Here is a 72,089-nt window from a genome sequence, read left to right on the forward strand (position 1 = left end):
CTATGGGATCAAAATTTAAGCCTTGATGAGTAAGTCATTAACGTACAGCACGATGTAGTTGATCCCCTTTGTAGTATCTCAAACATATAAGTTCGGGTCATAAGGCGTAGAATGGTATCCATGAGTCTGTAACAACTCGTCCGTCCTATGGAACCAAGACACTGGTGCTTGCTTCAGCCCATAAAGAGCTTTTTGTAAGCGGAATACCTTATCCCTCGGGTTCGCAGAAGGAAATCCTGGTGGTTGCTCCACATAGACTTCCTCCTCTAGATAACCATTCAAGAAGGCACACTCGACATCCAACCGATGTATCATCCAACCGTGGTGAGCGGCTACGCAAGTAATAACTGAAAAGATGTCAACCGCAGTAGGTGTGAAGGTCTCTTCATAATCAATATCATGCTTGTGTTGAAACCCTTGCACAACAAGGTGAGTCTTATACTTGTCTAAAGTCCCATCAGCCTTTAGCTTGGTCCTAAAAATCCACTTCATCTCGATAACTTTCTTGTGGCTCGGACGACCCACCAATGTCCAAGTCTCATTTCGGTCAATACTCTCTAGCTCCTTCTCATGGCCTCTCGCTATTGAGGATGCTGAAGAGCCTTGTGTTAGAATGCGCTATGTAATTAGCTGTAAACAATGACGCAAATGATGCCTGAGGTGCAAGCGAGACAAATCTTCTAGATCCCTTCACAGTGGAATTCAGTGGTAAGATTCTCGAATCCCACATAGGGGGCCTAGAAGCTAAACAATCCGCAAGTAGGTTAGGAGCGGAAAGTAGACTAGGCTCAGTAAGGCACGATTTCCAATAATATAAAAGGAGAAGTTGGATCGGAATCCAGTGCACAGGACTACACAATATCCCTCTTGTCAAAGATGATGTCCCTCCTAATAACGATCATCGATAGGCTTTCGCTTTCGAGGAATATCCGACAAAGATAAGGAGATTAGATGGGGGAGCGAGCTTTCCTATTTTATCATCAAATGTGTGTATATGCACGTCACCCGAAGACTCTGAAGTGGGATGTGACAAGCCGAAAGCCAAAGAATGCCTCGTACGAGATCTTCTGAGAGGAAGAGCCATAGTCGAGCATCAATTGAGGATGTATACTGCAGTGGTAGTAGCCTCAACCCAAAAGTGCTCATGGAGCTCTATTGCGAATAGCATAGAGCGTGTCATTTCCATGACTATCTGGTTCCTACACTGTAAGACTCCATTCTGAGAGGGGGAGTTAGTAGAGGTGAGTTGGCGAGATACCATGCTGCTATAGAAACTCGGAAAACTCGTGGGAGATGAACTCACCACCGCTATCACTCCTCATGCAACCAACACAACGACCCATTTGGTTATGATCAGCAGCACCCATGCAGAGAAATATATGAGCATAGGACTTATGCTTAAGAAAGTACATCCACATGTATCTTGAATGATCATCCACTATAAAAAATAAGTAGAGTGCATCGTTCAAGGTGGCAGTGGATGTTGCCCCACAAAGATCAACGTGAATCAATCTAAGATAGGCACCTTAGCTGTATGTGTAGACTATTGAGGGAATGGGGTACGTTGCTGCTTCTTGAGCTGGCATGCTTTACAAACATCTCAAGCTAGCTTTAGGCAAGGAAGGCCTTCAACCATCTCACAGGAGGTGCACTCAATGGAGCCTGAAAGGATGTAGCAGCAGAATAAGAGGATGGAATGGGAGGGAGATTAAATGGATTTGTGATAGGTGTAGATGTGGAAAATAATGTGGGTTTCTTTTGTCCATTAAATGCATTAAATTGAAATGATGATGATGATGATGATGCACCTACTCCATTTTAACCTTTGAAATAAAAATTATTTGAAGAAAAATAAGAGAAAGGAGCACTCACAGTTTCTTGTTTCAATTGTTTACCTAGTCTTGAGTTCATAAATAAATATATGTCTTCCTCATTACTCCTAAACCAAAAATTGTTTTGAATACGTCATTCATCATGAAAATCATCCATACCAATAAGAGAAGGGGAATCATCGTTAACAAGATCTAAAATGATAGACATACCTCGTACCGTGAGAATAAGTATGAAGGCAATGATGTGTCTCTATACGAGTTTTCACTTGCGGATGACCACTCCTAAGTGGAGATTCCGCCCTTCCTGCATAGTCAGTAGATCGGTGCACCAAATCTAAAGGGTGAAATTCAAAGAAAAGTGGTATGAAAATAGTATTTGAATTTATCTGCCCTTCTATTGTTCATGCTTCTTGTGTAGATCTTTTAGATCAAGGCCTAGATTTCTCTTAGAAAACCCAGCTTTGATACCATGTGAAAAAAATACCCTAACACAGAAACACAAATAACACCATACAACAAAGCTCAGATTGATAGAAGAACATAGTTGGGGTTAGGATAACTCAGAGATAATGAACACAGAGAATGAATGAAATGATATGACTACTAAATATACAATGCTCATGCGGCAAACACACTATGCAGTGAATAAATACAATACCTCGAGCTCCTGTATCTCAAGGATTAGGACAGGGTTAATGAGCTAGAGAGTGTCGTATTCCAAACGGATCCCAAATCACAACAAGGCAACCTCTGGATGTTAAACACCAATAAACACAACCAAGGAAAGCTATATCTGATGTAGATGGCAATGCAAGAGAGAGAGACAAAAAACAAAGTTGAGGAGAGAGAAAATAGTGAACAGAGAAAACAACAGCGACAAGCTAAGGAGATGATGGTAATAGCTGGAGGAGAGAGAAAATCTGCAGGGCGACAACTAGGGCCTGTAAACGCAGCAGTATGCTGACATGGCATGATGTATGACAATTGGATGATGGACAACAGCAATCGCCTGGCTAGAAACAACAACAAACTAATGACGGAGAGTTGGAAATAGGTGCTAGATGAGTAAAGACTGCAATGGACAGCTTGGACTGCGATATCCTCCCTGAACGGGGTGTGGGTAGCAAGCTGAAAACACCTGAAACTTGCAAAAATTGAATGGAGGACAACATATTTATTTATAGAAAGTTTGGACTCTCCCGAGTGGGTTTATGCTTATGGGATACAGACACTCTCTAGGAAGGCATTTCTTTTTAAATAAACAAGGTTTCTTCCTTATTTAAGCATTTTTTAGGGTTGTTTAAGTGAAGCTAATGCATTTTTAGCTCAATAAGCCCTTGCAACTGGGAGTGTAGGAAAAAACTCCTCAGTCAAGATTCAGGCCTAGGGTCACATCAGTTTTCCCACTGACCTGGGTCCAAATCTTGCTTTGTTGGATGATATCTATCATGTCCCCCACCTTGGAGTGAACTTGTTGTTGGTTCAACACCTTTGTCAATTGGGGCGAGCAGTTTTCTTCATTGCAACCACAATTAAGGTCCTTGACTCTCAGACTAGTTTAGTAATTGCTTGTGTCAAGGCACAGCCTAATGGCCTTTACCACATGACACTTTCTTACAATGCGGACTACGGATGATTCGGAGTTCCATCGCTTCCAGGCTTTAGCCACCACACAGGAGCCCACGGACTCTGAGTATCTTGGGAGTTTTTGCTTAGGACATCTTGGCTATGACTCTCTTTATGAGCTGACACATTAGGGGATTGGTTGAGAGCCTTCCACGCCTAAAACTAGCTCAAGAGATTTGTAAAGCATATCAACTAGGTAAGCAACATCGTACACCCTTTCCTTAATAGTCTACCACTCATGCTACGGAACCACTTAGGCTCATTTATGTAGATCTTTGTAGTCCCACATCCACCGCCATCTTGAATGGCGTGCTTTACTTCTTTTTGATAGTGGATGACTTCTCTAGATACATGTGGGTGTACTTCCTCAAGCATTTGGGTCCCCCCCTTTGTGCCTATTCTACAAGCATAAAAAAGAAATTGTGAGAGACCTTTTTTGGGAGTGCAGGCAAGTCAGAATCATGTGGAAACAGTCACAAAGTTGGGTGTGCAAAGGGCTGGCTTCTCTGAAGCAATTGACTGTAAATTGGTTCTTTTGGTGATAAAGGTCCTAGGGATGACCAAACTTTAAAGCTTTGGAATGTATAACAGGCTGTTGCCATGCAGGAAATATGGAGGCTTAGGAATTTGAGGCTTTTTGGAAGGGTTAAGCTACCTCTAGTTCCAATGGATAGATGGAGGAGGACTAGGGGTGAGGTTTTGGCTGCTCTCAAAGGCTTTAGATCAGTAGACAGTGTCTTGAAACTGTTTTGCAAAGGGCTTCTTAAGGCCTAAGACCAATGTGTCTTGAAGACTGCCTTTTATAGGCATTGTAAATATTTTATATTTGTTGTATTATTATCATCTGCGCATTGTAAGAAAAAACTCTTGATTGATTAGCCAATATTTACAGGGAAGAAAGAGAGAGAGAGAGAGAGAGAGAGATTTGCCCAAGAGCAGACTTGTACTCATTGGCTCTATCCATCTCAGAGAGAGAGGTTCTTGCCCAATAGCAGACTTGTCACAAGTTTGGGAGAAGGCTTGTACATGGGATCTCACTTTCTCATTGGCTCTATCCATCAAAGAGGGGAGGGGTGCCATGAAGAGGGTTTACATATATGAGATCTTGCTTTCTTTCATTGTACTTATCCCTCTATCCATCAAAGAGGGGAGGGGTTTCCATGAATCGAACTGGTGCTTGTAATGTGTATAACTTCCTCCCACTTCAGTGGTCAACTTCGCCTGTAGGGCACAAAACCCTGCCCGCTATACCTACTCCTTCCAGACCTTGAGGCCACTGGATCAGATAACCTTTGGCTTTTGAATGGTGATCCTTCTGCTGCTTTCTCCAAATTTTGTTGGTCTAATTTACATGTCCTAATCCTGCCTCTGTATTCTCCATGCAACTGGCTTTTCTGGCTTGAAGACAAGAGTTTGGACTTGTTTCCTGCCACTTTCCATACTTTGGAATATTCAGTTACTACAAGCTTTTCTCTGTGTTTTGATGAAGCAACCTCTGAAGTAGTGTCTCCCACATGATTCCCCCCCCGTGTCACAGAGAAGGTGTCTGCTGTCTTATGGGCTGCCAACAGATTTCCATTTTCTGCAACTTTCTTTCTTCCTGCACTGTAGGACACCTGGCAAGACATTCAAATGAAAGTTCAGGTTGTCGGTGCTTTTCAAACTCAAAATTTGATCACAAGCCATGGAGATTCCAAGGAAAAAAGGAGATTGAAGAAATAGAGGTCTGTTAAGAGTTTAGTACCTCATCAGATGTTTCCCATTGTTGTAATGAATGACCCCACATGTTATCATGCTTCATCTGCAGATCATTGTTTCCTTCAAGCAGCTTTCTGGAATGGCCTGACAAGCGCTCCATTTTATCACGATTGACCTGAATACCTTTGTTTTCTTCATGCAGCTTTCTGGTGTTGCCTGGCATGCTTTGCTTTATCATGTCAAGCTCCTTCTCATCTTGTGAGGCATCCCCTGTTACAGTTACTAGAAAGGTTATCCTGAAGGCATCCTGTTCACTTGAAGTTTCACATTTCATTAGATGAGCACTTCCACATGGCTCATCTACTCTTGATGCAACCCACTGCGCCGTAGCATTTGCTTTGACAGGTGAGCTATATCCAGTTTGTGATGAGCCTTCTTCCCCATCTTCTGTTGTAGCTAGGCCACTTGAAGCTCGTTTCATTTTACCTAATAAGACATGGAAAAGCACTCAATGTTATGTCAGTTCTACAAAATCTGAAGACGATTCTATGAAGTTTGCACTAATTCTACCTACCTTCACTTGCAGTAACACTTAAAAGTTCTGTGATTCTGTTTTTCTCATCGACCTCCTTTGAGATGTCACGCTTGGCTTGAGTGCAGTTGTCCTCTCTATGTTCGGGAGAGGGTCTAGAGTTTGCAACAGTCCAGTCCTGTGAATCTGGATAATCGGAATGTACATCCTCTAGACTACCATTTACAGTACTGTCTTCTTGTTCACCTGATATTGGTTTGCAATCCTTCTCCTGACTCTTTGGATTGTGAGGCAAACAGCTCCAACCAGTTTGTTGACCTTCAATAGTTGTAGGCTGCACTGTAGGATTTGGTTTATAAACTGACCTTACTTTTGGAGTGAAAGGGGGATTAGCAACAGCCCCATTTAAGGACCACCAAGTTGATGCATTAGCAAAAGCAGCTGCAGCTGCTGCCACTGCTGCTGCAGCTGCTGCCACTGCTGCTGCCGCCACTGCATTAGTGCTTTCCACACCATTTTGTGCTTCAAGATTTGAAGGTGGTCTTAAAGGTACATGTAATGATAATTGCTGAGTAAGGCCTGGCCAGAATGCTGCTGCAGCTGCTGCAGCTGCAGCAAAAGCTATTGGATTATTGAAGGGTGCAGCATGTGCTAGATGCCATGGTATGTAAGAGCTGCAAGGACTTGTAAGGTTAGGCAAAGCAGGTGCACCATCCATGCTTGGAACTTGATTTGGGGATAAAGAATTCTGCATTAGATTCTGTGTAGCAGAAGAGGAAGATTGGAAAGGAGAAGATTTTTCAGATGAGTTTGTACAGTGCATAAATGGTTGTAAAGGAGCAATCAGTTGTTGGAATGTGGCTGCTAAGTTAGAGCTTGACATCTCTGAAGTTATATTCTTGTTGTCGATGGTTCCATTGTCTGGTTGATCTGGCAGCATTTCTTTGACAGGTGACAATTTACCTTTAGTTGCCTTGGTTGATCGATCAAACACCAATCCTGACAGACTTTGCAGCTCTTTTGCAACTTCAATGGCTGGGTCACTATTTTGACTTTCTTCTGACTGCATCTCTTGAAGGTTCTCATGAGACTTTCCAGCAGACGCATTGTCATCTGCTCTTCTTTGTTGACAAGGATCATAGTCAACTGCAGGGGGTACACTGTTTACCGAATCTCTATCTGCAAGGAAGCATGCACAGGAAGGAAAGAATCAGGCATTTATGCAGATTTTCACATTCCTATGGTATATGTCTTAACAATTTTCACCAGGAATTCTTAAGAGAGCAGGCTTGGACTCTGATTTTGGCCTAGGCACTTTGTCATTGGATGGAATGACTGCCACACACTGCACCAAAAAAATGTTCATGTCAGTAGGCTTTAACATTCCCTGGATTAAGGTTTTGAGATATACCAAAGTAACCTCTCAATGAACACCATATGCACTGTGTGGCAAAGTTTGCAAATAGTAACAGACAAAATTGCTGACTACACAAAGCCATCAGCGATGCATCACAAGTGACAGATATAGAGGATATGAAGAATGTTGACCTTTTGTCACAGTGAATAAAGACCTTTAACATACCATAGCCTCATAAAGTAACACTTTCAAGAGTTGCAGGAAAAATGATGAAGTTGAATGGGTGAAAAAAGATTTATGTCAAGCTGAAAGATTGACAGGTGACCTAAAAGATTGATGGTAATAGAGTCAAAAGACAAGGCTTGCCATGTTGCTGTTTGTGATGAGGATTGGCATGCTGGATGATTTAAGTGGCTGATCAAAAGATGGAGGTCAGAGAGATGAGAGGGAATGTGGGAAAGGTGGCTATACACTCATTTTCAAACAGGTCTTGTTATGGTGATCAAATGGCTCTCACCTTTCGTGGGTAAGGATGGATTGGCATACGCTTTGGCCTTGGAGGTGGGATATCAAAATCTTCAATTGCCTCCTTGGTGACACCTAAAGATGCTTCCTTCTTGATCTGTGGTCAAAGTCACAAAAAGCTCTTGAATAACAGAGGCCATTTATAAACCTTTTTTAATTCTTTCCAAATCCTAATGCATCTAACTTAAAATTATTTGTTGTATGTTTCAAGGTTACAGCCTCAGCAAGAAAACCAAACGAATACATTTCAATATGAAGAAATCATAGGATCCAGTTGATTCAAATTCACCAATCCATGAATGCATTAAACAATGATAGCTTCCTAAAGTACTTAGTAACTCGCTTTATATTTATCAATGAGTCCATCCGCATTTCTTTTCTACTTATAGATCCACTTTGTACCAATGGCTTTCTTTCCAATAGGCAATGTCACTAAATCCCATGTTTGATTCTTTATGATAGAATCAAATTCAGCTTGCATTGCTGCCATCCAATGCACACTTTGTTGTGCATCCTCGAAACATTCAGGCTCCTCATAATCAAGTGTGTGTGCTGCCATAACAAACTCCATTGTATTAGCATGATCATACAGATGAGCTCATCTTCTAGTATGACCACCAATAAGAGCATCCAAATGACTATCTTTCATAGTTTACAAGTACCATCTAGACGTCTTCCTAGCTTCCTGATTGTGTGCAAGCTCTTGTTGAATCTCAAATTAAGCATCTTGCTGAATATTCAGATCAGCCATATGCTGAATTTCTGCATTGCTCAATGGAGCAGCTGGCTAAACATTATATTCATTTACTGAAGCTCCAACTGTGTCACTAAAAAAAATGGGCAACAGCCCTTCAAACACATCATTTGCAGCATGATATGTATCAAAACCAGCAAGAGATAATTCTGATTTTTCATCAAAAACCACATTCCTACTGACAAAGACTTTCTTGGAAACAGGATCATACACTCTATATCCTTTGCTCTCACTGTTGTACCCTACAAAAATGCATTTAACAGCCTTGTTGTCCAACTTCTTTCTTAGTACTTCGGGAATATAAGCATACGCAAGACACCCAAAAGTACGAAAATGGCCAACTGAAGATTTTCAGCTGTTCCAAGCCTCAAAAGGCGTAACATTTTTTAATGCCTTGGCAGGGCACCTGTTCAAAACATGACAAGCACACATAACTGCTTCCATCCAAAAGCCATGTGGCAAACTCTTAGCTTTCAGCATACATCTGGCCATCTCCATGAGTGACCGATTCATCCTTTCTGCTAGGGTTATATGCAGTACTATGCCGATGGACAATGGCTTTCTGCTTCAAAAAATTATTCAGCATAATGAAAGACATGTATTCCCCTCCTCGGTCCGAATGAAGAGTCTTAATCTTGTAGCCAAATTGATTTTCAGCAAGTGCAATAAAAGCCAAAAATGCATCATACACCTCTGACTTTTTCACAAATAAGTAGACCCAACAAAAATGAGTAAAGTCATCAATGAAGGTGACAAAATAATAACATCCATCCAATGACTTTGTCTGCATAGGTCCACATACATCTGAATGCACAATCTGTAATCTGGCGGTTGCCTTAAAAGCATCACGAGGAAACGAGAATCAATGTATTTTCCCCAAAATGCATCCCTCACAAATATGCTTAGGATATCTCTCCAAGAAAGGTAAGCCATCTAGCATTTGAGTACAATGCATAAGCATCAAACTACCACAGTTGACATGCCCTATGCGAGCCTGCCATAACTCTACCTGTGACATAGGAGGAGTAAGAGTAGATGCTAAATAGACCAACAGATCAATCGAATAAGCATCTAGCTCATAGAGTCCATGACATAATGTGCCAGTCAAAACCAAAGTCAATAATTCTTTATCCTTGACCATACATTTGTCATCATTAAATGTGACCAGCATACCACACTTTGCTAAAAAAGAAATGGACAACAAATTCTTATTTATGCCTGGCATATATAATGCATCCTATAAACGGAGAGTAGAGCCATCAATGGTTGTTAAGACAATCTCTCCAACACCTCTAACAAGGTGAGATGCATCATTAGCACACTGCACAGACTTACCAACAAGTGCTACAATAACAAAGGAAATCCTTTGAGAGATGTAATGTGCTTAGAAGCACCACAGTCAAAGAATCAAGTGCTAGCATCCTCAGTAGAGCTAAATGCTCTATTAGCCCAAGAAGAGTCATAACTGCAAGTGTAAAAACACTAGTCATGGTCTACAACAAAAGGTGCAGACTCTGTAGCAGTAGAAGCTGCATCAGAAACAGACATCCCCGTTCTCCTCAGCCATGCGCTTTTTACATTCCGTGATATAATGACTTAGCTTCTTACAATAGTGGTACTTACCCTTCTTGGCTTGTGTGCCCCCTTGTTTCTTGCTACTCCCTGAAGTACCTGAACTTCCAGAACTATGTGGAGCATTTTTAGATTGGCTGCCCTTGCCATTCTGCCTTGCCATAAAATCTTGTTCAGAGGCTATTACATCCATCTCACTGTTCTTTCTTATTTACTCTTCCTCTAGGAGCAAACTAACCAACTAAAGAAAAGCAAGTGGCTAAGGAGAAATTCTTGTGGTGAGATTTAGGGCTGTATGAAAGGCCAAATAAGAGGGTAGCAAAGAGTTTACGGTAGTAGAGATCAATTGTGCATCCGAATAATACTCATCTATATGCACCACGCTGTAATTGACAAATGTGTGTCACACTCTGTCAAAACTATCCAATGTACACGCTGTCCAATGCACAAACAGTGCTCACAATGCAATCAATGCAAAAGCCCCAAAATTTTGTTGTCTAAAATGCACAATTTTAGTCTATTCTACACTGAACCTGTAGTACATGTGCCAATGTCTACATAAACCAAAAAAACCCAAATTTCTTGGCTCGCTTTCCAAGAAATTCTTGCTAGAAGTGTGTCCAAGACATGAGACTACCTGGGCAAAAAGCCCCTTCTTGAAATTCAAAATTTTGAATAAAAAGTGGATAAACGTCTCTATTACCTTCTGTGTTGGCAGCCAGCTGGGGGCGATTGCTTGGAGAAGCAGCAAGATGCTGGCAGCCTTGGCAGACAAGTGACAGGGAAGGTGCAGACAACTGAAAGGTAAACGAGGCGGCGCTCAAGAGCTGCACAAGAGGCGGACAAGCTAGAGCAGTGGACCCAGGCGGTTGGCTACAGGCAGCGTAGGACCAGGGCATAGGTGGCGCAGGCGGCTAGGCGAGCTGGAGCAAACAATCGACAGCACTGGCTCCTAGCGGACTTAGCAAGCAAGGCAGCAAGCTGGGACGGCAGAGCTGGTGGCGGCCGGCTGGGACAGCACAACTGGTGATGGTGGTGACTGCTGGCGAACAAACCTGTAGGGGCTAAGTGGCTAGCTCGAGCTGATCTGGCTACTGGAGTTGAAGCTGAGTTAAATCCCTCCTCTGATATCAAATGTAAGATGAGGAAGATCAAAGATTAGCTGAGAGTACACAATTGATAGTGAAGAGAGTGAACACACGACTCTCGATGCAATTACCAAAGAGTGTAATGAAAGTATAAAGTACAAGCCTTAAACCTTAGGGTTGTTAATGTGTGTTCACACCCGAAAGGTGTAAAATAGGATAAGTGTCTGAACTGTGTAACAGAAGCACATAAAATAAAAGATAATATAACTGGGAGAAAAGACCTCTCATAAGGAGAGTAAAAAGTGCCCCGGTGTCCTACCATGGATCATCAACACTCGTCTGTGAGCATAGGCATGAGTCATACCCAACACCTTCTTCCTTTACTTTGGTTGATGAGCAAGACATGAGTGCAAGTATTCATGATAACCTTAACCCATACAAGTATGAGAACGTAAAAAAGAAGACTCAAGAAGAAAAAGATCAAATAACACCTCTCATTAGTTGTTGATTCAAGAGATGTTGCTTTGGGTTCATCATAGTACCTTTGATTCCCACCCATGTCAAATACACATTTTACTACACATTCCTCTAATCATCCACCTATGACACACTTCACTATAGGGGGGGTACATAGTCCTTAAATATGCATCCCATAGGGCCTTAATCTTATCCAAAATTGGGTAATGGATGTGCACCATTGGGGGGGCCATATTCACTGACTAAGCACCTTGGGGGAACTACACGCAAGGGTTTCATTCCCAAGCATATCAAGCCCCGAGTGTCACCCCAATAGTACCATACTTTGCACACATGTCTTTACCTAGTGGACTATCAATCCTCTATCATATAACACCGCCTACTATTGAGCAAAGGCCACGAGTCACTATGCCTAGCCATACAGTCCAATGTGTACCACTAGGCTCCCACATATGCCTTCCCACCACATCAATCTCATGTGACATCACAATTCTTTCCATACATCTATATCTCTCAATAATTATTTTAGTGATAAGACTTGTTTCAAAGGGTCTAACCTTACTACTTGGTCTAGCTTGATGTAGGATGTCTTGGATTCACAAGTCCTTTGGGACCTTGTTCAAGGTTGGGACCCTAGCCAAACCCCCATTGGTCCTCATATGAAAAGCCGTAATGCCATTGCCGTAGCTGCATTGATGCAGATCCACTACCACAATTCCACTCTCAATTGCAATACTTTGACTTAGCATTGAATTGTTGGGCTCTGACCGACGGGCTTTGACTAATCGCTATGTAGCTCAGGACAGGATACCTCGAATAAACCTTGACCATGAGCTCCAAGAGCTCAAAATTACTAACCAAGATGATGTTAATAACAAGCTCGCTAAGTATTTGTATTATTGATTTTTCTATGATCTTATTTTGGCAAGTAACCATGCCCAAAAGGTCAAGGAGACTAAGGTGGCACTACACAAGGTGTTCCAAATGATGGATATAGGTCTTCTTCATTTCTTTTTAGGCCATGAGATTTACCAAACTCCGAGGGGGAATTTTATCTCCCAACACAGTGGTATGTGCAAGAGCTTTTGAAAGGGATGCAGGAGACACAGGAGAGAAGAGCACACACAATGTAGGTGTTGTCAGCAATGTTATGACAGCCTTATTGCACTTTCATATATATATGATTAAAGAATATGGGTGGTCACTGTACACGAGCAGGCCCAAGGGCCTTTTACCCCAACAACCTCCCACTAAAAGGCCAATGGGCTAGGGAGTGAAAAAACAAAACAAAACAAAGGAGACAGGGTGAGGAATCATGACATCTCACCTAACGCCCAATCGGAAAGCAAGCTGTGCAATAAGTGGCGGGAACCTCCTCACAAGAAGAGTCAAGCATCCCTGAGTCCATGACATCCAGGAGATAAGCGATCCCATAGCTCTAGACAATAGAGCAATCCATGACTGCTTCCCATGAAGCAAGCAACACAACTCATAAGTGCACGGCTGTAAAGCATCAAAGTGACGCATAGCATCAGCGCAGCGCATAAAAAACAACAGAGAGCATACAAACTCTCCAAGGTCAATCATCGAAAGAGAGCCAACATCCCGGATACAAGTCAAACAGGTTCTCAAGACAATATGCGGCCTCAGCAAAGCGAAAGACTAACATACGGCTCTAGAATCAGCCATAAAGCGCACTGAACGCGCATCAAGAGACCTAAGAGGTGTCTATGTCTCATAAAAGATAGCATGACGGCTGCGTAGAACCTGCTGGGCATCTAAATCCCAAAACCTGTAAGCCGTAAAGTCACCATCTCCATAACCAAGGAGTATGCATCTGCGTGACATAGGCTCATGTGGCATACTGACAGATGCCTGGCAACCAAACATCCTCAAGTGATCATAGGAGGGTCTCATGCCGATTAACCAAGTAGACTGCCATCATAAGGGCCTCAGCCCAAAAGCCATAAGACAACCTAGCTGTGGTAAGCATAGAAGCAATCTTTGCCTATAAAGTTAGACACATGCCATGAGCAATCCCATAATACCGTGGGCATAAGAAATCAATGCCATATTGCTGACAAGAGATCCGTAAGCTGGGAGAGATAGCATGACTCTCATAATCCATTTGCAAGCATCTAGGCCTACTACCAGCAAAATCCATAAACCTGTCAAGCATAGTAACAGCATCGAAATGAAAAAGGCAGATATACAAGGGGCTATTGGAGTATCTCCTCGAGCCAATCTCTCTCGCCAACACCTGAAAAGACAAGTGATGAAGGGCAGGCTGCCTAATGGCTATATATAGTATAAAACAAAGCAATAAAATAAGTAGGGTGGCCAGAAAACTAGCCGACCAGCTGCTGACAAGCAATAAATGCAGCTAACTGCTCATAATGTAATGCCTAATCATGACGACCAGTTGTTGTACTGCCACATGAATCACCAGATCAAAACAAAAGCAGCAGAACCAGCACTTTCAAACTATCAAATGCTATTTCTTCCTAAAAGATGATACATACTTACAATGAAAGCCTCAGGGAACTGCAAATTAACATGATACTGATACAGGCCCAAAATAAACACTAAATAATCTGTGTTACTTTGGCAATTGAGAATTGATTCTAACCTTGCAAAAGAACTTTTGTGCGTGGCTGCGAATTTGGACAGCAGTCTTGGTTCCCACATGTTCTACATCGACAGTAATTTTGACTGCTTGAGAATACTGAAAGTTCAAATGACTAGTTGAGAGAAAAAAGCAGGGTCTGAGGCAATCATATGAGACTCCCCTGATAAGAAATAAGATTTCCCTAATCAATATTAGTTACAAGATTCCAGGGTAAACCTTCAATACGTCGCCATGCTCTACCATAAAGCTTCAGAGCCTCTAGAAATTTATGATGCTCATCTTCAGTCCACCTCTCCCGTTGTTTTGTTATGGTATAGGGCTTTCTGACCTGACAAATGCAGGCCCCATCTCCCAATAGACATGAGCCGTATATAAGCATCAACTTAAGAATGACCATTGAGAGGGCACTAGCAAAATTCTATGCTTCACTATTAGTAATGAGCTAATTAGATTTTTCATTATATGTATGCAATTTCTAGTCTGATAAATTTTCGGATCTCTTGGCAACTATGCAGTACAATATACATTTTAGAGCCTTTACAATCACTTGAAACCATTACCTTCATTCTACCCTCATTTTCTGGCAGCAAAGATTCTCCATTCAGGGCTTTTCTGGGAAGGCTCTCATCTGGTTCACTCGTTTCAGAGTATCCTTGTGAAATCTCTCGATCTTTCTGCAATGGATCATCAATATTTGGTCTAACACTTAGTGTGGATTGCTACCAAATTAAACAATCTTTTCACTCGCAGCATACAGAGAACAAAGGAATACTCTATTCATAGGGAGTACTCTTAATGGTTTAACGCAAGCTTTTGATAGTCATATGATACACCACTAACTCATTAATTTCTTCTATCCCTTTTCGATTGGGATTCAAATATCTAGACTAGATTATGACTATGCATTTCTGAATTCATAATGAACCACAAAAGAGGTGACAATACTTGACCAGACTTATCTACTTATTTCCTCAATTATCTTACTGAAGAATCAAAATTATGTAGAAATTGTGCAGTATCTTAGTAGGTTATTGATGCCAGGAGGCATATTCCACGGTGGATTCCGTGAGGTTTTACGGTGGATTCCGTAAACTTAGATAACCGGGGCTCATACGCAAAGAGGATTCTTTGTGCGAGAAGTTGATGGGGACGCCTGTCCTTTTCGGGCGTTTCATTAATTTAGTGTGTACATGGGTGATTCCATAGCGGGTGATTCCGCAAAATGCATATTAAATTAATAAACGTTTATGAGTTTAGAGTGCGCACTCGTAATAAATTAAGGTTAGGATTTATTTCTAACCAGTTGATTTATTTATGTAGCTGAAGACTGCTAGGTATTCACTTTTGTCGGTTTAATTGTGTTATTTTACTAACGATTGTGAATGCTTCAGTTGATGTGTAGAGATAGCAGCAGTGGCGGAGAAAAGCATTGGAGTCTAGCGGGTTTCCGACCTTTGGACTATATTTTGATAGGCGCCACGCCTATATTTTGTTATGTCTATAGAGACATCGATTATTTATTATTATTTTGTATGCGCTTATGCGCCTGGATATGTTATTTCTATTTGGACATTGAGATTGGGCGTGCCAGACACTATGGGTACCGTCCATTAGCTTTATTTTCCTATTTTTGGTAGAAAGCAAACTCAAAAGCTAAAAGCTTGTCATATTTTTGTAATTGGGCTATTTTTGAGCAAAAAGATTGGAAATATATATTAAATACATGCTTTGTGAAGCGCTCACACAAGGCATGGGGGAGATTCAACCCAATTTGTCTCTTGTCTCATGTCGTGCTTGCTTTTACATTGGTTTTTGTGCTAAAAAGTAGAGTACTTTGTTCTTGGGGACCTTTGGGAATTCACTACGTGAACTACCTGCGTCCGATCTGCGCACCAGTGGTATCAGAGCGGAGCAGAGATCAAGGGCTTCCAATCGCTACCAATCTCGGGCGAAGGCGGAGCTCCAGGAACAAACGGCCTCTACAGTCAATCTCGTCGCGAACCGTCGATACAGGCAGACTTCTGGCGATCAAGAACCCCTGTTTCCACTCTCAGATCGCGAAGGACCACTCTCTGTCGGCGGAGGACCACTCCCTCAACTCCATGAACAAGTCGTGATAGAACAGTGAGAAATTTCTAATCTTCTTCATTAAAAAAAAGCTTAGTTTTAAGCTTGAGAAGCTTATTAGCTTCAAAACGTCAAATCGTGGCAAGAGGAGGTTCAGTCTGAAAATCGCGCGGAATCAAAACGGCCCCCCCCCCCCACGATCAGAAAAAAAAACGGCGGCCTTCTTCTTATTATTAAGCTTTAAGCTTAACTAATTAAGCTTAAATCCTTCTATACTCTGCAAGTTCTACTGGGCAGACAAGACAGAGAAGTCTGTAAACTCCGGGTCACGCACTCCAGAAGACAAGTTCAGCAAGTCACTTGTAAACAAGTCCTGCAAGTTCTGCAAGTCGGCTAAGTCCAACAAGTCAACAACCCTGCAAGTCTGTTAAGTCTGCAACTCTGCAAGTCAGACTAAATCAGAACTGACTAGTGCTCGAAACTCCTAGAAGACTTGTTCGTTTGCAAAAACTCAGAACTGGAAAGTTGTTCGCAGCAAGCTGTTTTACCTATCTGCAAGTTCGTTGAAGTACTTTCAGCAAACGGAGACAGAAATATTTCAGAATTTCTGAAAATTGAAGAAGAAAATACCCACAAATACATAGCCTTGTAACTCCAAATTTGAGCTACGCTCATCCCGCTAACTGATTTTGAGTGAGAAAGGTTTGTTGAGTTTTACAGGATGACTACCCCACATATGGATGATCTTATGGCTGAAGACGATCTACCCGAGCCTACCATGGAACAAAAGCTGGATCTTATCATGTTGCAATTGGACGAAGAGCGAAGAGCTAGGCAAGCCTTGCAAGCGCAATTGACAAAGCTACAAGGAGCGTCCACTGATAAAGAAGAACCTCAAGCTGAAGATTTGATACGCCGTACCATCGACGCCACCCTTGAAGCACAAACCATTCGCAAGGAATCCAAGATAAGTAAACGAAGTTTCAAGTTTCGCACTTTCAATGGCATAAGAGAAGGAAAGACTGTTTTATCATTCATTAGCCAATTTGATGACTATTTCCATGAGGAAACTTATCCTGAGAAAGATAAAATCAAGTGTGTTACTAATCATCTGATAGATAGAGCATCACTTTGGTGGACCGTCGTCCGCAAGAGCATAGAATGTCCTGCTACATGGGAAGATTTTAAGAAGAAGTTCATGCAAAATTTCCTTCCACCGCAATTTCATGAGAAGGCTATCAAGCAATGGGATTTACTTCAACAACGCGACCGTGAGCCTATTCCACAGTATACAGAGCGTTTTTGGAATGCACTCCTACAGCTACGCATGCTTGAAGACGTACCAGAGACGACCCATAAGCGGAAGTATATGTCTGGACTTCTTGGACATTACTACGCTGAGGTGAATATGTTCAAGCCTGCTACCCTTGAAGATGCCATCTCCTTAGCTCACGACACTGAAGATAAGTTACGTGGAAGAGATCGACGACCACAGCCATTCCAAGCAAACGGTAATTATGGATCTAAACAATTCAATTCAAATTTCAGAAGGTTTAATCCAGGTCGTTTCTCATCACCATCTTTCCGCAAGAATTGGCCTAAACCACCTGCATTACCATCCACTGTCAATCCAAATTCTAAACCTATTCCACAAGCAAATCCAAATATACCCAGACTCCCAGCCATTGCAAATAATGTGACCAAAGCCAAGCCCATCGTATGTTACAAGTGCCACCAGCCAGGGCATCTCGCAGTAAATTGTCATTCAAAGAAGCCATCAGCACATATCAACTACCTTGGAGCTATGGACGAAGACGAGCATGAGGATATGCCGGATTTCACTGAAGAAGAAGATGATCCTACTACTACTTCCGACACTTTACCAAGTATGCCTACTTTACATTCATTATTGACTATAAAATGTATGGTGCATGGAAAAGAAAGAACTATACTGCATGATGACGGTAGTACGCATGACTTTATTTCAGCAAAATTGGTAAAGGAATTAAAATTGCATACTGTACCTACGCACTATCGCATAAAAGCTGCATTTTTAGGCACTAGGTACAATGGCACACAAGAAGTTCAAAATTTAGAAATTCAAATTGGTCCATATATTGAAAGAAGAAATTTCTTAGTTGTCCCATTACAGTCTAGCGACATTATTCTAGGAATGCCATGGAGACACCAACATAATCCTAATATAGATTATTCCACGCACACAATGAATATAAATTTTCAGGGAAAATCTATTACCTTATTTGGTATGCATGCATCTCATATGTTTCCATTGCTTTCGCATACTCAAGCAAAACGTGCACTACGCAAGAATACTAAATCATATCTCATTTGGGTGAATGAATTACATGCAAAAGAAACTCATATGCACCCTAGGTATAAGGAATTTCTTACATATTTTAAGGACTGTTTTGCAGAAGACCTACCACCAGCTTTACCTCCATCACGTCCAGAAGACCATAAGATTGATCTAATACCTGGCACACAACCACCTTGCAAAGCCCCATATAGGCACAATCAAATAGAGCAAAAAGAAATCCAGAGTCAAGTAGAAGAATTACTAAATAGAGGCTTAATTCGACCTAGCAGTTCTCCATTCGGTGCACCTGTGCTCTTAGTCAAGAAAAAGAATAATACTTATCGGATGTGTATTGACTACCGAGCATTAAACAAGATCACTGTAAAGAATAGGTATCCTATACCTAGAGTTGATGACCTTATGGACAAACTGCAAGGATCTTCTATATTTAGTAAAATTGACCTTAAGTCTGGATATCATCAGGTGAGGCTAGATAGATCCGACATATTTAAGACTGCATTCAGGACACAGTTTGGCCATTACGAATTCTTAGTTATGCCATTCGGATTAACTAATGCACCTGCTACTTTCAGTAGAATGATGAACCGTATTTTTCTAAAATATCAATATTGTGTGATTGTTTTCTTTGATGATATTTTAGTGTTCAGTCAAAGTGAAAAAGAGCATTATGAGCATTTATCATTAGTTTTTCAATTACTGAAAGAAAATCAATTGTTTGCAAATCCTGACAAGAGTGAATTCTTTAAGACAGAAATAGAATATCTAGGTCATATTGTATTAGAAGAAGGAATAAAAGTTGATCCTAAGAAAATTGACGCAATATTGCATTGGCCTATTCCTAAAAATGTACATGAACTACGCTCATTCCTTGGTCTTGCTAGTTTCTATAGGAAGTTTGTACGTAATTTCTCATTACTTGCTTTACCACTGTCCAAACTTCTTAAGAAAGGCATTGTTTATCAATGGACTGAAAACCAGCAGAAATCCTTTGATTTACTTAAACGTGCATTGACCAATGCCCCTGTCCTACAATTGCCTGACTTTAACAGACCATTCTTTTTAGTTGTGACTGATGCTAGCGGATCAGGAATAGGAGCCGTGTTAATGCAAGATAACCATCCAATAGCATATTTTAGTTCTAAGCTGAAACCCTCTGAGCTCAAATATTCCATTTATGATAAGGAACTCTTAGCAGTTGTTCAAGCATTAAAACAATGGAAGCATTATTTAATGGGTTCAGAATTCATGATAAAGACCGACCAGCAAAGCATTAGACATCTACTTAGCCAACCCCAAATTTCTGACCGCCATATCAAATGGGCTTCATTCATTCAAAGTTTCCATCCTATCATTCAATACCAACCTGGAAAAGAAAATGTAGTTGCCGATGCATTGAGTAGAAGACCTGCAATTCATAACATTTCTATCATATCTTTTGATTCTTTGATTGCTATGAAAGACACATATCACCAGGATATTACTTTTCATTCTGATTGGCAAAAATTAGTTCAAAATAATTTCATTCCTGTTCATTTATTGTCATATAATGATGGATTCATGTTCTTTGAAAAGAGACTGTGTGTTACTATTCCATTCCGATCTTTTGTTTTAAATGAAATTCATTGTCCCCCATATCAAGGTCATAGAGGTATCATCTCTACATTACGCATGTTAACTGAAGATTTTTATTGGCCGCATATGGATGCAGATGTGTCTAATTTTGTTTCCGAATGTCTGATTTGTCAAAGAATAAAAAGACATCATGGTAAACAGTATGGGTTATTAATGCCTTTATCTATTCCATCTAAACCTTGGGAACATATATCTATGGATTTCATTACTGGTTTACCAAATACTAAATCTAACCATGACATGATTTGGACAATTGTAGATAGATTTAGTAAGCAAGCATATTTCATTGCATGTAAGAAAACTTTAACAGCATCACAAGCAGCACAGTTATTTTTAAAAATTGTTTTTACTAACCATGGATTGCCGAAAGTGATTATTTCAGATAGAGATTCTAGATTTTGTAATAATTTCTGGATTACACTGTTTGCAAATCTAGGCACAAAGATTGATTTTTCATCTGCATTTCATCCAGAAACAAATGGACAAACAGAAGCCACAAATAGCACTATTTTAGATCTTTTACGTGCATACACTATCTCTAAACCTCAAACATGGGATACTCATTTGCATTTATTACAGTTTGCTTACAATAATACACCGCACACATCTACAAAGAAAGCACCTTTTGAAGTTATTTATGGATATAGATTATCTACACCTGTTGCATCTTTGTCTAATAGAATACAAAGTGCCGATGATATTGCTGTTATGCATAACACTATTTTTGATGAGGTAAAGGATATGATTGCTAAAGCCCAACAATCATATACTAAACAAGCCAATAAGAAAAGACAAGCCATGAATTTCAAAGTTGATGATTATGTTTGGCTTAGAATAGAAAAGCGTAGACTGCAAAGTGTAGATAGACATCCAGTTGTCAAACTAGCTCCTAGATTCTACGGACCATTTAGAATCATTCATAAGATTAATGACAATGCATTCAAGTTAGAACTGCCATCCCATTGGAAAATTCATAATACATTTCATATTAGTTTATTGAGACCATTTAGAGGACAATTACCTATCCACCCTGTCTATGAAAACCCACCTTTACTAGAAGAAGAGACTGAAATCCTTGAACCAGAAGCTATCATAGACACTGATTACATGACCACTAGAACTGGCCGAAGGTACTCTAGATATCTCATGAAATTTAAGAATCATCCTGTAGAAGAAGCACAATGGATGCACGCTAGAGACCTAAATGCTTTCCCCACTCTGTTAGCTCCACATTGAGCTAATAGCAATTGAGGTCAATTGCTATCCCACCCCGGGGGTATGATGCCAGGAGGCATATTCCACGGTGGATTCCGTGAGGTTTTACGGTGGATTCCGTAAACTTAGATAACCGGGGCTCATACGCAAAGAGGATTCTTTGTGCGAGAAGTTGATGGGGACGCCTGTCCTTTTCGGGCGTTTCATTAATTTAGTGTGTACATGGGTGATTCCATAGCGGGTGATTCCGCAAAATGCATATTAAATTAATAAACGTTTATGAGTTTAGAGTGCGCACTCGTAATAAATTAAGGTTAGGATTTATTTCTAACCAGTTGATTTATTTATGTAGCTGAAGACTGCTAGGTATTCACTTTTATCGGTTTAATTGTGTTATTTTACTAACGATTGTGAATGCTTCAGTTGATGTGTAGAGATAGCAGCAGTGGCGGAGGAAAGCATTGGAGTCTAGCGGGTTTCCGACCTTTGGACTATATTTTGATAGGCGCCACGCCTATATTTTGTTATGTCTATAGAGACATCGATTATTTATTATTATTTTGTATGCGCTTATGCGCCTGGATATGTTATTTCTATTTGGACATTGAGATTGGGCGTGCCAGACACTATGGGTACCGTCCATTAGCTTTATTTTTCTATTTTTGGTAGAAAGCAAACTCAAAAGCTAAAAGCTTGTCATATTTTTGTAATTGGGCTATTTTTGAGCAAAAAGATTGGAAATATATATTAAATACATGCTTTGTGAAGCGCTCACACAAGGCATGGGGGAGATTCAACCCAATTTGTCTCTTGTCTCATGTCGTGCTTGCTTTTACATTGGTTTTTGTGCTAAAAAGTAGAGTACTTTGTTCTTGGGGACCTTTGGGAATTCACTACGTGAGCTACCTGCGTCCGATCTGCGCACCAGTTATTCCTGGAACTGATGTGCAAATTAGCTGTTGTGTTTTAAGCATTTGACAGAGCAATAGGAATCAGACCACTCCATTGTACATGGAGCCGACCCCCCTTCCTTCACTAGCTATAGCCCCAGGGCCCATACGTGCAACAGTTTCCCCCCTCTTGTGCCCCTCGCTGCCCCCCCCAACCTTCTCTTGCACACCCCACACATGCACCTCCCTGCTTGCCCATCCCAGCCTCCCCCTTGCAATCTGCCGAGATTGCCCCTTCCCTAACTGAGCACCCGCTTGTGTCTTGGCCCTCATTGGCTACCACTGCTAGCAGCCACTGTACTCCTAGCTGCTCCCTGCCTCCCTCTCTCCTCCTGGCCTGTTCTTTAGCACTTCTCCATCTACTTGCAGCAGCTCTCTTCCGGTCTTCAGCAGAGAAGTTTCTGAACATGTTGTTCCTTCTACACACATTAGAGACGTCTACTACTGCCTCAAGCCTTGCATGTCCTCTCAGATGAGCACCTCCCGTCATTCAGAGCATCAGACGAGGAGTTGAGTCAGCAGTGTGACTGGCATATCCTCAACTGCAACCATCTTCTTGCAAGTCACCATTGACAAACTCACTATGAAGCTGCTCCATCTTTCTAATGTAATCCCCATCAGATAAGGTGTTGGTTATCCACCTTCTTAGAAGCTGCAAGAACACAGACTCGGGGTTGCCAAAAGTGGCTGTCCACCCACAATGCAAATATCACTGGTTGCTGCAGGTGGCTATCCGCTGAAATGCAGCAAGGCTTGGGTTCGCTAGAGCTGAAATAACTTCGCTTCTTGAACATACTATCTAATGCGACCCATGTAATATTTGACATGACTGTGCCTCACATGTTGCATGAAAAAATTGAATTTTACTACACATAATGTACATCATCCAACATTTCCGATCGAAGAGTGTCTGTCACATGTCAAACTTCATCCACTATGAAAATCTGATGCGGGAGAAAATTATTATTTAATACAAAAACCTTACACAAAGATAATGAAATCCTCTATCCTGTTCATCGCAAGGCACATAATTTTGACAAGACCATATTTCAAAGCTTGCACGAAACTGCACCAAGCTCAGTAGCATTTGGTAAGTACAGTCTGTCCCAACGGGCACAGTATTCGTTATAATATGTGTAAAACTACACATTGTTTGTAAAGCATAAGATTCACGAGCAAATGCAGCCCATGTTTCCCTTTCAAATGTTAACATCTGAGAATGTCCAAAAGAGTTATCCATCTACTAGGGAGCACTATTGAAATCCCTGCAACAAAGGAAATTTGCAGCCAAGGATAGACAGCTGTTTGAGCCCATATATTTGCTCTGTGGGCATTATTGATATCCCCACAACAATGGAATTTTGCAGCCAAGGATAGACAGTAATTTGAGCCCATATATTTTCTCTATGGGATAAAGCCCAAGGAGCATAACGGTAGCAATTTCACAAATCTATACAGAAGTGCAAATGTACATTACCAACCATCTATTCCATGGAACATGATAAGCCAAAACAGGTTGCAAATGTCTCATGGCCCAAACAACTACTCTAGAAAAAGAGGAATGGTTTGCAGTTAAAAATATTATAACCCATAAAATGGCCCTGCTGCCAAATGTTTCTGCAAACAAACTACATCTGTCTATTAGGAGTGATATACAATATTTCCACAATCACATAAAGTGTATGTTTGAACTTTGATTAAAGCATTCATGAATGTATGTACAATGAAAGGGCACATACAGAAGTTCCCAAACTTCAAGTTTTACGCATATTATCCAAGGTAAATCAAGTCTATGGAGGGATTGGGACCAACTACCATATCTTTCCAAATCTGCCCAAATTCAAGTGTCTAGAGAGAAAGGCCCATTTCTAAGAGTAGAAACTTCAACATGCATCCAAGATCTAGTCCTTGTGCATTTCTTTGGAAACCTACCATCCCCATGTATTTTTCTTCTGCTTATCCTTTGTACTTTTCTTTTGGTCATATTAGCACCAGCCACCAACACATCTTATTTACCTTTATCCTTGTTCAGGTTCAATTTGGTGTAGAAATTACATGACACAGCGCACAGAATCTGAGCAAGGAATAGAGAACACACAGCAAATGTGAGAAGGATAGAGACTGCTTTAATTTCAAACGAACTTATACAAAGATGATTGTGTCCACCCATGCACTTCCACTGTGAAGCTTAGATGGTGATCTAGACAGATGATAGGAGAAGAGCTTAGGATAGTTGGAAGAACTCTAACTGGGTGAAAGATAGATTGACAATGGCTTTAGAGGGGTCTTCCTTTTATAGCGCAGGTAGGTAGTCTGGTCAACAAGTCCGACCATATTATGAACCTTCCCTAGTCGGCCACGGACTATTCTAGGAAATATTCCCTTTATCGTTGGGGGCCCAGGGAGCTGCCCTCGAACCTCCATCATAAGGGCTGTTGGCCCCCTTAAGACCCTCTAGCTAGGGGCCACTTCCATAGCCCCCGAATCCCAAAATAGGGGTCCTTCATAACTCCCACACCTTGCAACTCGATGCATTGTGCCTCGAGTTGCTACCAGTATAACTACTCTATCTAACCCAAAGGCTAGATCCACAAAGGTCACCTTTTTGCCATCTGGTCACATAGACCTCATCTGACATATAAGTCAAGAACTACCCAATGTCTATGCTCACACAAGGCTTCTTCTCATAATGGGGGCCTTACAACTTAGAGCACCATGGATCATTGGTTGCACCTTACGAGGGTGGGGCATTGAGCATATCTAACACCCCCCCTCAATGTCCACCCACAAGTGAACTACATTCTCGATCCAATGCCGAGTCTTTGAAGATGAATTCAAAGGAGATCCTTTGTGAGAGCTTTGGTGAAAATATCTGCCCCATTCTCCTCCGTTGGACAATAGACCAACTTTACTATCCCATCCTCAATCAAGTCACACATATAGTAATACTGGATCTCAATACGTTTGGTACGTGCATGAAAAACTCGATTTGTGGCAATGGCAATGCAACTCTAATTGTCACATCTTAGCACTATTGGATCTTCATCCTATACTTCCATATGCCATAGGATCCTCCTTAACCATACTGCTTCACATGCAGCAAAGCAAACTGCCTTGTACTCTACTTTAGTAGAAGACAATGCCACATTTGGTTGCTTCTTACTAATCCAAGAGAAATTTCCTGAACCTAAACAGAAACAATATCTAGAAATTGATTTCCTAGAATCTATCACCTGCCCAATCCGAGTCATAGTTTTTCATAAGAGCGATTCCAGAACAGTATGTGATACCATAGTCAAGAGTTACCTTTAAGGATCTGAGCATCCGCATCCCAACTTTCCAATGACTTTCTTGCGATTTGTTTGAGAACTTGCTCAAAACCCCAACAACAAACTGATATCTGGCCTAGTGTTACACAAGTAGATGAGGCTGCCAATCAACTTCCTGTATCTCCCAATGTCTCCTAGTATTGATGTATCTTCAATGGATAACTTCACATTAACCTCCATAGGTGTAGCTATCTCCTTACACTCGGTCGTGCCAAATGCTTTTAAGATCTCCCGTGCATACTTCTTTTGAGAGAGAAAGATTTTGCCAGGTACTTGCTAGACTTCAATCCCTAAATAATAGTGCAACAAGCCCAAGTCTATCATTTCAAACTCAAAGCTCAAAGACTTTCGAGTATGATGGATCATATCTTCATAGTCACCTGTAATAAGAAGGTTGTCCATATATAGGACAATCACTACAGACTTTTCACTATCCATGTAAACATACAAGTTAGCATCTGAGGCACATCTTTTAAAATTCAAACCTAGAAAAAATTTATCTATCCACTGGTACCATGCTCTAGGGGCTTGTTTCAGCCCATATAATGCCTTCTTGTTCTCAGAATGGGGGGTCTCAAACCCTAGTGGCTGAGCCACACACATCTCCTTCTTGAGATCACCATTCAAGAACGTTGATTTGATATCCATTTGGTAAACTCGCCACTTCTTATGAGCAGCCAATGCAAGTATTGTGCGAATAGTGATCATTCTAGCAGTTGGAGCAAATGATTCTTGAAAATCAAATCCTTCAACCTTTGAAAATACCTATGCAACTAATCAGCTTTGTACTTTTCTAAGCTGCCATCAGTACTTTACCTTCCAGACCCACTTGGTATAAAAAATATTTCTCTTTTCTGGCCGATCCACTAGCTCCCAAGTATCATTCTTCATGATGTTGTCATACTCAACTTGCATAGCTATTCTCCATGCTGGATCGGCAAGTGCCTCTTTCCAAGTCTGCTGGTTCCTTTACTTCTCTCATAATCTCAGCCACCATCAAGGCCATATTGACTATGTAAGAAGAAGTCTTTCTTTGCTCCTCTATTCTCAGTGACCTCCTTGGTCCATCTGCCTTTTCCTCAATCGTAGTAGGCATAGGATTGCTGCGATCATAGAGCTACTTCACCCATCATGGCAATGGCTTTTTCAATGGCGTAATTGCAGGTTGGTGAACTTTTTCCTCATCATTCGAAGATAATGCTTCCTCCTCCTTGATAGTAGGAATAGCTCTTAGGATAGGTTCATAGTGGACTACTTCTTTGCTTGATGATAAAGTGGAAGAACTTCTATTTTCCTTCTCCACTGTATGTGCCTGCTCCTTAAACACCATATCACGGCTCACTATGATCTTATTTGCCTCTTGGTCATACAATTTGTAAGCCTTTTACTCATCACTATAACCCAAGAAGATACATTTTGTGCTTTTTGGATTTAACTTGTTTCTCTTATCCTTTGGAATATGAGCATAACATTCACATCCAAAAGTTCAAAAATGTGAGACAAATGGTTTCTTACCAGAATAGGTCTCATGAGGAGTTTTACCCTTAAGAGCCTTTGTGTAACTCCGACTAAGAATGTAAACTACAGTATTAATAGCTTCTACCCAAAACAGGTTAGGCAATCCCTTATCCTTAAGCATGCACCTTGCCATTTCCACAATGATGCGATTTCGGCCTTCAACAATGCCATTCTGCTGAGGTGTATGAGGCGTCATCAATTGACATTTAATTCCTTTGCTCTTACGAAAGTCTTCAAACTCCTTTGAGTTGAACTCACCACTACTATCTATTCTAAACTTCTTCACATTTTGTCATGTTTCATGCTCAACAAGTTTTAGCCATTCTTTAAACTTACCAAAAGCTTGAGCCTTATTACGAAGGAAATACACCCACATCTTCCTACTATAGTCATTGACGATCAACATAAAATAAGAAGATCCTCCCAAGGCTTTTATAGGCATTTTACCGCACAAGTCAACATACACCAACTCTAGAGAAGCCTTCACTCTATTCTTGCTTTCTTGTGAAAATGCATTTCTTTGTTGCTTGCCCATCATACAAGCTTCACATGGTTCTTTCATTTCAGTTTATTGCAAGTAGATGAGCAACCGTGCCTTGCTTATGTATCTTCTTCAACACTGCAAAACCAATGTGACCGAATTTTTCATGCCAAAGTTTACTTGTGCCCACACCAGCGCTGGCTATAAGAGCACTTAGCTCATAAAGGTTGTTCCTCCTTTCTCCTTTGTTGGCAACTTTGCTAGCACTATCAATAATTTCTACACCTCTTACTAAACCTCACCTCATGGCCAAGATCAGTTATAGAAGCAACTAATAGCAGATTTCTCTTAATATCTAGAACATACAACACATTTGAAAGATTCTTGAGTTCACCATTTGCAGTAACAAAGAAAATAGTACATGTGCCCTCATGCAGTAGGACTTTTTGCATTATTCCCAACCATTGTAGTGATGGATTCTTACAGAGGCTTCATAGAACTATATAGATCTTTCTTGTTGGTCATGTGACAGAAGGCACCACTATCCAATACCCGTGAGTCAGTGTTAGGTATCTCTTGCACCAAGTAATACACTTTCTCAATGATCGTTATGAATAACTCTAACTCTGCTTCAACCGTATAGGCTATCTCCTTCCCTTTAGTCTTCGCGGTGTCATTCTTTTCATCTACCTTCTTAACAACAATCTGCAATTGTATGTTTTTTCTTCTTGCAGTAGAAGCACTCTTCTTGAATTTTTTTCTTACCACCCTTCTTCTTTTTGTCAATGTTGATAGAGAAGCCACATTTTCCTTTCGCATTAATGGAGAATGCAACATCTCCACTACTGCTACCTTCTCGGACTTTAAACCTCAACTCCTCCTCCGTTAGTAGTGCACAAAATTCCTCAAACGTCAAAGCTTGGGGTCTCACCTGAGTGTCTGGGGCAGTTACCAATCCATCAAACTTTGGTGGACAAATCCAAAGACACCTTTGAGCTAGCTCCTCATTAGTTTTTTATATCCCAACACCGCCAGCCATCTAGTCATGCAAATTCTTGATTCGAGTGATGAATGCTTTAACTGTCTCTTCTTCAGCAAACTTCTTTGCTCCTAGTTGATTCTCCAAGTTCTAAATCCTTGTTTGATTTCGTGTTTTGTACTAACTCCTCAGTACGTTCCAAGCCTCTGATGCCTTGGTTGTGTGTTAAATCAAGGTCCAAACACTATCAGAAGAGCTTGTAACTAAGGCATACAGTGCATCTGCATTCCTTCGTTTCCAAGCTCGTAGAAGATTTGCATTTGGAGGAACCATAACACTCAAATTCGACGAGAGTGGATTGTAGTTTTGAGTCAATCTCCAACACCATCTCCAAATGCTCATAAAAATCAAGGATAGTTGTGATTTTAAACTTTCACAAAGTATAGTTTGTACCATCTAACTTACCTTCATTGAAGGTTGGTGGATAAATCCTTAGTATTTGAATTGCCGGTACAATAGCAGCACCACCTGATGGGCCAACACCAACACCGCTACTTGATACAGCAGATGACATTTCTCCTCTTCGCTCTTAAAGCCCTTGCCTCTCGCGTACTCTTTACTCCTCAAAGCCCCCCGAGCTCTGATACCATGTAGAAATTGCACAGCATAGCAGACAAAATCTGAGCAAGGAGTAGAGAATACTTAAAACAAGGCTGAAGCAAGGGTGGATACAAAGTACAAAACAGTTGCAAAGAAGGTTAAGCCTGTGGCTTTGCCTTTACCACCTGAAAGTGATGGGTTGGCTGAAAAAGTGACTCAACAGCCTGCTTTACGGGATCCACATGGAGTACGATATTAATTTACAGCTGAAACTTTACAAGAGCTGAAAATTGGTGATACAAGCTTCCTTTTACCTGCAGAAAGAGCTTGTTTCTTACAGATATTAGCAAGGCATGGGAAAGCCTTTGCGTTTCAACTAGATGAAATTGGATGTGTTGATCCGACCATAGTTGCACCTATGGTGATCTTTACAATACCTCATGTGCCATGGAATTTTAAGCCTATTCCAGTGCATGGGGCATATTTGTCTAAGTTGTTGGAGCTTTTGAACGAGAAGATCAGAATGCGGATTTTGGAGCCTTCTTCAGCTCCATATTCGAATCGATGGTTTACTATTCCAAAGAATAATGGTGCTTTAAGGCTTATACAGGATTTACAACCAATTAATAAAGTCACCATAAGAAATGTTGGATAAGACCCGATAGTGGATGAATTCGCAGAAGCATTTGCAGGCAAGGCAATTTAGTCTATGGGTGATTTATATTTAGGATATGATCGGTTCAAACTTGCATTGGAAATCTGGGATATCACTACCATGACGACACTGCTTGGATTGGTTAGGAAGTGTACGCTTCCACAGGTAGCAACCAATTCAGTGGCGCATATGATGAATGCTATGCTTAAAGTTTTGAGGGAGTATATTCCTTAATTGACCTTACCCTTTCTTGATGATGTGTCGATTAAAGGATGTGATATCTATGAGAAGAATTAAGAGTTGAATGAGCATGGATGTAGAAGATTTGTTGTGGTTGATCATATTGCTGATTGTGACAGGATTTTGAGCCGTCTTGAAGAAGTGCATTTGACTCTATCATTAACAAATATAATAGCTTAACTCAAAAACCTTCTAAAAATATCCCATAAAAGTTTAAAACAATACATGAACCATGAAAGTTAAAACATAAATAAAAATGAATACTCAAATTGAAGGGTAAAAGCAATAATTGTCAATGCCAAATGGTGATTGAGAAATGTTGTGCGACTTAAAGACTGAAGTCCAACAGTAAACACTGAACAAGAAACAATATAAAGTTAAAACTAGGGAATCATAAATGCCATATGACATAAAGACTAGTGTCCAACAGTAACTACCAAATAGTGAGCCCTCGAACTAAAGACTACAAGAAGCGGTACAAGCTGAGAAACAAACGCATCCCTTGTGACAGACCACTGCATGGAAACACACCCTTTTTGGGACACATTGGGAACGGGTCCAGCATTTCAAGACGGGATCCTTGTGTTCCGGGCCCCCGTCCCCTGCACCCCCTATGACTATGCCTTGTTGCTGCTGAGGTTTTATGTCAGATTTGCTACATTTCTGCCTGGATGCAAATTTTACATTCAGCTGATCCTTCTTTGTTTACTTTGTCTCATATGTGGGCCATGGATGCAAGTATTCATGATAACCTTGGCCCATACATATACCAGCATGTGAACGTCAATAAAGATGGTTCAAGAGCAAGAAGACAAGGTAACTCCTCTCATTCAATTGCAAGATTTTGCTTTTGGTACATCGCATATTTATAGATCCCACCTATCCCATTTACTCCTCATATTCATTCCCACATAGGTTCCATTCCTATTCCACATCCAAATGGTGGAGGTGCACCAGTGGTAGGGGTATATCCCCCAAATCAAGCACCCATGGGGACCTACACACAAGGGTATCCATCCCAAGTGTATCAAGCCTTGAACATCACTTAAATGGCCACACAATTTGTGTAGATGCCTACATCCACCTTCTATCAAGTATTATCACCTTCCATGGGTGCCAAGAACATGGGTGTTGCACATAGTACTAGGCCAAACATCAGCCTTCCCACCATGATCCACCAACATGACACTTGCTCATCTTTCCATCTTTCCCCTAAAACTTATTAGTTTTAAAATTACCTCACAACATGAAAGGCAACGTGATCACGTTAGAAGTAGCAAGCGATGGTAGCATCAGTCTCCTCCTTTTGTGGGTCCCATGAAGCTTCAAAGTTTCCATGTTGTCAAAACAAGGTGCAGTAGAAGTAGATGATGGGGCAACAATCTCAAACGTGCTCTAGGCATGAGAGGATGAGGGTGTAGCTGTAGCCCATCTCGATGCAGATGCATCCAATGCTAGCTGTGGAATACATGTGGCAAGATCAGTGGCGGCCACATGTTGCCTTGATCGAGCCAAGGCATCCGGGTCTACCACACCCATCTCAAACTGGTGCCTATTTTGAGGCATCAATCATGTGCAAGAGCACACCTCTTTTCCTTCCTCCCCGAAAAATGAGCATGCACCTTATCAGGGGCACTTCTGCACCCATACGGACATAGCTTGTATGTTCAGAAACTTGATGATTTTGGACCTTGGTGACTCGCACACACATGTCCGCGTGAGAGAGAGAGAGAGAGAGAGAAGAAATGGCAAGCTGCAGCAGGTGAAGTGGGAGATGGAGGCATCCACACTTGGAATAGAGACAAAGACGAAGCAAGCAATGAGTGTAGTCTCCCACAAAATGACCATCAAGTCCCTTGCCAAGAACACCATGTCTTTGATAGCATTTCCTAGTTGGGGAGCTTTCCAACATTGGAACGTTGTCGGAAAATGCAACTGGAATGTTCCCATGCTGGGAATGTGTATCGTGTTTCCCATTTCTCACATTTCGAGATGGCATTTTGATGTTCCAAGGGCCCATTCTTCCTTTCCATGTTGCTCTGATGTCAAGAGTGCCTTTATAAATGGCTTTTTTTATGAGAAAGCGTAGGTGGAAAAGCCACTTGGATTCTTTATTCCAGGCTGTGAGGAAAGGTATTCAGATTGTGAAAAGCTCTTTATGGGCTCAAGCAAGCACCTTGGTCTTGGTTCTAGAAAAAGGATGACTTCTTATTTTTTCATAGTTTCCATTCTTCCCTTATGGTCCAAATCATTACATGTGATCTTCCACAAGGGGTTAGCTATATGCTGTTAAAAATTGATGATCTACTAATTGCAAGCTTAAATTAAGCTACCATTGCACATCTAAAGGCACAATTAAGCTCTACTTCCAAGATCAACCTTGGCCTTCTCTCTTATTTCTTGGGCATTGAAGTTGGGCAGCATTTGCAAGACATCTTTATGCCACAGTAAAAACTATGCCCTTCAGTAAGTCAATTAGTTCTTTCCTCACACTGCACTCAAGTGGCCACCCCTATTGTGAAGCTAATTAAGGACTCTGATGCTCCTCCCTTCAACAAGCATAGTTGTTGTTAGGTAGTGGGAAAGCTCCTATGGCTCACTCACACCCACCCAAATCTTGCTTATTCAGTTTTTATTCTTAACCAGTACTTTATGCACAAAAGCAGTCTCATTGGATTTCCTCTATATGTACAGCTTGTCATTTAGTCAAGGACTAACCCTACAAGCAGTATAGTCATTCTGACAAGACTGGAGACTTGGATACCCAGCACATCTAAGATGAGTAGCATGACCAATCCTTCTAGTGGAATGCATAGAACATGAGAAAATAACACCAATCATGCATTTCCTAAGGAATAGGTGCTCCTCAAGTGACAATTTGATGGCCAAAATCTAAAGCTGCATACCAAATAGCCCAAGACCTAGAGTAGGCCATGCCAACAGCTTTGGGAGCCTCAAAACATTCAAAAAGACCTTTCAAATGCTGAACCTGACTTTAGACAAGGGGGAAAGCAAGCATATTTAGTTGCAAATTTTGCCCTCTTTCACACAAAAGACAAAACACACACCACTCACCTACAAGTGCGCATCTGTATTTGCATGCATGTGCACACATACTTTCGTGGTAAGTATTGTATTAGGACTCAATATACAAAGTGACTGAACACTACAGAAGAGTACACCCTAAAAAGTTCAAAAAACACTCATAAGAAAGATAATATGAGGTCTATCTCATATTTTAGTGGCAAGGCTGTTAGAAAGGGATTGGTGCAGAGATCTGCAAAATGAAGTGTAGCCACCAGATTAAATGGCCTAAGAGGCAGCCCAATTACAAAGTTCCCAAATAGTCCAGAAGGTCCAAAAGTGGACCCAAGAAAAGAAAGGCATAGAACTTCAAACTGACCTGAAAGGACCAAAGAGCCAAAAGAGTTTGTGAAATCCAAAATAACAAAAAGGGAGCCTGAGAGAAGTAGACACATGCCAAATAAGCTCCTATGAACAAGGAAAACTGCAGAAAATATGTGGAAAGGTCTCATTAAAGCATCACATCTATGACAAGTAGTAGGAGCAATCCTTTTGGTTGCAAGTATAGGAACCAAAGGATTAATACCAATCAGGCATCTCCAAAGGAATAGGTGCTCCTTAAGTGGCATTTTGCTGGCCAAAATCTAAAACAGCATGCCAAGTAGCCCAAAACCTAGAGTAGCCATCCAAACCCCCCCAACACCCCCAACCACCCAATAACACCCCCACAAAACACCTTTTTGGCACAAGGATAGCCCATGACAGGAAAAAAGATGAACCAGCTGGTTATAGCTATTACAATGGATTTGAGAATACTCCTGCTCATTGATGATTTGGAGGAAAGTAAGACATTGCTAAATTTTGAGATGTGAATTGCATCCGTGAGCTGAAAGAGATGGCATTCATTACATATATCAATGCATGTCCATTGCCGTAAAATATCAGTATGTTGACTATACTGAGGAAGTCATAAAATCATGCTGACTGGTTTTGTGGAGTTAAAATTTCATCTTAAATCCATCATTATGTGCAAAGCACTGATGAATATACAACTTTTAAGGTGAATACTATTGCTAACATGTGCACTATACTACTGGTTTTGAAATCTCATTCCAAAAAAAATGTCAAGGGTCCATATGTGAAAGTAAAAACACACACCTGGGGTGTTGCAACTCCAGGAGAAGTGCTCATAATTTACAATCTGATCATGAACTCCACATGTCTTTGAAAGGTGATAGGGGTTTCTATCGCAACCTTGTAAGCTTAGAAAGCCTGTTCTCATACCATCCTTCCCTCATCAGGAGCTGCCCCCTTACCTCCTGCAAAGCATTTTTTATCATTGCATTTCCAGCATCATTACTGGATGCCTGAAATAAGTATGCTTTGATGGCATTAAGGTCTTGTTAGGTAAGCTTTGATCTGCAGAGATTCATCTTATCATACTAACCAGAAGTATAGTTGCTCGGTTCTCCAATACAAACTTGCAAATTCATGTATGTGTCTGAAAATGGCGTTCATTTCCTTCCTGGAAAAAACTAATACGGTGAAATTGCAAATGAAAGGAACTGTTGTCACCTTAACCGTAGTTAATTCACAGAAATTTGATCGATGGATGTAAACAGAAACAAGCTGTGTGGATGTGCAAAAGACCTTCTCTGATCTTCAAAGAGAGACAGAGTAGCATCCTAACTCAGTTTCTGCAGGAGAAATCCTCGGTGAGGTTCAAGGCAAACCTGGAGAAAGAAGAGAAAACTGAAAGAAGGGACTGGGGAGTGCACCTTGTGGGAACACCAGTGGTGGAAAAGATTGTACGCGACGGTGCGGCTTCTTTTGTCAGACAGGAAACAGGCCCGCTTTCTTGGATATGGCGATCTGCGTGCTCCGCGATCGAAGAATCTGGTCTAGCTATGGAGACGAAGAAGCAGCTTGTGACGGTGAGTTTCTTGTCTGAGAGGAAAGGGGCCCCAAAAAGAAAACGATTTTAAAAATGCCAAAATACAGGCCCGCTTAATTTAGCAGGGAAAAGGCCAAACTCAAAGCTTGTGGCTATGAACGGCCGCTTGCGTGGCAACTTGAATTGGTTGCCGGTTTGCCGGTCAACACACCCCGTGTACCCCTCGCAGGAAACCGGCATGCGACCGGCAAATAAGGGTCGCTCTTTTCGGGGCCTTTTGTTGGGTTTGGCGCGCCGATAAAGCGCATTTTTCAGGCAGTAGGATTCGAGCTCTTTGGGATGCCACGTGTCCAGCGACGGGGGCGCGGCTTTTTGGCACTTTTTTCTTTTTGACCACGTCGTCGGTCCTGCTCCGCTATCCGGTTTTGCGTGCTTCCTTGCCAACCACGTGTCAGAAGGCCAGTGGCTCCAGCCTCTACTGCTTTGAGCAAAATATGTGGTCCAAAGTAGGTATATGTTACCAACAAAAAGAAGATAGGAAAGTGGATCAATACTCCACACATCATCGTTTCGTTTCTTAGGTATAGTTTTTTTAAATCTTATAGAGAAGGCCTGAAATTTGAAACATGCAAGATGCCTTGAGGTTGTCTCCAAGGTTTGAACTCACTCACCCATGTGCACACCCACACACTCAAACCACTTGGGCTACATCCCGTCGGCTTTCCCAAGGGATAGTTACATATCCACACGAATCCTCTACCTGTCCGGAAAAATGAAGGAACATAGTGACATGTGACAAAACAACACTAAGTATGGGAGTTTCAAGGTTGTTCGAAACTTGCACTTTTATGCTCAAAAATTGCAATTTCCAATATTAAAGCAACAGATGGCCAATGGAAACTCAACAACATCAAACTATGTCATGGTGGGGTCCCAAACTAGTTTGCTGTGTCCCAAGCTATGTAGGTGGGTACCCAACCTCAACTAATCAAATGAATCCTCCGACTCATAAACTTGTAGAGAAAATTTTGAAATGATGGTGTGGACAACTCCTCTTGATGAGCTCCATTCACAACTCCCCAAACTATGTCAATATATTACCCATAGGGGAACTAGTTGGTATACATGTTGGGAGATCACCTTTTCCAACTACAAAACATATTGAACATAAAGATAAATGTATTAAAGAACATTGTATCGAATGGGGTTTAAGCCCACCATTGATGTAAAACACAATTGGCTTAACCATTAGGCCACAACCATCTTTTTGGAATGCTTTGATGGTTTTAGTGTGTAAGGAAGTAGCACCCAATCTTTTAGATTTTTGAGTTGGGTGCCTCGCAATGTGTTACCACAAGCAAGTTGAGGGGCCAATTGTATCACACCCTTAGAGGCGAGTAATGCCAACAAAAGAAATATGCATGGATCTATTTAGGTGTCGAAGTGGATCAAAGTTCCAATATTAGACTTAGTCAATTTGTTTGGACATCATTGTGAAGTATTTTTTGGTATGCAAGAATAGTTAACAAGAGATACAAGGACACACGTGGCTATACCACAATAAGAAAAATAAAACAAGTTTTGTGCTCTAGGGCACAAAGGAAATGGAATAAATTAGCCTTTGAAATTCAAATTTTCTTTGTGATAGGTGTGCAGGGTTTGTCTTTGGTTTGAAGGGCTTTGACAAGTTTTTGCCATTATATTGTAGTGTAGGGCTTTACTAGTGTCAAGGATTATGAGAGAACATGAGGATGGAAGAAGCAACAAGGACAATGTTGCATGAAGGAAGCAATGCCATTAAGCTATTTTGCAAGTTGTTAGTTTTCTATAAGGAGAGATGACAAGACTTGTTTCTAAAATCCACTAAATTTATTGGTTCTCAAAACAAGGTCAAGGCATTCTCACTAATGTTGTAAGGTTGCAATAGAGGGAGGGATGTTTACTTTTTGCATATGCATCCTTAGGAATTTTAAGGGAGAATAACTTCTAATATTGTTATGGACAATGCATTATGATTACATATGTGGTTTTGGGGCATATGAACAAGGACTTGTGCATAAGCCTAAGGCTTATGAAGGCTAAGGTGATATCTATGTTATAAAGCACCTTGGAGAGATGCTAGATTTGACAACATGGACATTGGCATCATCAATGACACCCTAATGTAGATTCACGCAAAAAAAATCGCCAAAATGTAGCATATTAAGGAACATAAAAGCTTAAGGTTCATAGCTTAAAAGAGAGCAAGAAGAGGTTCATGTGGAAGAGTAGAAGGCCAGTCACAGACCAAGAAGATTAGAAGACCAATCAAGTGTGGCATAGTAGCCAATTAGACCTAAAAGAGTAGAAGATCATAGATGAGAGCAAGAAGAGGTTGATGTGGAAGAGCAAAAGAAGTTTTTTTCAAGCATTGCAATCATAAGAAGGAGCTAAAGAGTTGCCATGCCCAAGTTAGGCAAAGAGGAAGAAGGTATCAAACATGTGAAGTTCCATATTCAAACCTAAACAAGGAGTTTCCTTCATACCTTGGCCAAAAAGTGGCAAGGGTGAGGTCATCAACTTGAAATGTGTTAAGGATCTTGCTTAGTTAATTGTGAGTTGTTTTTTTGTTCGTATAACATTGGTGCTCATACTATGTGTGGGTTGGGGAGATAGTTGTGTTTCAATATTCTAAGATAACCCTTCTTGCACTTGTAATGTGTGTAAATCTACTCTCCACAAAATCTAGATATCATTTAAAGAAAGAAAACCCACACTACCAACTTCAAATGCAATTCTTACACTCATCCCCCAAAAGAGATGCTATTAAAAGGGCACAAAGGAATTGAGAAGAGAGGAAAGTGTGACTCGTGATAAAAAGGAGATGAAAAAGAATCATGTGATACTCACAGCTCAATCACTACTTTGTGATGGAACCAAACCTTTGGTCCTTGCCTTCATATAGACTTGATGTATCTTGGAATCACTATTATATGTGGACCAAATAATGGTGATTATATGCATGAAAGTACTCTAGCAAAGCAATTCTTGGATTTTGAAATTGTTTGTATAATCATCATTACAAGTCTTAAATTGCACACATGCTACAATTTTCAAAATAACACTAAAACTTCTAGCATTCCATAGTTTTAAAACACACCTCAAATTCTAATGCACAAAAAAATCAACTACCACCAAAGGTTCTAGCATTTTGATAGTCTTTATAATGCCAACATATCCAATGGAATTATAGATATGTTACATAAGGTTGAGAATCACCACAAAATGATGAATCTAATTATACAAATTCACATGCAAAGTATCCTTCTTGGCTCTTGAGTATATAACATAGTGAATCTACAAAGTATCCCAAAACTCATCATTGTCAACATTATTCCCATCCTCATCATCCTCTTTCTCTCATTTTCATTGTCATCATCGTCCCTATGGTCATTTGGGACATAATCTTCATTCTCTTCATTTGAGTCCATCACATGCGAACTCTACAAACCAATCACATAGGTTGTACCATGGACTCTAGCTTAAAACATCTAAAAAGAGTGGACAATCATTTGTTTGGAAATCTTGTTCATGACATCATTCTTGCCTTTACAATGTGAATTATTGAGGAGCTTGATGCCAAGAAAGGCCCTTGATATCCACAATGCATTGCATAATAAATTTGACATGTACAAAGAAGACCCTTTACTTCGAGATGGAGACATATTAGCATCTTATAATAGGCTTGCAAATTTACACAAGGAAGTAAACAAATGTGAGCATTTTCTAGGGAATATAAAAAAAATTAGAGATAAATTGAGATTCCTTTAATTGGAAAAAAATTTGAGATTCCTTTGATTGGAAAAAAAGTGATACGATGATGGCTCTATCCACCCTTCTGCTTCCGTAGTGAATCTTAAATGGTAATCTAGATATAATCTACAAGAAAAACTTGAACCTTGCTAGATGAACTTTGATAAGGAGAATGGATAAATGATCATACTTTTTTGAGGGCCTACTTTTAATAGCCTATTAAGATGGTTGGTCAGCTTGACTAACATACCATATTATTAACCTTCATTATTTGGCTATGAAATACTCCCTTCGCCCATGGAGTCAAGGGCATTGCCCCCGAACCCCACCAAGGGGGCCATAGGGCCACAGGCCCCCTTGGGACCTCTTAGCCATGGACTTACAATAAGGATCCTTGATGACTTCCACACCCCATGACTCAATGTTGTGTACTTGGAGTTGCTACCAACTTAACTACTCCATCTGGCTTGTAGGCTAGACCCACAAAAGTCACCTCCTACCATTCAGTCACATATATATCCTTTGATATACAAGTCAACATAGGGCTCAACCACGGCTTGTCCTCATAATTGGGGCCTTGAGCACCATCACTCGTCCTTGCAGAAAATAGATTGTAAGTGTCTCGATGAAGATATTTGCTCCATTATCCCTCGAATGGAGAGGTAATAGATCGACTCCACTATCCCATTAGTCAAATCGTGTATTTAGGGTAATGAATCTCTATATGTTTTGTGTGCACATGGAACACTCAATTCTCGGTAATGGTGATTCTAATCCTATTGTCACGTCTCCACATAGTTGGCCCATCATCTTGCACTCCCATGTGCCATAGGTTCTCCTCAACTACCATGCTTCACATGTAGCAAATATAAGCTACCTTGTACTTAGGCTTGATAGAAGACAATGTCACTATTAGTTGCTTCTTACTAATTCAACTAAAAATTACTAAATCTAAAATAAACTATAATAGGAAAATAATTTCTTTGAATCACTATCCTACCCAACTCGGATTACTATTCCTAGTTGAAGAAATTCTAAAACTGTATGTGATGCTATAGTGAAGAGCTCCCTTGAAATATCTGAGGCTGCCTTAAAATATTTGAGCATTTGAGCACCTACATCCAAATTTTCAACTATTTGCATGAGGCTTGTTTTGAGAACTTGCTACTTGCTCAATATACCAATAATAAAAGTGATATTTGGTTTGGTCTCACACAAATAGATAAGATTACTAACCAAATTTTGTACCTCCCAATGTCTGCTAATAGTGATGTGTCCTCAATGGATAACTTCACATTGACCTCCATATGTGTAACTATCTCCTTGCAATTGATCATGCCAAATAAGTTTTCCCATTTATACATCTATTGAGAGGTAAAGATCTTTCTTGGCTCTTGCTAGATTCAATCCCTTAACAATAGTGCATCAAGCCTAAATCTATGATTTCAAACTTAGTATTCAAAGCCTTTATGTCTAATGGATAATATTTCACAGTCACTTGTAATAAGAAGCTCATCCACATATCAAACAATCACTACAAATCGTTTTCCATCCTTATAAATATATAAGTAAACAACTAAGGTATATCTTTTGAAGTTTAAACTTAAAAGAACTCATCTATCTACTAGTACCATACTCTAAGGGCTTATTTTAGCCCATTTAGTGCTTTTTTGGCTTACAAACATTGTTGTTTGAAGGGGGTTCTCAAATCTAGGTGGGTCAACTATGTATACCTCCTCCTTGAGGTCATCATTCAAGAATGTTGATGTAACATGCATTTTGTAAACTAACAACTTCTTCTAAGTGGCACTACAAGTACTTTGCAAATAGTGGTCATTTCTATAGTTTTTGAAAATTAGATTCTTCAACCTGAAGATATCTTTGAGCTACTAATCTATCTTTATAATTTTCTAAGGTCCCATTTGCCTTGTACTTTACCATCTAGACTCACTTTGGTGTCAATAATCTTCCTTTTGGCTAGCCAATCCACTAGCTCCCAAGTATCTTTCTTTATTACAATGTCATTGTTAGCTTGCACAATTGACTTTTGCATTGGATCCACAACTTCTTCTTCCAAACTACCTCCTTTACTTCTCATATAATATTATTCATTAAGGATATGTTGACTATGTGAGTAAAAGCCTCTTATTTCTCCTCTATTCTTTGAGACCTTTTTCGTTTCTTTGCCTTTTCCTCAAGAGAACAAGGCATAAGATTAGTCTACTCATAGAGTTGATTTACTCAAAATGGCTTTTTATGTGGTATGATGTTAACCACGAAACATTAAAGGTGGCAAAAGCAGCCAATAGAAAGCCATAAATATGAATGTCTAAAATAGCAAAAGAAAAAAGGCAAATAAAGTTGGAAATCAAGAATATTCAAAGGATTAACTCCCTTAGGTCACTTACAGTATGTGAAAAATATTTTTCTATTAATATTGTAGATGCATAATTATTTGTAATATTATTTTGAGAGTCGAGCTCAATGTTGTCAGAGTGAAGCAATGCGGAAGTGAATGACTGAGACAAAGAGTGAACCATAGAGAGAAGAAAGAGATAGTGAAACACAGAAAATTTGCAGTGAAGAATGCTATATAAGGATGCAGAATTATACATAGGTGCAGAGAGAATATCTGCATATGTCTCCACCTTGGGGATCTCGATCTCCATCAGCCTCGAGAGCAATCTCCGTAGTATGCAGGCTAAAATATGTGAGACACAATTGCCAAATACTGCTAAAGACATAGCCTATTTATAGGCTGAAAATAATGTCTAAAAATGATTAGGTCGGTTGCATTTAATGTAGCCGACTAATGCATTCCAACTATTGATGCAGTCTGACTACTACCACATGGCACGTGCCTGTGTGGCCCTACCTAGTCCTCAAGAGACACAAGCTTGAGAGGAATAATTGATGGGGCCCAGCTATCATCAGGATCTCCAAGTACAGGCTGGTCCTCACCCCCCTATAGAGCTAGAACCTCCATGAACTGAACATCACGACTCGTGTAGACATCCCGATTAATAGTATCATACAATCAGTAGCCTTGAGATTGCGAGCTATAGCCCACAAACACCTATCTTCTAGACGCTGCTACAAATTTATCATGTTGTGTCTTCAGGATGTGAACATAAGCATCAAACCCAAAAACCCTGAAATAAGAAACATTGAGCTTTGATCCAAAGTACGCCTCAAAAGGAGTCATACCAACAACAACAGAAGTAGGGGAACGATTAAGGATGTGAACTACAATTGCCATAGCCTCAAAACATAGACATTGAGGTGTCTAACAATGCTCCATCATGGTGTGGGCCATCTCGATCACACTGCGATTCTTCCACTCCAAGATGCCATTCTCCTGAGGGGTGTTTGTATTGGCAAACTCATGGTGAATACCACCATCTACACAAAACCGAACAAACTCATTAGAAACAAATTCTCTGCCCTTGTCTGATTGTAAGGTCTTCACCTTGTGCCCCAATCAATTCTCCTCAAAGAGCAACCAATCCTTGAAGTTGGAGAAAGCCTCCGACTTCAGCTTCAAGAAATAGGCCCATATCATCTTGCTGTAATCATCTACAATGAGCATGAAATACAAGCTTCCTCAAAGGGATTCCATCCTCATCGGTCCACAAAGATAGGTAGAAACAAGCTCCAAGGGTGCTGAAGACCGCCTCGAAGCCTTGCTGGGAATAACATCACAAGTCTGCTTCCCACGGATGCAAGATACACAAGGCTACTAACTCACCACAATATCCGAAAAATTGCAAACAAACTGGTCCTTAGAAGCCTTCCGAAGGTAATCATAATTGAGGTGGCCAAATTGAGCATGCCAAAGCTCGGACTGAGTTTGAGAGGTAAGAAGAAGAGAAGTCAAGGTAGAAGAAGACCGCAACTTGTAGACTCCATTCTCCTCATAACCTGAAGAAAGTGTGAGAAATGCGGGATCTAGAGCATGGCAAAGGCGGAAACTATGGAGGATGGAAGGAGAAGTGTGGACTCATGATGGAAAAGACACTGTTTGTTACACAAGTGAATTAGGTTCCAAGATTGAGACTTGGACTCATAAACACAATCTTGTGTATGTGGACAATGACATTGACACTTCACTAAAAAGAAAAGAGTACTATCATTGCATTTAGAAAAGGAAGCAAGTACAATGCTTTATAGGAAATTAGGAAACTGCAGTAGGCACCATTGTGCATATGGGATAGGTTAGCCTGCATATCCTTGACCCTGAAGCTCCATACAAAGAGGCTGTTTGAGTGAGTGTGATTGCTGATTCTCAACACCCCTCCTCAATCACAACTAGAAAGGCACAAAGTGTGTAGAGGCTGTAATGAGAACCACTTGCAAAGTGTGGGCACACCACAAACATGGTAGACACTAGAGGCTGTTGCAGAAAAGGCTAAGTGTGGGCACCAAAACATGATGGACATCCAGAGGTTGTAACAGGGGCCTCACAAAGTGTACAGGGACTGTAATGCCAAGTTACATGAGCAGTTTACAAAGCTTATGGTAGGAAGCATTAGGGCAAGGAAATACAAGACTTTTAAAACAGTCTATCAGAGTTATGAGAATAGAAGGACTGATGAGTCTTGTCCTTCTGATCCTGGTGGTCTTCATCTTCATCATCTTCTTCCTTTGCTCCATTTTCTTCTTCTTCTTTGACTACGACTAGATAGGCCTTTTGGGATCTCTTTCTTGCATGATAGAACTTCTCAGTGTGTCCGGTCCTTTTGCAGAAGCCACAGAAGAGCGGTTCCTTTTTACCTTTGTATCTGTTGTTTACATATAACATTTGTTCATCCTTTGAAGTGCTAGGCTCTTCTTTGCTTTTAAGTTTCTTTTCTTCTTCTAACAGTGATGCTTGGATATCAACAAGTTCAGGATTTGGCATGTTGATTAAAGTTGTTGATACATTATTATATTCAGGAGGCAAACTCTTAAGTAGAACACCGATGCAAACATCTTCATCCATTTTAATGTTGATTCCTGCAAGTTGGGTTAGGAGTCCTTCCATGTAATTGAGATGTGTGGCAAGTGATGAGCTGGACTTCATTTCGAGCCTGAAGAACTCAATCAGGAGACCATACTTTGATGATTTAGATTGTGCACCGAACAAGGTGTCAAGTCTTTTCCATGTATCCTGTGAGGTCTCACAGTTATCCACATGATGGATATAACTGTCGTCTAGCTCCAGTTTGATAATGGCTTGGGCTCTGTCATCATTCTTTTGCCAAGTAGTTGCAAGGTCCGCGTCCCGAGGTTTCTTCTCTTTGCCATTTGTGATGGCCTAGAGACCCTTTTTCATCAAGATGAGCTTGATGCGGGTTTGCCAGGTGTGAAACCCGACTCCTTTGAATCGAGCATTTGGAGAGTCTTTTCCCATGTTGAGGTTGCAAGATCAGCAGCAAATCAACTCCAGAATTCTGAGATTTTATCAATGGAAGAGCAGACTACAATGTGTCAAGAGACACAGGTAATGACAGTGTGAAAACACACTATGTCAGTGTTGATGTTGAGCTTGATTCTTCTTGTTCGGGATCGTTCGATCGTTCTTCAATCTTCTCAGGTCCTTCCCCTCCTTGATTTGATGCTGGGTCAATGGATTAGAGTGACAGAGGCTTGGGTTGAGTGTCAGGAGAAAGAAAAACTGAGGAAAAAAAGCTTGAGAAATTTTGGCTATGGTGGAATTAGGGTTTCTGAGACAGGGGCCTGGTTTTTCTTAGATTGCAGGAGCTATACTTGATCATTTTCAAAAAATTTTATATGCCTAGGAAGCTGACTTCATGAGCTATCAAAGCCCCATGATAATCGTCAAGATCGTGGACTGTATGAAGCACGCAGGCAGCTCGAACAGATTCGGTGCAGTTCAGGACAATGATGACAAATTTGTGCAATGTCGGGGTCAGGGCGCAGCAATATGATCGATTTTCATGCCAGGATGAAGCGCCTTGAGTAGAAGAACAACTCCCTAGAAGAAATCAAGAGCTGAAATGGCCTGGTTGAGAAGTTATTGAAGCTCCAAGTGAGGTAGGTCCTGTCTGGCTATGGCAGACAAAGAGCAGAGATTGAGAATTTTCACAATGCTGAGCTTCAGATGGTCAAATGTCCTGGATTGATGTGATACAGGGAAGCTTTGTGAGTTGGGGAATACTTTTCCAAAAGGAAGCTCCAAGAGATTTGACATGTGGAGTGAGATATAAGCAGCTCAATCTGACAGGGTGCTGCTGGCTATGGCTGCCATGGAAGCTTCAGTGAGAGTAGAGTTGGGAGATGAAGTCATGAGCTGACATTGAGCTAGATTGAGATTGAGAGGAATCAAGAGAGGCTGGAGAAGCAATGCCATGCCCAACTGTGCTCTGATACCATGTGAGAAATGCGGGATCTAGAGCATGGCAAAGGCGGAAGCTATGGAGGATGGAAGGAGAAGTGTGGACTCATGATGGAAAAGACACTGTTTGTTACACAAGTGAATTAGGTTCCAAGATTGAGACTTGGACTCATAAACACAATCTTGTGTATGTGGACAATGACGTTGACACTTCACTGAAAAGAAAAGAGTACTATCATTGCATTTAGAAAAGGAAGCAAGTACAATGCTTTATAGGAAAGTAGGAAACTGCAGTAGGCACCATTGTGCATATGGGATAGGTTAGCTTGCATATCCTTGACCCTGAAGCTCCATACAAAGAGGCTATTTGAGTGAGTGTGATTGCTGATTCTCAACAGAAAGAACCACTCTCGAACCTCGATCAAGAATCTGAAAATAATCCACATCAAATTTAACCAAAAGGTCGAGGGCACAAATCTTGTGCACCAAGAGAAGATGATACCTGAAAGCCGGCACATAAAGTACCTCAGAAGCATGAGCACCACCACTCCTATCTAGAATAAGATGCATGTTGCCTCATCCCTGAATAGGAATAGACGATTATCTCCAATGAGAATTTGTCCACGAGAAGGCCGCAAATGAGTAACACCTGTGGAAGAAGGAGTTATGTGCCTAGAGGCACCACTATCAACAATCCACTCTCGAGTAAATGGGGCCGTCAATGCAACATTAGAAGCCAACAAGGTCGAATCCTCAACCACCTCCAAATGGAGGAAAGCAACTCATGAGGGAGCAGCCATCGCTCTAGAATCCCTTGAAGATTTCTCATTCCTCCTCCTTTTTCTTTTAGTCTTTCCCCTTCTTCTAAGAGGATTGACCAACCAAAGCCTCATATTTTGAAGCATTGGTTTCTTTCAGTTGCTCCTCTTAATCCAAGACCATAGGAACCAACTCTTCCCATCGAAGAGTCTTAGGCCACCCTGAAGCAATCAAGGCAGAATAAAAACCACTAAAGCGAGGCAAAAACTATGAAAGGAGAGTTATTGCCATGTCTTCAGAAGTGATCACATTCCTTGTGTTTTGAACATGCATCTGAAGCTACCTTAGCTTGTTAATATGCTCCTGCATGGATGATGACTTGTTGACACTCATAGTTCTCATTTGCACTTCCAAAGAAACTCGATTCATGGCATTCATCTGATCCAACTCCAGCCATATCTCCCTAGCCACCATCAAATGCTCTATATGAGAGATAACAGCTATAATACATGAGAGAAATAAAAATGAGTGAATGCGAGCATTGAGCTTATCCCAATGTGCCTGAGCCTTTGCCAACTTCATCTTCTCATTGGAAGAGATTTTGGACTCGTCTCACGAAGGAGGACGATTGATAGCCTCCATAACAAGCTCTGCCAAATCATAGGACTCCAATATGGCAAGCATCATGATCCGCCAGGTGCAATAGTTCTCACCATCGAGCTTTTGATATGAAGGAAGAGCTAATAGGACGGGCACCTTCCAGTCCATGATCACCTAAAACTCTATCTCCGCCTCAGAAGACATCTTCACCTACAATGCTTGCACAAAACAAAAAGGGTAGCCGCCTCTTACTGTGAAAATACAGCCTGCTAGGGCTTTGGTTCGCTCGTCTTGCTCCTTCTTCACCCCTACAGGAGGCGATGAAAAGGTAAAATCTGCACTTGAAGGCCCAAAACACAGCCTTCTTCCTTCTCTAACAGCAAAAAAATAGCATTAGCTTCAGCAAATCTTCTCTTTTCTCGCATGCCCATGCTCGCCTCAGCCTTGTTCTGATGTGCAATGCCACCTGTTCACAATTGAACGCTGAAAACACAGCGTTGTGTTGTGCTAAAAACTCCTCTTTAGATGGATCCACCTTAGGTCAATCCATCAATGCTCTAATACCATGTTAGAGTGAAGCAATGCGGAAGTGAATGATCAAGACAAAGAGTGAACTAGAGAGAGAAGAGGAAGAGTGAAAGAGACAGTGAAACACAGAAAATCTGCAGTCAAGAATGGTGTATAAGGATGCAGAATTATGCACGGGTGCAGAGAGAATATCTACATATTTCTCCACCTCAAGGATCTCGATCTCCGTCAGCCCCAAGAGCAATCTATGCAGTCTGTAGGCTAAAATCTGTGAGACACAATTGCCAAAGACTGTTGAAAATACAGCCAATTTATAGGCTGAAAATAATGCCTAAAAATGATCAGGTCTACTGCATTTAATGTAGCTGGCTGATGCAGTCCAATTGCTGTTGCAGTTTGACTGCTGCCACATGGCACCTGCCTGCATGGCCCTACCTGCCAACTCTAGGGAATGACTCTGACAAATGTCCATGCAAGTTGTACTATTTTTTGGTGTTGGGAATGAAGACTCGCAACTCAAGAAGGGTGAGGGCATTAACTATTTCTTTGCTTTCAAAAAATCAATCGATGTAATCTAAATGTGTGCGCATGAAGCAATAAAGACTAGATAAGAGCCGAAAAGGAGGGACATGTGCCCAATTATGAGTGAAAGCCCACTCCCAACACTCTATGTATAAAAGTTGGAAAGTGAATGGATAAGCCATTCTTGTGGTGTGCAATTTTGAGAGCTCTATTCTACACCTTCCTTCTACTCCATCTTCTTGTGCTTTATCTTGAGAGGTGAGAGTGAGGGACTTGGGGATTGAAGCTTCTCTCTTGCTTTGTGTTCTTTTCTAGTTCTCCTTCTTCTTGGGTGATAGGCGGAGTGGAGTAGATGATCTTCTTCTTCTCTTCTCTTCTTTTGGAAGTGTTTTTTAGCGAGATTCCTTAGGCGAGCTTTTCCAACTATATGCCTGGTTAGGTGAGCTTTTGGGACATACTTACCAATCCATGATATATAAGGTTATGTTTAGAAAATGAAATTGATTTTGTGTGATGGTGAATCATTTATGCATTAGTATAATGTGTGTGTGTGTGTGTGTGTGTGTGAATATCCTTCCATCACTAAATAGGGTCCCTACCTTATTTTAAAAAGAGTGCTATGCATATAGAGAAGTACTATGATGTCTCTATGATGTGTTGTTTCATCTCAAGAAGAGATCAATGTATACCTTCTTCCACAAATGTCACTTCCTTGGGCAAGGTCTACTGGGAGACAAATGCTTTGTATTTAATATGTCTATAAAAGGCCTTGCTTCTATTTTGTGAATTACAAGAGAAGTTTTGGCAATGGAAATTTGCACAATGCATAGGTGCAATTTGATTGCACCCATTGAATCTATGGATGGGTTACAATGGGTTACCATGTACATGTACCAAGGTAATAGTATTTTTAATGCAATGTCATGTGATGCAAGGCTCTTTGACTCACCCTTGATTGCAATCTACTCTAATATGCAAGAACTAAGGACAAAACCACGTAGTAGATGAATGTGGAGGACATTGCCATCCAAGTGTTTTTTTGGAAGTGGTTGAACTCTAGGATGTAATGTTGTAAATACTCATGTACTAATTTTTATGGGTTCATGACTTGACAAGGTTGGGGAAAATTGGCCAGCCACCATTAGAACTATGTTCAAAGGGAGCCTAGAAAATATGTTGGAGGGGGGAGAGAGGTCATGCTTCTCCCATTCTAAGCAAATCCTCTAGCAACATACAAGAAAGTTTGTTAAGAAGGACAAACAATAGGAGCACATTTCCATCTGTCAGCAATGGATGCTAGTGTAAACAAAGGCTGATAGCACAACACAAGCAATGCTAATAAGATAGTGGTGGAAAAAAGGCAACATGCAAGAAAGTGACATACCTTCCATGGATATTTGGCTTAGTTGGTGGGATAATTGAATTTCTCATTGGGGAAAATTCGTATCTACCATAAGCATTCTTAACGCATATGGTTTCATTCATTGCTATTTAGGAGTTCCATAACATCAAATTCACTACAATAATTTATACTTGTAAGTATCAACAAGTGCTACGGAGGTCACCCAGACACCAAGGAAAAATCTACCAAAGAGCATGCATGGTTTGTGGAGAGGGGTATAAGGACATGATCTTGCTTTATGACGCTTCTTTATCGGCCATATGCTGTGCTTTAGATTGCAAGACAACACGCATATACCCTCAGCAGGCATCTTGTTGATGGACCAAGCATGGAAACAATTTTGGAATGCATTGCAATAGAGAATATCCCTAGCCCCACTTGAGTTGCTCATATATTGGAGGAACTAATAAATTTACAAGGGAATAAGAAGACTAGCAAGGGAATAAGGAGACTATGCAACACAAAAGAAGTAAGTCGGCAGATAAAATAGGAACTTGCTCTCACAAGCTTGGATTTATCATGGAAACTAGGGATGGGATGGGAGCGCATAGCATGTGTTTGATGTGGTAACACTAGATGTGGAGGTTTTGTTACAAGACATGTCATGGACACAGACCATGCAGCTAAAAAGAAGCAGAGGAAGACCAAGGAAGCTCAAGTCAAAAAATGAATGAAGAAGCTCATTCTGCCCAAGCAAGAAAAGTGGAAGAGAAAGAAAGCTAAAAAAAAACGTGGGAGAGCACCAAATATTCTAGCAAGGTGCTCTCAAGGATGAAGGAGGCTCTCTCAAGGATGAAGGAGAGCCTCTGAGGGCTCTCGCAACAAGGAAAGCTTGGGGCTCAATGTAATTCATTTTTTAAGAGTGCCAGGCTCCCTCCTATGCAAGTTGTAAAGTCTAAATAGACATAGGTGAAGGGATAAGGCAACCAGAAGGGAATAGGGAAAGAGGACCTTGGCAAGATGCCTGGTCTTGTAAATGTTAAGACTTCAAGCTCAACTCTACTATCTTTAGGTTGTGTGTACCCGACACTTAGCTTGTCTAGTTATACTACATGTGGACATTAAATAAGTTGGCAACTTTAGACTTAGTCTGTACTTGGTGTGAATGGTCTTACAGACCTTAGAGTGTTGTATTCACTTTAGATATATGGGTTAGGGAATAAGAAGATAATAAGAAGTGCGCATACGGCTTCTCTCTATTGCTCCAACCCTTCTCTCTGTCTTTGTCTCTCAACATGGTATCAGAGCCATAAATGGGCTCTGTGGTGGATAGCATTTGTAAAGCAGACTTGGAACTTGAAGATTCAAGGTTCTTGACAAGAGGGGCTGACTGCCATTGTTCCTGTACAACAAATACTTTGTCACATTTATTGATGATTGTTCAAGAAAGCTATGGGCATATTTCATGAAGAAAAAGAGTGATGTATTTAAGCACTTCAAACTTTCAAGATTGTTGTTGAAATAAAAACATGCTTGAAAGTTAAGTGCTTGAGATTAGATAGAGGGGAAGAGTACCTCTCTAATGACTTTTGTGACTTTTTGAGGTCTCATGAAATAAAGAGACAATTTACTTATTTGCAATATATTCTATAGTAAAATAGAGTTGTAGAAAGAAAAATAAGGCATATTGCAAAAGTTACATGGACATTGATGTCTAGAAAGGATATGCCAAAATATTTTTGGTCTGAAGTTGGTCATACTATTGTCTATATTATGACTAGAACTCCCACAACTACATTTCATGGGATGACCCCTAAAGAATGCTTTACAAGAAAGAAACCCGATGTGTCATACCTGAAAGTGTTTGCTTGTATTGCATATATTCGTGTGCTAGATGAGTTGCAAAAGAAGCTTTGATCCAAAGGCTGAAAAATGTATTTTTATTGGATACTCTTTAGAGCCTGTCATACAAGAGAGTTCAAAGTGATCATGGATGTTATTTTTTATGGGATGAGTAGTTGGTATGCATCTAGTAGTGATGCATTGGATGATGATGATGATGATGATGATAGTTATGTGCAGAAAGAAAAGAAAAACTCATGGAGCCTTAGTGGACTAGAACCACCATCTGGTACTATATCTATAGTTAGCCCTTTGTCTAGGAGACTAAGGAGTAGGCTTACATCTTTAGGTAGATCTACAAGTATTGCAGGTAAAGACAAAGGGAAGAAGCAAGTGTCGGATAGTAATGATGCATCTACTTTTCATTTGGAATTTGATGGAGATTGTTGTGGTTTAGAGAGTTTGGATAATGAGCTTGGTATTCCTTTAGTCAATTCACCAAGTATACAGAGAGCACATGGTAATGTAAAGGCTCCACTAAGTGATCCAGTGGTATATAGGTCTAATAGGATCATATGCCCTATTAAAAGATTTAGTTTTAAAGGTTATGTAGCTCACCATTATGCTTGTATGGTGAAATTGGTTGAGAATGTCGAGTCCACTTACTTTGAGGATGCTGTTGTTCATGCTCATTGGAATGTAGTAATGGATGAGGAGATGGCTGCATTAGAAGCCAATAAGACTTGGAATCTAGTACCATTGCCTAAGGGCAAGAAACTTATTGCCTTTAAGAGGGTTTACAAAATCAAACATAATGTAGATGGTTCTATTAGCATGTATAAGGCTAGGATGGTTGCAAAAGGCTATGCTCAAACATACGGCATAGATTATGAAGAGACATTTAGTCCAGTTGCTAGAATGGCAACTGTTAGTGTGTGATTGCTTTGGCAGTAGCCAAAGATTAGAGTTTGTAGCAAATGGATGTCAATAATGCCTTCTTATATGGTGAATTTCAAGAAAATGTGTATATGGAGCAACCGGTAAGTTATGAGGATTTAGAGCATCCCACATATGTGTGCAGGTTAAAGAAAGTGCTCTATGGACTGAATCAAGTACCTAGAGCATGGTGTGATAAGATCTTCGAAGAGTATCTTGTTAACATTGGCTTTTATATTTCTAATGCTGACCACTCACTTTTTGTGAGAAAGGGATATGCAAGCTTGGTCATCATAGTCATCTATGTGGATAACTTGATTATTACAGGTGATAGTAATAGTGGGATTGCTAAAGTTAAAGACTTTTTGAAAAAGAAGTTTGAGATTAAGGATTTGGGTGAGCTAAGGTACTTTCTTGGTATTGAGGTGATGAAATGTGAGGATGGTATATGGCTATCCCAAAGGCAATATGGCTTGGATATGTTATCCAAGTATAGTATGATAGTGTATAATCCTCTTTTAGTATCATTGGAGCAAAATATGAAGTTGAGTGCTGATGTTGGGGATGAGACAAAAGACCCTACTATGTTCAAGAGGATAGTAGAAAGTTTGTTTTACATGACTATCAAACCCATTCCTATTAATGTATACAATTTGCACAGGAGTGAGCCCAACACTCTTTTTACAAGGATTCAAGAGCGCCTTTATATTTAATGGCGTGCTTTTACTCTTTTCTTTTCTCAAGGCGACACTGAAGCCTTCTGAGAGGTCGTCATTCAAATTTTCAGGGTCTGACCTCCATCTGGGGCACCTCCTTCCTTTGTCATGTGCCTTTTTGTTATCTCCTTCTTCCATTTTTCCCACACTTCTGCTCCATTTTTCGATCCTCTGTGCTGTGGTAAACATTACCCCCCTCCTAGCAGAGTGCCAGTCCCATGGCACTGGGGTGGGGAGCAGCAAGGTAGTTGGGGTTGCTACTAAGTGGAATTGGTGGGTAGATGACCACAATAAAAAAGGTGCTACTGTGAATGAGAGATGATGGAGTGTTGATTCCTGATGATTAGGAGAGATTCCGGCGTGCTTTGATCTTCACGAAGATGCTCGACATTTGTCACATAGTTGTAACTTCCCTTCTGCGATGACTGTCAAAATCAGAGCTCCGTAATCAGTTGAAGAACACGTGGTTCCAAGGTCTATGCCAATGGTGGGTCCATCACTGAGTTACGATCATAGCCTGCAAGAGAAAGTTGTGCACTCCCTAAGGGGTGTGTCTGTCTCACGGTGTGGTATAAGTGCATGTGTAGTGGAATTGGGAGGTGGGTCTAACCTTGGGAAGGCCCTCGGTAATGTCCCACACTTGAGAACCCAGTTCGTGTGTTGTTGGAGGTGCAGTGCATAACTTAGGGTGACAGGTTTGGAAGTCCTGCCCTTGATGTGCCCTAAGCGTGAAGTGGGGGAAGGGGCTAGGGGTGGACCCTAGGTGTAGTGAGCAAAGTGAGCCCTCGTGCCCCCTTTTTTTTTTTTGGAGAATTGCATACAAAGAAGGCATTCTGGCTAATGCCTATCATCTTCAGCCGAAGCATGGGGTGGTCGTAGGCATTGGGATAGAAATATGAGGCTTTGTAGGTATTCTTTAATAGCGGCCCGGGCCTTTAGAGGTGTGGATGACAAGAAGGGATGACTACACCTCGTGAAGCATGTATCATTCATATTCTCTAAGATTTCTAGGCAAAAGGAGGGAAGCAGGGTTGCCCTCATCATTAATCTAGTCATAGCCCTACTATGTATCCCTAGGTTGATGTCAAAAAAGAGGGGGGGAAGGTGGGCTTCCTCGACTATAGGCCTCTGCATTAATAGGAATTTGATAAGCCTAAGATAATTGTAGGTGGTTAGGAAGGCTGGATCCGGGCAAGAAGAAAATCCGCAAGGAAGCGGTTGATGGATGGAAGGAGATTCTCTACTCTAAAAACTAGGCATTCCTCGGGATTTTGGGCATTTATGTTATATATTCTAGGAAAGTCAAAATCCCCATGAATAATGCGGTCATAATCAACTCCATGCCTACAGGGGTAGGGTATGTAGATGGAGTCGTTATGTTCTTTAGGAAGTGAGTTGCAGAAGGCAATCCAGGTGTCAAAATTGGCATCCCAAATCCTCCTCCCCCACTTCGGTTGTGCCTCGTAGCCTTGGACAATTTTGGGAACCCTGTTCACCTTGTCCTGCCAGTAATCTACAAGCTCTTGCCTCCACCTGGTTATTATAAGGCCCCTCTCTTCTATCCATCTATTCGCCAAATCATTGACCAGGTCCTTGATCTTGGATAGAATGCCTAGAGACAATACACGGTCCAGCGAGCATGGATAGGAAAATGAAAGCTCAAATGGTCTCGTATGGAACTCCCGGTCACGCCATATGATCAATTCCTGAGGCCAATTGATAGGGTTGGGATCCCCTCGTAGTAGCACCAGCTCTTCAGGGAATTGTCTGGATAGTAACTGTGCTATGTGTTGTGCTTCCTCTGCCAGCTCCTGCCTTCTTCTTCTAGCTACCACAATGCGCTCAAGCATGTGGGCATCTTTAGGCTCTTCAGGCTGGAGGTCTGGTAGAGGTGGATTGGGCATTCTTTGTTGTTCTTCTTTAGCATCTTGCTCCAAGTCTGGGCCCTCTTTGGCATTCTACTCGGCCACTGCTAGGGCCACTTGTGGTGATGGTGCGAGCTGCTCCTGTTCTTCGAACCCTAGTTCCTTGAGCTCAACGGTGGAGAGGCCGGCACGCCTCAGGTAGTGGAATTGCTGCTCCTTCGTGATTCTCGTGCCTGTGGGAATCTCCCATTCTTGAAGGCCATATCTTAGCACTTGGGTAGTCAACTCCATCTTCCTTCTTACCTTCTCCACTGAATCATTGCCCTGTGCTTGGGTGACATGTAGCACTGTGCTGAGAAAGGCTTGCCTTTGTGCGTTGGTGCATACATCGGTTGCTTATGCCCTGGATTCGGCAAGCACTCTCTTGCACTCAGTCACCACCAAGTGTTCCATTAATTGCCTAATCCTTTCAAAGTTGTTATTTTCCCATGCGTTGGCTCTCTTATCCATCTTCCTCCTTCCCTCTTCTAGCTCACTTGCCAATGTGGTTACCACCTGATGTTGTTCATTTGTTAAGACCCAGAGTTGGTACCACTCCCTGGATTTCCAAGCCATATGTTCTTCGGTGATTTCTTTCACTTGATTTGCAATGCTGAACCTCTGTTCTGCCTCAGCGATTAGTTCTGATTTTTCTTGCACTAGCTGCTCGTGGCTCTAGATCTCCTCAAGGTGCAGTCTTCATTGCGTGAAGGCCATGGCCATGAGGGCCTCTGTGTCTTCCTTGGCAACCTCCAATGCACCTTGCAGTTGTTGTGCCTTCTGTTGCCGCCCTTGTGCTTCTGCTGCAAGGGTTGCAAGCCTTTCCCATGCTAGGGACTCTATCTCTCTCTCCAGCCTGTCTTGTTCCTCAAGTTCATACAATAGCTTTGCTATGGTATCCTCCTGCCACTCGCTCGGCTCGCCTTCTTTAGCTGCCAATTGTCCATAACCTTCTAGTCTAGTTGTTCTCTATTCCACGTCAGCATATTGCTGCACTAGCAACTTTAAGCTCCATTGCTCTGCCACCAGGTTTTGGTCTTCGTCATCTAGCCTCTATCTTAGGTGGCTCTCGTTGTGTTGGGCTTCTTTCGTTTTTGCCTTCAGTTGATCTTGCAGCACTTTCACCTCCCTTTTTCGGTTGGCTCCTTGCCTCGAAACTTTGAGCCTCAAGGCTACCGAAGTTTCCCTTTCCTTCTCCAGCTCCAAAAGGGCCACCTTATTTTCTTCCTTTGCTTTATCCAACTGTGCTAGGAGTTCAGCCACGTAAGCGTTGTAGTTTGCACCAGGTGTCATGGGAGTAGGGGCTCTGGTCTCCGGAACAATCTCAGTCACTTTACTGACGAGAATCTGCATCATGCTCATTAGTTGGGCCGTGTCCAGAGAGGGCGTGGGTTGCGGGGCGGTTGTGGTGTCGGTTGGCACCGGCACTAAGGAGGAAGGTAGGGGGTGCAACAGTGACTTGCCCTTGCCTACAATCACTGGGGCTGCTTCCACGGTGCCACTTGCTTTGGCCTCATGGTGGAGGCTCAAGGGGTTGATCTCTCCTCTTCCATGGGTTTCCTCAACAGATCTGTGACAGCGAGTGGCCTCTGCCAACTCAGCCAGTTCTTTCATCCTCAGCTCGTTGGCTTCCTCCTCCGCCCTTCTTTGCCTCTCCTCTTCTGCCCTTTTTGACTCTTCTCTAACTCTTTCGAGTTATTCCTCTTTCTTCTTCCATCATTGCTCCTCCACCCTCCTTGACTCTCTTTGAGCCCTCTTTACCTCGGCCTGCTCCTCTTTGCTCAGTCTCTCCTCCTTTTTCTGGCTCTTGTCGGTCTTCATTTGCTTCTATGGCTTGGCCGTTTGAGTGGGTGGTATTTCAGGCTTTCCTTCATCGCTTTTGCCGTCTTTTCGCTCGAGCCTTCTTCCTCATGGTGAGGTGAGCTTTGGTGCCTAGCTTGCTCTTCCTCCACACCAGCATCCTTGATAGCCTCATCAATGATTGCCATGAGGACACCTCCGTATCTAATTGTAGAGGCTTTTGCGGTAGGTTTTTTTCTTGTGGATCGTGCGGTAGAGGTTGGAGATTCCCCACCAGCTGGTGCTGCCGGCTGGAGCCAGAAGGGCGACTGAAATCCTAATAGTCTTCTGGACAAAGCCGTTCCAATCCACCTCCTCTGGAACTCCTGCCGCAATGCTTTCCAATAGTGGCACGCCGATTCTATTCATTAGTGCGTTGTATCTGTGGCTCGAGAAAAGAGCGTGGATCATCTCAGCTTGCATCCTCATCACAGGATCTGGAATGTCAGCCAGACTGATTCCATCGACCATGTGCACGTCCTCTTTTCTGACTCCCATCATGGCATACACATCTTTTTTTGGGTGCCTCTCTTTCTTGGGCACAAGCCCCAGGGCTCTCTCGACAATGTCTGCGTTAAGGGGCACTTGCACCCTTCTTTCCTGGTCACTTGCCCTTACTGTGACCGTGCCACAACTCCTTCCTTCATCGAAGCTCCTTAAGAAATCCGCGCACATGATGTAGTCTATGGCCTGTCCGACCTTCTCCACGTACTTTTGGAGGTTACATTTGTCCACTAGCTCCCTCACAATCGGCTCTTCCAGGATGGCTTCATCTAGATTCATGGTATGCTTGAACGTGAATTGGGTAAATCCACGCGTCTCGATGCCGATTCCATACTTTGTCAGCTCCGCTTCCGTGAATGGGAGTTTACCCTGTCCTACCATGGTAGGTGCTTGTCATCACATCAAGTCAATAGCATTAGCATTATAACTTGATTCATTACTAGCAAAGCCCAAGAAAGAATGTGTGTGACAGTTTGCCGTGCTGATTCAGAGGAATGAAACTTAGAAATAATTCACAACCAACATCTATTTCCTCCTTGTATTCTTTCCTATTTGAATTCACTTGATAATTCATTCTTTATACCTCTTGCTACATCACTTGGTTCGTCACTTGGCTCTCATCACTTGGCTCTCATTTGCCCCCCCGTCCCCCCCTTTCCTCAAGTGTTAAGGGAATCCTTCCTAGGATTAGCAAGGGGAGGAGGAAGGCTCACATGGGCTGTGCGGGGTAAGTTACTTGGCCAATAGCCAAGTATAAAGGTTAGGGTTATATTCAAGCTAGGCATGACGATCAAGTTCGCACGGTTATATGGAAGCTTGAGTGATGTAGGTCAAGACATCATGAAAGATGTCCCCAGAGTTGAGGCGATTAGCAATGTGCAATTCCTCTTCCGTGAGGAACTGGTCGATGTAAGGGTGGGTTAATACCTGATCATCTAAGTGTATGTTGCGTGTAATGGCCAAAACTCTAAATGAAAGAGGTGCCACATAAGTAGGGTCGTGTTCACTTGTTTTGATTGCCCTTCTTTGCTCAGCATTGGTCATGATACAACGACCTTTTTTTCTCCCATTGGAGTTGTAAGGCATACCACAGTTGTAAGAATGAAGAAGTAGAGCTGGCAAACTGCGTGAGCTCCTCTAGTTCTTGTTCAGGTGTAGAGTAAGCAGGCTTGCGGTAAGAGGTGATTAGTCTTTTGAGAACAGCTTACTCCTTTGATATTTCTCCATTAGCGACTAATTAGGCGGTAATTTTGGGAAATTTGATGGCCATAAACTCGTAGTCTTCCCAAGTGCATGGCAACGCAAGAAGTCCTAGGTCAAGCCTCTCATAGCTCCTAGCGAATGTGGTGAAGGTGTCATCCAACTCCTTGATGCATGTCACTACGTCATTCCCCGAGGTCTCAGCAAGATCCTTGGCCATTGAAAGGAAAGATCGTCTTTCGTACGAAGGCTTAAGACCTGCTGGTGGTGATGATGCAATTGGGTTGGATAGTGGTGACTCCATTGCTGACATCACAAATGGGACTTTGCACTTTGGAGCATTTCGAGATGCTATAGTGGGCTTCAGTGGCATAGGAGGTGTGCTGCATTTTATTCAAGCTGGCATGGGGGTGCGCAACTCCTCTGACCTGGATGGTGCTGGGGCATCCAGCTTGGGACAATGAATGTGTTGGGAGTCATTAATCATCACTGGTGTTGGTTCACCATTCTTTGTGGTTTGTGCTTTGTATGTGCCAACCTGTCCAGCTGAAGTGGGATTGCTCAGAGTTGAGCTTCTTGAACGTCCACACTTAGGCACCCATATCCAGGGGCTGCTCTCATAGTATCCTTGTGCTCGCAAGAGATCTTTGGAGATTCATTGTGGCGTGGTAGTGCGCCTATGTCGATAGCATCTGAGCTACCTCTTAGGCAGTGATGACAGATAGTTTTTGCGTTTAGAAGTATGTTTCTGTGGTTTACCAGGAGGTGGCCCTCGCTGTTCTGGCACCCATATGAGCGTGGGCTCTTTGGCCATGTGAATGGCTTGGGTGGGTTTGATTCTAGCACTTGGAGCATGGGGTGAGATATCCCTGCGCTTCTCCTTAGGCTTGGTCGTGGGGGTCTCTATCGGTGGCTCTGCAGTTGTAGGAGGTGTAAGATGACCCTTGCTGAAAGTAGTTACTATGCACACATTGCCTACAACAAGATGGATGCAATCTAGGTTGTAGTCCACATTGCAGTTTGTCTGCTTTTTGAAAGCGCGGCCTAGTAGTGATTTATCACCGGCCCCTTTAGTGTTTGGTAACACATAAAAGACGACTGGGATACTTTCAAACTCGATGGAGATAACCACTTTGCATTTTCCTAAGAGAGAGTAAGTGTTGCTCCCAAATGGGCCGAGCTTAGCATTTGTGGGCTATAATTTAGGCTGACCGATGCGTGTCCAATGGTCATGTGTCAAGATATTATGGTCGGCACCTTCGTCGATCAGGGTATCAAAAGAATACGTCCATTCTGCGGTGACCGTGATTCGTAGGTAGGTGGATGCTACTGCTTCTTCATCTTGATCTATTAGTTCGGTAATTGTGGCCACGCAGACGTTGACAGGGGCTTCCTGCATAGGTGGCTTGTGCAATGGATGGGAAGAAGGATAGTACTTTTTCATGTGACTGCCATTGAAGAAGCCTATTCCTTCCCCTTCGAGCATCTCCAACTCGACATTGCCCGTTCTACTAATTGCACACACCCGAAAAGGTCCCAGTCCTTGAAATTTCATTTTCTGTTTGTGACCTTTCACCGAGTATAGTAGAACAAGGTCTCCTTGATCAAAGTTGCACTCGTTGACATGCTTGTCAAACCACATCTTTCGTTGGGCATCCTCACAAATCAGAGCGTGGGTGGCTAAAATTCGAGTCTCCGTGAGACGCTCTAACTCCACTAAGCAGTTGGTCCAAGCTTCCCTTCCCTCCCAACGCTCCTGAGCTGCTATCCTTAAGCTAGGGACAAAGAACTCTAAGGGTAGAATGGCCTCCGTTCCATAAGTCAGCCTAAAGGGCGGGACAATCGTCTTATAAGTTGTACGATAGGCCCACAAGGCCGCCACCAATTCATTATCCCAGTCTCTTCGTGATGTGGATACTATCTTAGTAAGCACGTTGACTAGGATTTTATTTGTGGACTCTGCTTGGCCATTTGGTTGAGGATAGTAGGGCGACGACCTTCTATGAATGATTAGGAAGGTTGAGAGCAAGTGGGATATCACTTTATTAATAAAGTGTGTGCCTTGATCACTCACTAGCTCAATTGGACAACCAAACCGTGAAAAGACCTGTTCCCACAGGAACTTTGCAGTGGTTCTAGCATCGTTCTTTCTAGTGGCTCTTACCTTCGCCCACTTTGTCAGGTAACCAGTTGCCACAATGATGTAGCATGCCTAGGAGTATTGTGCCGTAGGACTAATAGGTCCAATGAAGTCAATGCCCCATTTTTTGAAGGGTTGTCAAGCTATTACGGGGGTCAACTCCATCTTATCCTTGAGCATGGGCACCTTAGTCCTCTGGCACTTGTCGCAATGTTTGACAAACTTAGTAGCATCACGGAATAGGGTGGGCCACCATAGTTGGGATTGTAACACCTTACGGGCGGTCGTAACCCCACTAAAGTGTCCGCCAACTATCCTGCCATGCGCTTCTCTCAATACATCGTGTATCTCGTGCTCACACACACATTTACGCAACAAACCATCTTGTCCCAACCTATAGAGTTAGCCAACGATCAATTGGTATGGCTGGATTTTAAGATAAGTCTTCTTAGCCTGGCTTTCTCAATAGGTCTCTCAAGCAGACCGTTCTCTAGCACTTGAACTATATCATCGGCCCAATATGGCATCAAATTAGCCCTAAACAAGTCTCCTTCGCTAGACAGGCCAAAGAGATGAGCGTCTGGTAAGTCGTCAGGTATGCCTTGTCTAGTAGCTTCTCCTGTGGGTATGCAGGACATGTGATCCACCATGTAGTACTGCTTTCCCTTACATACAACCACAGAGAAATCAAACTCCAACAAGAGAAGTAACCATCTCGCTATGCGCCCTATAGCGCATGGCTTGTTCACAAGATACAGCAAGGCTTGATGGTCAACGAAAAAGACGAATGGTGTGGCCAACGGATAATGCCTAAATTTCTTTACAGTAAACACCATGGCTAACCCTTCCTTTTTGTAGTGGAATCGTTCATCTCCATTTCGGTGAGCTGCTGGCAAAGCTCACGGGGTAATCAAGGTTATGTTCACCAAGTTGGCATAGAACAACTCCAATAGCAAACTTAGAGGCATCTATGTGTACGTGGAATGTTATGCTCCAATCTGGGGCTCATAAGATTGGTGTAGTGGTGAGAGCCTTCTTTAACTGTTCATATGCACGCTGGCATTCCTCAGTCACTCAAATACGATCAACAGCTTGTACAATGGTCTAGCAATCAGCGCTAGTTCAGTACAAAGCGTCAGAAGTATCCTGTATGGCCTAAAAAACACTGAACGCCCTTGTAGTTAATGGGTGGTGGTAGGTCGACAATGACTCTGACTTTTGAGAAGTCAGTGGCAATGCCATTCCTTGACACTACGTGCCCTAGGATATATCCGTGCTTCACCTAGAACTCGCACTTCAAGGGGTTCAACGAGAGGTAGTATAACCGACACCGTTCAAAGACAGCTCTCAACCTTTCTAAGTGTTCGGTCCAACTAGAGTGTATGCATAAGTAGTCTTCGAAGACCTCTAACTCGTGTCTCAGCATATCCTTGACGATGGTGCACATTAATTGCTGGAAGGCTGCATGCGCATTCATTAGCCCAAAGGGCATAACGATGTAGGCGAATACACCCCACTCCATGTGGCGAAGGCAATCTTGTGCCTGTCGTTAGGGTGCACTTGCACTTGATTATAGCTAGAGAAACCATCCAAGAAGCTGTAAGCTTCTTTGCCTGCCACCTTCTCCAGCATGTGCTCAGTATACAGTAAGGGGTAGTTATCCCTCTTCATAGCAGCATTAACTTTCTTGTAATTCATGCACACCCGAATTTTGCCATTCTTTTTCATAACGATCACTATGGGCAATACCCAATCCGTATGCTCAATCTCATATATAAATCCTGCCTTCATGAGATTATCAATTTCTTCCTTCACTGCATGGGCATTTTTGGGATTCATAGGGTAAGTTCGTTGCTTTGTTGGCACCGCATCTGGAACCATTGGAATATTATGGGTCACAACCCTAGGATCGACTCCTCTAAGTTCCTCCAAGGACCATGCAAACACATCGACATACTCTCGTAGGAGAGCAATAAGTCTAGCCTCCTCATCCTTGGTCAGGTCGTCAGCAATGAACACAGGTCGAGGCTTCTCGCCTTCCCCTGCTAGGTCGACTTCCTTGACCTTGGCGGGTCCCTCACTGGCTTGCCCTTGTCTCTTTGCTCCTAGCAAAATCACCACTCTATCACCCTTCTTAAACTTCATGAAGCATTTGGGGAGATCTTGCGGCTTCTTTTGCCTCTCTGCTTCTGAGTCTTCAGTTTGCTTCCTGGCCTCCCCCCTTAAATGTCTGCACCTTAGCTGGAATGGCAAGTCCCCTTTGGTGTGTTTAACCTTAGAGGGTCGGGGTATTTCAGGATCACTCTCTCGTACTGACTTCAAACTCTGAGTTAAACTCACATCCCTTGCTTGAGGAAGGAATTTTGCCAGGGGGTCGTAATTCAGTAGTAGGTGAATCCGTCTTCAGTACTGGAGCTACCAGTGGCTGCACCACCCCTGCCTGCTCGTAATCCATGGCTCCCATGTGCTCCAACCAGGACCTATCGCACTCCATCAGCTTGACTCCTTTTTCATTCCAGCCTGCCCTTTCCCTTCTAGGCCTAGAGTCTGCCTTGATCTGTTCGATTGCTCTCCCTTCACTGTCGTATTCTATCATGTCTAACTCTTCTTCACTCTCGTCCCCCGCAGAGTGACAATGCTCATACCCCTCATCATCGGAATCTTGCCCCTCTGACTACTCATCATCCCCCAGGTTTTCCTCTCCAATCTCCTCTTCGTCAATGACTAAAGCCCAATTTTATAATAGGTTAAGATCGTGAATTTTGGTCCATTTCCACTCAGGCCTAGCCGAGAGATCACTTAGGGATTTTAGATTAGCAGCCATGTTGCCCTTTAGTTTATTGGTTAGGCACTCTATGATTTCCTGAAGCTCAAGCTTGTTGGTGGGGATATGGAACGAGGTTGGTTTCCCTGGGTCATGTGAGCTTCTTGCCATCATGCAGAGTGTTACTGTGGGCTCATTTGTTGGCATGCTTTGTGATTTAGTAGCTTGGCTATACAGCTCTTCCTCATCTGAGAACGATAGGTCAACGGTTGCCAAGACATGCATCCAATCCCACTCATCCTCAGGGCAAGGGATATACTTGGTCAATGACCCGTAGGGTTTTCTTGCATGTGCAGCATCACCTTTTAGCATGGTTGAGATAGCATCGAGGTCGACTGGGGTAGCCTTCCAGGTGTCCATCTCAACCCTCACCGCTTCTATTCTATTTTCCAAGAAGATGAGATTGCCAATCCTCAATAACTCGTGCTTTCCTCATCCACGGTCGGCCTAGCAATATGTCGTAGTCCACTCCCTTCATGACAATGAAGTTTATGGAAAACTACACTCCTACGACCTTCACTGGCCAGCTCTTTAGGACCCTAAATGGTCTGACCTTCATTCCGTTGGCCAATGTAGCATTGAACCTAGCCGCTTCCATAGGTGGGTTTCCCCAGGCTGTAAAACCGTGTGGCTCAAGACTCTGACCCCAGTGCCTGTGTCTACGATTCCTTTTCGTATTGCGTCCCCCAAGGCTAAGATAGGTAAGACTGCATGCATCTCCGTGCCTTCCCAGAAAGCGTTGACGTGCAATGAACTTGGAGCCGAGTGTAGCGTTAGGCTTGGAATCTACGTGACTGTGTCCTGCTCTTGTAAGTCAGCAGCAGTATGCTCCCCTTTTCCCTCCACCCATTGCCTTAACTCTTGCCATAAGGGAGGGTGTTGCCGAAGCAAATCTCCTAGGCTCATGGTTACTGGGGTAGTTACCAAGGTGGTGAGGAGGTTGCTGGGTGGTTGGCTTCCTCCTTGGTCAGCATTCCTTGGCCATTTGTCTTGGTTAGCTTGTTGACAAGCTTCTTCTTGGTCTTGCCTTTGTGGCATCTCTCGTGGTGTGGATGCGTGTGGTCGCGATGGTGGAACGGGTGTACTCACACTAGAGAGGTCTTCCATACGGTCTTCCAAATTATGGGTTCTACATCTTTAAGGTATTCCTAGGCATCCTTGACCCACTCCTTAACCTTAGCTATAGCCTCAAGTTGCCGTCTGGGGTGGGGGTATTTCCCTACCTTTGCACTCCCTAGTTCTGCTGTCTTCGGAGCTGAGGTGATCAAGCGTTTCAAGCCGAGTGGCCATGGCTACCTCTCACATAGCTAACGCGCAATGCCTACCTTACAGGTATAGTGAGCTTACCTTGATGCTCGATCGAGTTCCCTCCTCTCTCTTGCACTCCAGTAGCTCCACGATCCTTGTGGCAAGCTCAAGCAAGCTCAAGCCCCCTCCATCAAGCTCCATCCTCCATAGCCACGGGAGAAAAGAGAAGAGAAGAGAAGAAGAGAAGATGGGAAGCTTCTTCTCCAAGATCCCTCACTCTCACACACTCACTCTCTCACTCCATCACACTCCCTTAATCCCTCACTCAAGCACAAGCAAGAAGGCAAGAAACAAGAGAAGACGAAGAAGAAGCTTTGGCCACACACAAGAATGAGCTTCTCATTCACTTTTGAACTTTATATACATGCCTTACTTTTTGGGCGGTCATCCCCACTTTTTACGTGGCTAGCCATTAGCCTAAGTCCTCTTTTCCTATTTCCCACCGTTCTAACTTATCCCATTCCTACTAATGTATACAATTTGCACAAGAGTGAGCTCAGCACTCTTTTTAGAAGGATTCGGGAGTGCCTTCATATTTAATGGTACGCTTTTACTCTTTTCTTTTCTCGAGGCAACACTGAAGCCTTCTGGAGAGGTTGTCATTCAAATTTTCAGGGTCTGACCTCCATCTGGGATGCCTTTTCCTTCCTTTTTCCTGTGCCTTTTTGGTTATCTCCTCCTTCCATTTTTCCTGCACTTCTGCTCCATTTTCTGATCCTCTGTGGTGCGACAAGCAGAATACAGCTAGCTAGGAATCCAATGTTTCATGCTAGGACAGAATATATTGAGGTGCATTACCACTTTGTGAGAGAGAAGGTACTTGTAGGAGAGATTGACTTGGCATATGTTAGCACATAGGATAAAATAGCTGACATTTTTACAAAGGCATTGGATGTAGAGAAGCTTTGAAAGTTTTGAAGCCTACTTGGAGTTGCAGAGATATAGTTGGAGCTTGACGGGGAGTGTTGAGATGGCAAGCTCAACATGTGCAAACATTGATGATGGACCATCCAACTAGATGGGTCCACATGTCTATACTTAGCATGTTGGTGGTCATTATGATCCTCACATAGCATAGCCACTAACTTATAATTTATTGTATTTAGTTTGTTGCACCTACTTACAACTGGCATAGTTATAATGCTAGTCGATTAGTATAGTTAGGTATGCACTGTTCCACTTAGTATGCCACTTTTCTTTATGTTGTATCTTGTCTATACTTTGTGTACATTGTATTGTGTGTGAAAGATAAAGAAGAAACCAACAAGAAAATGTTTTGGCCTCCATCTTTCTTCTTATGTTCTTGAGTGAGCTTTATCTTGTGTATATAGTGTGTGTTCGGCACAGCAACTCAAGCAAGTCCCTCCACCACGTGATTTGTGATAATGATAAGCTGGATGTCTTGAAAAGTCAACTCAAGAAGAGCTTTAAGATGAAGGACATGGGACATGCCTCACTTATTCTTGGGATATACATCATGCACTATCGCTCTAAAGGGCTCCTTTACTTATCATAGAAGGAGTACATCTAGAAGGTCCTTGAGTGATTTCATATGCAACATGTTAAGTCTATTAGATTTCCTTTACCTTCTCATGTAAAGATTAGCTAGGCCGATTATCTAAAGTTTGATGAGAAAAAGGCCAAGATGTCCAAGATCCCTTATGCATCTATAGTGGGTAGTTTGATGTATGCCATGATAGCCACTCATCCTGACATAGCATTTACAGTGGGAGTTGTTGCACGCTATATGGCTACACTTGGCAGGTGGCATTGGGATGCCATGAAGAGCATCATATGATAACTTAAGGGCATTGTACATATTTACATATATTATGATAGCTAGGATATAGGAGTTGTGGGATACACCAACTTTGACTATGGAGGACATGGAGATAGTAGGAAGTCCATCTCTCGCTCTGTCTTCACCTTTGTTAGAGGTGTTGTTTCTTGGATTTCTAGGATGTAGAAATGTATGGCCCTATCCACTACTATAGAGGATTGAAATATACTTTTAGTGGTCCCTACACTACATTCGAATTCTATGAGTGCTATTTAGTTGGCCAAGGATCTGGTCATTCTTCATGCAAAAACAAAGTATATTGAGGTGCGTTACCACTTTATCCAAGAAGTTATTGAGAATAAGCCCATTGAGCTTGTCAAGATCTCAACTAACCAAAATCCTGCAAATCTACTCTCTAGAATTCTCTCAGCAAAGCCTTTTGCCTTCATTAGGAAGCTATTGGGTGTTGGATGAGATGACATCTTTCCTCATCCTATTGTACTTTATGTAGAGTTGTCCTTTGTTACTTTTTTGTTGTTCTCTCCTAACTAGGAGCACATTTGTCTCAACTAGGAGGTTTTTGGGGTAAAGGCGTGTGTGCCTAACCATCCATGTATTCATTACATTGACAGTATCTACACACCTGTACACTACAAGTAGCAAGTGCCTATCAATGTCACTTCATTTTTTATTCTTTCAAAGACATTTGAATAAGGAAAGGCCAATCACACATTGTGATTGTTGGAGTTTCCACATACGGTGTCTCTTTCTCTCGCTCTCTCGCTCCATCCACCATAGCTTTTGCTTCTACGTATATGCGATCACTCAAGTTCTATCTTTCATTACATAGGTCGCTTACCCTTCCCTCATTCGTTAGTAAGGTTGAGTTTGCTAAAAGCTATGATTATCTTGATACAAGGTAGGGTTAAGTGTATTTGGTGTGCCTCGTAGTTCACATTGCACTTAGTTTGCAAGCTTGAAAGGTCTTCCAAACAAAATTTTATTTCTAATGTCCTCTCAATTTGGAAGTACATAGAACATAATTGGCAAGATCTCAATTTCTAAGGTCATCAAAATTTTATATTTGCCTAGAAAAGAGTATCGTAATCCCCTGTATGGGTTGATTGTTGGATTAGTCTAGGTTGTTCAATAATAATCCATGCAACATAGGTGAGGATATTATAGTCAGTTTCTTTATCAAATGAGAGATTCAACTATGTGCTCTCATTTATTGTAGATCCATATTTTCTACAACCACCTTTTCTTTTACATCATCTACAAATAATCTATTTTTCAGCAATATACCAATAGCTCACCTCATCAAATACAACATCTTTGCTCACCCATATCTTGTGTATAACTAGATTACAACACATGTAATCCTTTTTTCAAGGGATTAGCCAACATACATACTTTTCAGCTTTTGGATCCAACTTCTTTAAGGCTCATCAAGAATATATGCATATGCAATGTATCTATTTACTTTAACACATGACAAATCTATTTTCTTGCCAATAAACTTCTCTTTTGATGTCACATCACACACTGTAGCAGTGGGAGTTCTATTTATAATATACATAGTTGTAGGAATAGCTTCAACCCAATAATAATGAGGCATGTTCTTTTTAGCCACCATCAAGGCTTACACAAAGTCTATAATGTGCATATTCTTCCTTTTAATAATACCATAGTATTGTGGAGTATACCTATATATAAACATCCTTTGAATTCCATGATCTTTTAGAAAATTACTAAATTTATTGGAGACTTACTCTTTTCCTCCATTTGACCTTAGGTACTTAATCTACACAAGTGTTTGTTTCTTAACCAAAATTTTAAAATCCTAAAAGTGAGAAGACACCTCACTTTCTCCTTCATATCAATCGCACACATGTGCATCCAATTGCACATAGGTATGTGTCCACCTACTATATGTATCCATAGACACACATATGTGTTTATATCCCTATTTGCACCCATTCGCATGTGTGTATATACTCATAGCACCTTAGGTGCACATACTACATCTTAAGCATCCGTTCATGTATGCTCATTGCACTCCACAATGCATTGTGTGCACACACATATCACTACAACTTAGGCACACCCACACATCCTAGTCACATGAAGTGCACTTCCATACCAACCATGCCTAGTGCATTGTCACACTAGACCCCCTATGTAGGAACACTTTGTGCTTAAGCACCTCATTCCCCTGTTACACATCCCTCATTAGTGCAAATAAAATAGACCCAAACTCAAGAGCATCAAGAATTAGGTATATTTACACATAGTCACACATACTCACATGTAGTTCACATACATCTAGGGCATACACATATAAGTGTAGATTCACACACATGCATACTAACCCACACATCCACCCTAGGAACTATGCACCTATGCATTCACATTACACCACCTATTCACATGCACCTAAGACCAAGGCACGTAGGCTAGATCGCATCATTGCACATGTAAAACTTCATTGTGTAGTGAAGCTTGAGGGGTGAATATTGAGAGCGTATTTTTGAAGCCGATTTGAAGAGCAAAAAGACATCGAGAGAGGTGTAAAAGAGCAAAATTTTCATGAAAATTGAAACGGTTATGATCAAAGAGCTGGAGTTTTTCTAAATGCATTTAAATGCCAAGAACCCAAAGCAAGTTGCATCAATTGGAGGTCATTTGAACCCCCATTTAATCCCCACAAGGTTTGATATTATGAAGCAACTATCGGATCCGAGAGCGAGAAAGAGCATGACGGAGGCCAGGTTGATAGATTCCGATGCCACGAAAGCTAGCCATCTAGTTTGTTTGTGATTCTGAGCTTATTTGGTCCTGCATCTAGGTCAGAACTAGTTTTGAGTAGTGTAAACATGCAAAAATTGAACCGGTTAACTTCTAAGGTTAATGATTAAGCTAAGGGATTAAACAAAAAACGTTTTTTTAGCATGGAGGAGGGGGGGTGCAGTTTTTTAATGCCCCTTCGATTCATCGAGTGTGGCTTTCTGATTTAGGCAAGCTCATCAGAGATGGAAGGCATATCTGCAATCTACGTGTCGAGGGCTTCAATCCGATTGTATATATGTGCAATATGATGCAAGAAATGAAAATATCTGATTTCAGTCTTTCTCTCTCCTCTCTGCACATTGTTCCTATGGCTTAATCTATGTGATAGGGGAATGGACTGAAGCGATAGAATTTGGATGTGTGATGATGCTAGAGTGTTATATAGTGTAAGTCAAAGGTTGAGGATGTGTCAACAACCATGGAAGAGTGTCAGCGGAAAGCATCTCGACTTTGAAATACGTACAGATTTATATTAAATTAAACCTAACTGCTCGATTTCATCGTTTTATGATGATCTTTTGCGCATATTAGTAGAAATGGTTTCAAATGTTTGAATATGGTTTCTAGTGCATGAAAAATCAAAACTCTCAGTTGGTTCTTACTGTTCGCATAATTAAAATGAAAATTGGGCAAACTCCCAATGCGAGAATTGCAAGTTTTTGAAAAAATTGAGGATTTTATGCATTTTTATGATTCTTTTGGTGTTCACATGGGACCATATAAAGTTTAATGTTGGTTCTTGGTTCATGCAAGCTCTAATGTATGAAAATAAAAAAAATAAATAATAAATAATAAGATAAACGAAAAAATAAAAAATAGAAAAAAATAGATTTTACACATGGAAAATTACAAAAAATTATGAATATATAAGTGAATGTATGGTGGGGCTAGGGCATGAGGTTTAGCCTCAGTTCATCCCCATTTTTTATGTTATAGTACGTATTTATTGCCTTTTATATACAGAAAACACATAAAAAATACTCTTTACACCTACCAAATGAATGCAAAACCATACGGTAGGCAAAAAGGATTGTTGGAAATTGAATATAATTGAAATGTTGATTTTATGCATATTTTGATATATAGGATTCGTTGTTTTAAGTCTTTAAAGAAGGGAAATAGCACAAATTACTTCGCTGTTGCCTTAGCAATGACACATTGTGTTAGGTTGAAGTCAAGAAAATAATTGTTTACGTACAATCTGCACTGTTTGATATATAAGTTTACTTGTTTATGCACTTAAAGGCATTCACTTTGCATCCGCATTATATATGTGGTATTATGATAATTACCTCCTAGATGCATGGCACTTGTTTGCGAATATTTGATGCACGTTGAGTGTGAGGTTTCCTAAGCCGTAGGTTTAGATGATCATTTCCTTTGGGGCCTGATTTGGTAAGGATTGAATTATCTCCTGGAACAAATATTAAAAGAGTGGATTATGTTGCATATATGCTTTATGTTGAAATGACGTATCTTGGGTCTAATCCCTAGGGTGTAGGAGAGCCATAGTGGGGACATAGCAATCAGCTAGGGGATGCTCCCTGCGTATGTGGTATGAGGTGCTAGACACCGTTATGTTTGGAAACTCCAATTGCTCGAAATCAAGAAGGGCAACACATTGGACTACGCTTTAGAAATAGTATCTACAAATGCATTCTCTAGTTAAATCAGTTCATAGTGTCCATACACTCCTGGCCGCAAGGCCGTGGGGTGTTTTGCTAGAGCATAGAGGCATGCTGGCTAGAGCCTTAGAGCTAGTGCCAGGCCCATTTTTGGTCCTGAAAAATATTATACTCAAAATGCAATCACACGAAGTCGAGCAAGCAAGATCTGAGACACAAGGAGCCAAGGAATGTAGGAACAAATGACGTGCGATGGGGTCAACAAAAGCCGAAAGTTCAAGAGCCAATACAAGCAATAGATATTGCAATCCCTACAATCATTATTGAATTGTGATTAGTACTTCAAGTGCTCCAAGATCCATGAGTGTTGGAAACTAAAAGAAAGCATGCTTATGCAGCATGCACTAACACAAATTAAAATTGAGGAAAAGTGTAATTTTGTGTTCATCGTAGTCAACATGTGATTATGGGAGTCAGAACCAATAGAACACAAAGGCTAGGAACACATAAAAGGAAATCCGAAAGTGCTTAACATCAAAATTTGACCTAGAACGGGTAACCTTCTTCTTCTATCCAACTTTTCACCATCATCACACATTAGAAACCCTAGTGCGAGTTGGAAGTCTTGGACAAACAATGATCATGGATCTTTTCCAACACATTAGAAAGCCAAAACCTTTTAATACAATCCCAGTAGCCATTGAATTGAATGCTTGAGGAACAAATTAGCTAACTACCTCTGCAAGAAGTGATAGGATTAGGTGTCCCACAATTGCCATAGTTGAATCTCAAAGCACACTCAATTGAGATCACAAAACTATTTGCATTACTAGGGATCGAAACTTGAAAAACGATTATCTACTTAGAAACGTCAATTGCCATATAGTCACAACATGACAAACTAACTCTAAGATAAAGTTCAAATTCTATGTGCCTGAATGAGACAAAGCCCAATCACCATGTAGTCATCTCATGACCCAATCCACACTTCATCTATCACATAGCCTCACAAGCCTAGACCTTGTTTGAATTGCCATCAATTAGGCCATGTAACCTGCTACTATCTAAAGTCATGAACCAATGCTAAGGACCCTCAACACATTGGGTTTATCTCCATGCATCAAGAAGGTCCAGAACATGCAATAACTAGTAGCAAGTTCCCTACACCTATTGTGAAAAGAGAGCACATCACTGAAGCTCTCATTGATGAAGGATTCTACTATAATATCATTACCTATTATGCTTGGACTTGTATAGGACAACCCGACTAATACCCACAAATGCTACAGTCACTCCTTATGGAGGATCACTATACTGTCTTGGTAGACCTTTCAAACATGCAACTAAGTGCAATATAGACTATGAGGCACAATGGATATACTTGACCTAACCTAGAATCAAGATCATCACGATATTCAACAAAATCAACCTTGCTATTGCTCAAAATAAGGATACAAAATCAATTTCTACCCTAGGTTGAAATTCAATGGAAGAGAGTCATGAAGTTTTGAGAAAACTACTTGAAGCACAAGACCAAAAGCAAATGGCCCTCAGTGTGAAGTTTCCTAGTCCTAGCAAGAAAACCCCAGCATCTCATAACTCTCATCCCATTGCTAATACTTCCAATTATAGAACCCCGTGCAAAAAGAGACAAAGATCCTAGGGATAAAACCATAAATGTTGACGAAGAGTTAGCACAATTCCATGATGGGTTCCCAAAGGATTGCTA

The 72,089-nt window shown here is 41.6% G+C and overlaps 1 protein-coding gene across 10 annotated transcripts; it reads right to left on the reverse strand.

The window, feature by feature from the left end:
• Window positions 1-4,322: 4,322 nt before the first annotated feature.
• LOC148020709 (uncharacterized) lies at window positions 4,323-35,070 on the reverse strand. Of its 10 annotated transcripts, none has more exons than XM_087698516.1 (12): window positions 34,897-35,070; window positions 34,769-34,815; window positions 34,566-34,643; window positions 34,277-34,437; window positions 14,651-14,764; window positions 14,307-14,418; window positions 14,091-14,152; window positions 7,563-7,667; window positions 6,955-7,033; window positions 5,731-6,867; window positions 5,203-5,642; window positions 4,323-5,074 (listed from the first exon to the last, which is right to left on the reverse strand). In XM_087698516.1, the coding sequence occupies exons 4-12, from the start codon at window positions 34,307-34,309 to the stop codon at window positions 4,670-4,672; spliced, it is 2,487 nt and encodes an 828-aa protein (XP_087554642.1). In that variant the 5' UTR covers window positions 34,310-34,437; window positions 34,566-34,643; window positions 34,769-34,815; window positions 34,897-35,070; the 3' UTR covers window positions 4,323-4,669. The 10 variants fall into 10 exon arrangements, with proteins under 10 accessions (XP_087554642.1, XP_087554644.1, XP_087554643.1 ...); XM_087698518.1 differs by having other exon boundaries at window positions 34,277-34,485; XM_087698517.1 differs by lacking the exon at window positions 34,769-34,815.
• Between the last annotated feature and the right edge of the window lie 37,019 nt (window positions 35,071-72,089).

The sequence above is a fragment of the Lygodium microphyllum genome, chromosome 18 (assembly GCF_053477565.2).
Source record: "Lygodium microphyllum isolate KBCC chromosome 18, Lygodium_microphyllum_v1.1.10, whole genome shotgun sequence".
NCBI lineage: Eukaryota > Viridiplantae > Streptophyta > Polypodiopsida > Schizaeales > Lygodiaceae > Lygodium > Lygodium microphyllum.

Coding starts and splice junctions, on each gene's coding strand:
- LOC148020709 (XM_087698517.1), bottom strand. CDS start 34,309: ATGAGCACTTCTCCTGGAGTTGCAACACCCCAG. Junction 14,419..14,650: donor AAAATGAGGGTAGAATGAAG/GTAATGGTTTCA, acceptor TGCATTTGTCAG/GTCAGAAAGCCCTATACCAT. Junction 7,034..7,562: donor TCCATCCTTACCCACGAAAG/GTGAGAGCCATT, acceptor TTTTTGGTGCAG/TGTGTGGCAGTCATTCCATC.